Below are 72089 nucleotides of genomic sequence, written 5' to 3'. Positions count from 1 at the left end.
TTTCTGGATTCGGTCCCCGCGCTCAAGGCCCGCGATAGAAGCTATGCAATAGCTTAAAAATATCCTTGATGTTCAGAAGCCAGTCTCATGAAAGAAATTAATTAGTTTTTTTTTTAATTATACTCAATCTCATTACACTTTAATCTTCAGTTTCAAGTTAATTTATATTCACGGAACTGAATAAATTATAAAAACGTTATTCAAGGAAAACTTTGTTAAACAAGGATATAATTAGATTGTAGTCCTTTAACCACTTTGTGTTATATTTTTAGAAAGAAAAAAGAAAGAGTCTTTATAAAACACGAACCAATATAAATTAAAAATAATATATACACGGTAGAATATAAAACCTTTTCATATTCTACCGTTATTATTTTAAGCATAAATTTTTACACGTCGTCATAATGTTTTTAAAGTAGTAGACGTAAGAGTCGGTTTTGCTTAGAAATTTGTGTCCTCATTTTACGCTTTTTAGATTAGCTCTAGCCTGTGGCTCTACCTATCAATTATTCAATAAATAACATGAAAATCCATTCATACCTACTCATTTCAGTAGGTTGGCATGAAAATTTAGTATCAATGCAACAATGAAATAAATACACATTATAATGTGATAAAAACATATTAAGTAAGTATGTACATTGTATGTTTCTTCTATCTTCTTTGATTTCTCATTAATAAAGCAATCTTCCTAATTAAATAACATCATATAAGATAACATTTTCGTCATCTTTGTGATATTTACTTATTAGCAAATATCATAAAGATTATGTGTCGTTTTTGTTCTTGTATACTAGTAATACTGAAATTCAACAATAAAAAATTGTAGATTTTAATTCAAACCAAACAATACACTTGACATCCTACAATAAATTGTTAGTACCGTTGAACTGTCGTAAACCGAATACAGCATCCAAGAGACTCAGGGGTAAACTCATCCAGTGAAATAAACATAAACAAAACACAATCTAAATGTTCACGAATTCATAACATGCTTGTTTAACTGACTTTAACGAAAGGTAAGGTTAAGGAAATGCTTGTAAAGTTACCATTGGTTTAATACAAGTTGGAGATGCGTGTCACTTATATATTTTTTTTTTTTTTTTATAAATAAATATTATAGGACATTATTACACAAATCGACCTAGTCCCGCAGTAAGCTCAATTAAGGCTTGTGTTGTGGGTACTAGGCGACGATAAATATAATATTTAATAAATACATAATATATAGATAATAACACCCAGACCCAAGAACAAATAATTGAGTTCATCACACAAATATTTGCCCTGACCGGGGATCGAACCCGGGACCGTCGGCTCAGTAGGCAGTTACTTTACCACTGCACCAACCGCGTCGTAAAATAATAATTTTTGCTAGCTATATATAGGGTTACAGGTGAAATTTTGTCGCAACGTCACATGCTGCTTGCTGAATTACAGAGAATGGTATATAACATGTCATCAACACCAGGTGGCCAACTTTTTCTTTGCTTGCTTTGCCAAAAAAATGGCTTAGCTCAGCAGCAGCAGCTACACGCAGAGCACATTTTTGCTAAAATATGGTTATAATTTTTAAAATAATTTCTTGTGTATTTTTGGACAAAGGTTATTTTTTATCTGGAAATGTAATCATACAAGCCTATTATAATAAATTTTTAAATTGAACAACCTAAAAATTATAATAAAGTTTAGATTATAATAAAACACGTTTGTCGAACGTTAGTTAGCATATTATGTCAAATATTATATACAGGTAAATTAGCTTGGAGAAATTTTTGCGTTTGTAGTAGTGTATGGTCAGCAAATAAAATAAAACAACATTTTATTTTTAGTTTTTATTTTATACAGGGTTACTTGTAAAACACCAGCAACCTCGCAGGACAAGAAAGCTAACATCATAAGTAACAACATTAATTGTTCTACGACTTTTGGCATAACGCAATAAATTATTTTTAAATGATTTTTTAAACTTTTATTGTACTCTCCTTACATTTGTAAGTCTATGTTCTATTAATTATCGGATGGACGACGCGACGCCCCCTTCCCCCTCTCGTTCGCTTTTTGTTTACGTAATTTTTGGGAGGCGTAGAGTTTATAATATTCAGACGGAAAATTAAATGAATATTTATTTTTGTATGAAAATAAAATCTAACAAATTAGCAAAAGTCGTAGAACAAATGTTGTTACTTATGATGTTAGCTATCTTGTCCTGCGAGGTTGCCGGTGTTTTACAAGTAACCCTGTATATATAAGGGATTTTAAATTAAACTATATGTGTTTCTCCTCTGAAAAAGATGAGACTTTATTTTAATATTTGCACATTTAACATACATATAACTTTTACATTAACAATGTTACTAAAATGAAAAATTTACTAACCTGAAAAAGAAACGACATTTAAAGTTTAATTCTTTAGTTTGAGAAGTCAAAGGCTTGCCTCGACCATGTTTTAACACTGGAGCCATATTGAATTAACAATATAAAGTTACAACACTTACACACAAATTAAACACTAGTTATGGCCCTGCCTTCATACAAAACTGCTGAATACGCCGTTCGCACGGGAATAGAATGTGGATGCGATTTCCCTTAGTTAGCATCCAAGCTTACGTCTTTATAATTATTAAACTGTATAAATTCATTCTTTAACTCCGGTCTGCATCGTGCAGACATGGGTGTAAAAGTCTCATTTTAGCTATTAAATGTAGTTTTTAAGTACATCTGAGTTTTCATTTGGGGCCTCCGGCTGCGGGACATGTAATTCACTTCAACAAATATTATAACAATAATAACAAATAATAACAACAATCAACAAATACAAAATTTATCAATTAAACTACGTACATAATAATTATAATTTTTGAATGAAATGTGCTTTATGTTCTAACGGTACCAAACGACTGCACGTGGCACCTGCGGACAGCGTAAACTGGTTTATTCTGGTTTTGTGCGTGTTTCCACTTTCCACTATCAAGTGACGATTTATTTATTTGTTTTGTTTCGTAATTATTATGGTCAAATATTAATTATGAAACAAATTATTATGGACACGATATTTTATTGTTTCACGGTAGTCGCCTTGTCGTTTGCTCAAGGACGTAAAATTGAATGATATATTTTTTTTTATAAAGTCAAAACCATTTTCTTTCAAATAAAAACTTGTTTTTATTGAAAACAAAAGTGTTGCTAGGAATAAGTATAAAATTAAATAGTAATGTTAGGATATCGAAACATTTTTGTATAGGCCAGAACGATATAGTGGAAACGCGCTCTAAGATCTGAGTAATATACACACCACTACATATGCAAAAATTTCTCCAAGCTAATTTACCTGTACACCTTTTTGTTGTAAATGCCTGTTTCATCGCGTATTTCCTTCACCGATTGCAATCGCGAAGATTTGCTCGCTCGATTTGCACGCTCGTCTAGACTCAAATCCTTGACTTTTTATTAAGTTACAGGTACAGTAAACTGTGTTAGAAACCTTATTTCTTATATAATTTTAAGGTGTAATATAGAAATTCGTTCAGAAACTAGAAAATAGATAAATTCAATTGGAGCGATTTTCGTATAGTCCTTTGAAAATATGCATGCTAAGATTGATATTACCATTTACCACTCCAAGGAGATCGTAGATCAATTCAAGTCTATTTGTTACGATTCAATACTTAAATCTTATTTCAAACTTCGATATAAAAAATAAGAGACATTATATAGTTTCATATAGATAGATATAGATATTATGACCTAAGCATATAAAGAAAAAAAATCAACTAACCTGATATGATAGATCATCGTAAGCGAGACCTAAATCTTCTAAAACATTGTGCATCTTAATGACATGCAACTCCGGAGTATAGTTCTTGTCCACAACATCAGTAAAGCTTCTGTAGAAATCTGCTATTTCCTTTGCCTTAAAGCCCCGGAGAGACCTGTTAAAATATTCATGTAAAGTATTAAAGTTATAAGTAGTAAGTAGCCCATAGAATATTGCAAATATTTTCTCAATATTTTTATATATAACTAGCGGTCCGCCCCGGCTTCGCCCGTGGTACATATTTACGTTTTCTCTACATAAAAACCATCCTCGTACTTCAAGGAATATAATAAAAAAAGAATTATCGAAATTGGTTCAGTCGTTCTCGAGTTATGCGCTTACCAACACATTTTGCGATTCATTTTTATATATAAAGATTTACCAACGCTTGTTGACACTTTCAAAACTAATCGTACCATAAAAATACATAGTAGGGAAATGTAAAAAATACACGCAAATACAGCGTGTTAAAATTTATTAAAAAGTGTGTGATTAATATATTTTATAAGAAACTCATGTCAGTTACGCGATTATAACTCGAACGGCTGAACGTTTTGTCTCCTAAACTTCACAAAAACTTTTACTCGGGTGGAGCTGGGGCGAAAAGCTAGTATACAACATAATATGAAATACAATTATTATTACAACTTACAGAATATTGGTGATATTGACAGTACTGGGACCATAGACCTCAGGATCACATAGAGCCACAGCAGAGAATGGTATGTTCTCTGTAGCATAGTGAAGTGATTCTACCTGAAATGTACTATATTATATTACTTATCAGTATTTTACCTAATAACATATACAATAAAAACTATAGATTCGATTGTAGAGTGTGAAATCTGGTGCATTGCTATAAATTGAACAGATAAAAATAAATTACATTTTACTAGCTATTTTATTGTTTAAATTCTATATCGAACGACTATTATTATTTTTAATCATTATTTATTCCAATTAAACTCGTATTTCAATTGATTTTCCACTAAATCAGTTATTAAAGGAAATATTATGTACAATATAGTCGTATAGAAATCTTTTGCCTTGAAACGATAATAATCCTATTAGTTGTAAGCATTTCGTGAAATTCTGATCCTCAAACATCTTTCCATTTTGAACCGATGATAAAATGGTTGATAATTATTAATAACTAGCTGCTCCGCGCGGTTTCACCCCCGTGGCTCAACTCCTGTTAGTCTTAACGTGATGATATATAGATATATAGATGATATAATATAACCTTCCTCCATAAATGGGCTATCTAACACCGAAAGAATTTTTCAAATCGGACCAGTAGTTCCCGAGATTAGCGCGTTCAAACAAAGAAACAAACTCTTCAGCTTTATAATATTAGTATAGATTCAACAGTGTGTCTAGGATTGTACATGTCAATCGGAAAATAGGTGGAAAGAAAGTAGAAGCAAAATAAACGCGTAAGTTCGTTTTACACTAATGATACTATTTTTTTTTCCTGAACATATTTTTAAGTGAAAAATATTTTACAATTAGACAGAGTTATTGTAAAATACTCTAAAGTACTAACAAGTTTAAAACATTAAATGACACGATATTGAGAAAATTGACCCATATTTGAGCCAATAGTGAGTGAAGCCAAAACGAAAATTATAAAAAAAAACTTACCACTGTAAATGTTGGATCTTCAACAAACCTTCCCCAAATCATGTGACTCAGAAAACCACACAAAACCACGCTGCCTATTATAACTAGAGTCCATATAAAATACGAAAATCTATTCCCTCGTATGGAGAAATAGTAAAAACCGTGGAGAGTACAATGCTGGCTAAATTGTACAAATTTGTCTAACACGATTTTATAAATCAGATTCTTCATTGCTTGCTTCATTTTCCTTTAATTACCTACTATAATAGTATAGTAGATACTGATACACGGAAACAAAAAATAACGATAAAAATTGCCTTTTTTTTGCAATTTTCATAAAAGTTTACACAAAGACAGTAATAGATTAGGTAAATTGCGAAATTATACACGACCTAAAAATTAAATAAAGCTTTATTTAATACATTTTATGTAAATGCTGATGTTAAATAAACAAATATTGTAGAGATCATTTCTAAATAATATTTATAAACATTATCGGAGCGTAACGTACCCGATGTAATTATTATAAATTCTGTTGTTGTTAATGTTAATGAATTTAAACTGAATCTCAACGAGGTATAATTTTTATGTATTGAATTTAACACTTGGCCACATTTCTACATCAAGTCAGAACTATAATTAAAAGAAAGCTTTATAAACTTACTTAAAGTTAATTCATCTTTAATGACAATATTGGTGTTAATGATAATTAATAAAATAAAGTTAATAGAAAAAAGTTAGCTTCTTTGTTTTTACTATTCATTTTACTACATACAATATTATGTTTATTTTATGAAGTTATTAATAAAAGGCGAAATAATTAGTAAATTTGATATTAACAAGGATTTCTGACACTGAAAAACTTTGCTATAGCTAATAAAAACACAGTTTTCTTGAGTGTTCCCCCTTTAAATACAAACAAACAAAAAACAGCAAATGACTTTATAGATATTATGCTTTGTATTTATTTTATGTGTGCGAAAGTTCTTTTTTTAACGTTAAACATTATTCTTATTAACAGCTGCTATTTATGATCCTCAGAACACGAACGAAATAGCACGTAATAGCCTGTAACTTATATAAATTACTTAGCGTTCCATTAAAAAAATCTTGATATTAAATACACAGGTTCTCTCTTTTTCCCTCCATAAATGAGTTACGAAATACATTTTGCCCGTTAAATATGTAATTACATCCCAGTGTAGTTAATTCGCCAACCCTCTCATAAATTATTACTTTACGACTCTTTCAGCAAAATCGCTTTGTTGAACAAACTTTGGGAATATTTCGGACGAGCTATTAGCATATTTTTCAACATTGAAAACATTAATTAGATACTTTAACCGTAATAGTATTAGTATATTTGAGAAGTTATTTGTGAAAATTCGTTTAATTTTTTAGGTTAGCCTTTAAAAAGATTGCATCGTAATACGCCTTTGGATCTTGGGATTTTGTATGTTTTATTATGCCATTTCATTTGGAATATCTCTCGCTCCATTACATAAAAGTTCACCACATTATACGTGATATGAGATTGTGAGCATATTGCACGTTCACTTTGTCTATATTTACGGGACATATCGTAATGTTATTATACAATAATTTAATAGCGTTTAGCAAATAATTCTTATAATAATAATTTTAAGATTGCATATCCAAAAAAATTAAAAGTGTTCTTGGTTTACATTGTTTTCCATTCAACTATTCGACACCTTCGCTTTGAAAATCAAGACAGGAGTTTCAGCAAAAGGCAAAGTCAAACGCTAAGCTAGTCTTTATTATAATATCAAGCTCCTTTTCATTTATTTTTTAAATACATTAAAGCCATTAAATTCATTAGAACCCAACCTTAATGAAAAATTAATGAATATTGCCACTAACTTTCGTCAACTGAAATTGAAAAAAGTTTTAACATTAAAATTACATTTTCACTGAAAGGCGGTTACATAAACAAGCAAAGCGGAAAATGAACGCCCAAATCCTTAAATATTTATTTAAATTATTTTACACTGGATGGCTTTTTAAGAAGATGATAAATTACGTAAATCTAAATTGGCGTGAGTGAGCACTGAAACTGTTTTAGTGACGACTAGCTTCCGCCCGCGACTCCGTCCGCGCGGATGTCGGTCTTCGCGTGGATGGTTTATTTCTCTATTTTGAGTAACTCTGACAATAACATCTTATAAATATCTATTGGACCCAAATACGGCTAGGCCTATAATAATACCCAACGTGTGTTCGCGGTTCTACAGAACAACGTCTATGGATAAAACTGAAAAATTAAGATTATTTTTTTTCTACGTATTTTTCCAGGATAAAAAGTAGCGTATTTTACGCCCAGGATAATAAGGTATAATTATACCAAGTTTCATCGAAATCGAACCGTTAGTTTTCACGTGATGTCTTCACATACAGACAGACAGACAAAAATTTTTTAAATCACATATTTGGGTTTGGTATCGATCCAGTAACACCCCCTGCTATTTATTTTTACAATATTTTCAATGTACAGAATTGACGCTTCTACAGATTTATTATATGTATAGATTTATGACCTAAATGTAGGATCAAAGTTTTGACCCGTGTTAGACGGGAGTAACTTTCTACTTTCAAAAATAAGGTTATGTATATGTAGGCTGTTTTTTTTTAATTACAGTAATTTAACAATGTTTAAAGTTTATTTTCAGAATATGTTTGCCATTTGTTTTATGTGACATTTTTAACATTGTTACCTTATATTCAAGGAAAATTAAAACAATCCTACATCTTATGATGTAAATCCTACCTTGAAGAAATCATTTTGTAAACTATATAATGAAAGCCACAAAGATGTAGTATTTAATATCTATAGTTAGCGGAATAGGCAATAGGGCCTTCATGGAGGTGAAAGATGGAAAAGGGATTGCTGGCCAGTTAGCGAGGACGGTGTATATAAATGTCAGGCACCGCGTTCGATTGCGCTCTCTTGTTTTTCGACACACGGATCGGATAGACGTCACCATTTTTCGCTTATTGTAATCTTTATATATAAAAATGAATCGCAAAATGTGTTGGTAAGCGCATAACTCGAGAACGGCTGAACCGATTTCGATAATTCTTTTTTTATTATATTCCTTGAAGTACAAGGATGGTTCTTATGTAGAGAAAACGTAAACATGTACCACGGGCGAAGCCGGGGCGGACCGCTAGTTGTTAATATTTTAATCTTATTTTAATATTAAAATTGTGATTGTTCTCTGAAAGTGTTTTCTTTAATAAATAGCCGTCTAAAAGGCTAATTCTATCTATACGAGCCAATATCGGATATTCATGCTCAATATACTGCGATATACATTAACCGCTTTCCGCCTCATAAAATCCATAAAACCTCTCCCGAGGTTTCTTTAAAAGTTTTTTTTTCATCAATAATTCCCACCGTTAACTCCCTCAGTCTCGAATTTCACAAAGAATCTTTTAAAAGCCATGATTCAACATTTGGTGGTTTTTCTAAATATATTCTATTTAACTTTTATAGAATCAGTTATTTTTCATATTGAATATACAAAGGAACTTAGCTAGAATATCTAGTGGATAAAAAGATTCAATTTGTGAAATGGAAAGTAAAAATAAATCAAACAAAAACACGATAGAGCTACACAACAATATAACAACTATTCATGGTGTTAGCAATCTCAAAAAACAAAGGAATCGCAACATAATATGGTATATTTTAATGTTAGCCAATATTTTAATAACTGTCGCTTACCTGATTATTATTAAAAACAAATATAATAACGATCACATTGTAACTAGGGTAAGTACTTATTATTATTAAAATGTTCGACTCATAGACCGTATAAGAAACTATTCATAATCATTCTTTCAATTTTTTTTTTTTTTTTAATTTCATATTGGGGATATTGTTCAACGGTTTGAAATTCGCTTGATGTGTTCAACACTGGACAACTGGAAATAATCCGATACTGCATTTTACAGATGTCAAAACATTATTTGTATTGAAAAATTTAGTTTTACGAGTCGTACTCGTATCTTTAAAATTGAAAACAATAGTGTATTATAATCTCTATATGGCAATTGAAATCGAATGTTTGCATTCCTCTAAAATAAAGTACAAATAACTCATTTAAATTTGTTATTTATTGAAGGCAATAAGTAACAAATAAATTAATGATTAATACGAATATAATTGTTCACAGATAAACGCTAATTGCAAAATTAATCAAGTGCCATTCCCGTCAGTAACAATTTGCAATATTAATTTGGTTTCAAACAAACGATCCAAAACGATTGCTGATATATTGTAAGTATTTATTTAATGTTATTTATATTAATTTTTCAGTATTAGAGAAATAGTTTCAAACACACTAGTTTGACTAAAATATGACTAAATGTAAATACAATAAATCTACATTTAAATGTTTTCTAATGTTTCGATCAAGAATACTTATTTTCACTTTTTTAAGAACATAGTATAAAGGTTAATGTCCACCTCAATAATATTGCAAACATTATATAATCTATGCATAATTAAAAATATAAATTGGGTATCGAGTCAAGGTTAAATTGGTTGTTGTTAGAAGGTAGCGTGTTCAAAGAAAAACCGCGAATTTCCTTGTGTTGTTTATTATTACACTGTTTATTTTACAAATTCAATTTAAAATTCCATCTTTAATATATTTTAGATTGATTTTACTTCCTTTTGTTGTTCTTTCTGAAATTTTTAAATTCCGATTCCCAGCAGTCTCTGTATTTTGCTTTAAAAGTCATGAGATTCATTGTTCATCGTATTTATTTCATATAAGAGAGGAAAACTACCATTGCAGTCGTTTTCGCCTGTTTTATTTAAAAGTATTTCACGTTCTATGAAACATATTGTGTCGTTGTTTTCATATAAAATATAAATTTTCTTCGTACAATGTGCAACGGAACGGTAAAAGATGAAAGCCGTTAAAATTAGAAGACAAAATTTCGATAATTGTGACCCTTGTAAATTGTCTTTTGTTGATAGAGTGCAAATAGATAGAGTTCAATGGACTTGTAGCTACATAGCTTTCTATGTGTCTCTATCTGTATTTATACGTTTTGTTTTAAATTGCGATGTAGTTATTTCTATTGTATATTAAAAGAAGTAGAGTTGCTGTGACTTAAATATTTATTCAATGATTTTTGGAATTTACTGGTACTGTTGCAAGTAGGTCACTTGCAATTTGTTTGAAGTGTGTACTAAATTCTAAAAATTGTCAATGTTTGAAGTGTGTACTAAATTCTAAAAAGTTAAAGTATCGTATTAAAGTGACGTTTCCCCACAAAATTGTGTACAGTCAGAAGATATTACATCAGTGGAGTGTCCTTTTAGACACTTAAATGGATAGAGTAACATAAATTTGATCATTGAGATGGATTCGTAAGTGCATTCTAAAGATTCACAAAGACGAAGCTTATCCAGTCTCGTGATCGAATTTCATATTCTTTCAAAATTCTAAATTGCAGTAAAAACCATGTTTTATTAGTCTTTGCTATTGTAACAAACGCAACAGGAATGAACTCAGAATAAATGTGTTTCTGTTTATGTTAAATGATACATAAAATGTATATTAAAGGGGTAATTTCGGTACATTTTAATTTCAAATTCCTAGCTTGTGGTAAATGTTTACATAGAAAAACCGCTTTAACAAATAAACAATTTTCCCGTTATGAAACAAACTTATGCAAATTTTTACTTACTTCGAATAACATTATTTTGCTTAGATAAAACTGAATACGTGAACTTTTTAAATTATAAAAATTATAGCAATATAAATCACTAGGAGTACAAAAAGCAATTTTTATAACATCGCGAAATATTATCAGTTTTTACGAATAAATAACTTTTGTAAATATGTTATGGAAATTTCCAGAAAGTCAAACAACGTTACGCAATCACAGGTGGAACTTTTTTTACAAAATCTACCAGATCTCAAAGAATATCGCAAACTACGAGATAACCAAAGGGATTTCTCCAAAGAATTGGCTATTTTAAAGCGACATTACTTTACTGTGGAGAGCATTATGGAAGAGGTAATATCTTAAAAAAATATTATATTTAGATTAGCCGCCATTATAGTTATAATGTAGTGGTAAAATTGAACAAAATCTACTGACGGAAAGTTGTGAATACAAGATGCAGTACTGACGTAGGCTATTCTTTTCCCGGGTGAAGCCGGGGCAGATATTAAAGGAAATTTTATTAGATTGCTCAGAATCGCAAATACAATACACAATATTCCATCTCCTAAATCAATATTAATAAACATAAACTGGAAACGATAAAACAATTATTTGAGTTGAACCAAATTGATGTCAAGTCAGATATCCTATATTTGTGGACGACGGCAAATACGTTCGTTTTATTTATTTTTTGCTTCGACAACTTTTCTGAATTGAATTAAATAATTATTAAAATTTTCAATTATTGAATGACTAATTTTAAACAAGCGTAATACACTCGTATACACATGAGTAGTCGAAATTCCAAAAAACGTGGTGGGACTTATTTTCTTTTTAGATAGATATGTTTAGAGCTAATATAAATGTCTAGAAATTTCCAGAAATTTCGGTATTTATTATGGGAAAATATAACAAATATCATTCAAACCAATTTAAAAGTTATAAAAATGTTTTGACGAGTTACCATAACAACTAAACCGAGATGTATTAAAGTGCTTCTAGAAGAAGTCTAATTGAATAAATAAATGTTACAGTTAATATTTATACAGATACTTTCAATATTTGTTTAAAGTATATTTTATATTGTCAACAAACTTTTAAAACCAAAAACAACTCAAACAAATAAAAAAACAAGTCGCAGAAATCAATTTTCAAAATGATCAAACAAAATAAATTTAATGTCAATTAAATTAGTTTGTTTGAAGAAGCTCTAATCTAGAAAGTGCAAATAAAGACAAAGCGATAATGAACTTAATAAATATCAGTTTGAATGCTAGCTAACTTATAGAGGCAGCTAATATTATTACAGTTGAGAGAACTCATTGCAAAATGAATTGTGGACTTAATTTTTATTTATAAACACTAACTATCAATCAACATAGTACAAACGTTATTAAAATTGTCGTTTTCTTAAGCTATCAAATGAAAATAAACCCATATTATAAATAAATTATGATTAGTATGAAATAATAAGGTATGTTTAGAATTTAACTGCAGAGGTCTCCTAATTCTGCTAATTCCATTATAAAATAGGTACATCAAACGTGTGAAGATTTGCTCCTACACTGTTCCTTCAACAGAAAGGCTAAGGATTGCAGCGAGCTGTTCAGACTGATCAAAACTTACGAGGGACATTGCTGTGCTTTCAACTATGCAGCTTTGAACGATGACACCGTCGAGTAAGTTTTTATAGTGTCAAGTTAAAATAGACACAAGAGGAATTGATAATGATGCTAGAAATAAAACTAGAAAGGAATTTTAGTTAAAAAGCTTAAATATTTGCAGCAATGAGAGCTGAAAGTCTCTGTGAAAACTTAATATCTTATATATAAAAATGAATCGCAAAATGTGTTGGTAAGCGCATAACTCGAGAACGGCTGAACCGAATTCGATAATTCTTTTTTTATTATATTCCTTGAAGTACGAGGATGGTTCTTATGTAGAGAAAACGTAAGCATGTACCACGGGCGAAGCCGGGGCGGACCGCTAGTTTCCAATAAATATAAAAATGTTAAACGTAAAAATATACACTTCGTTTACGTGGGGGCTTTATGAACTTAAAACTATACAGTTGTAGTAATCTCGTTGGTCATGGTGTTCCATAAATTGTTTTATTAAAATAAACCAATAAACGATAACATATTATGTAGTGTAGATCAAGTGTTTTTTTATGATAGAAAATTGTTTTTCTTCAATTTTTTTTGCTGCACTAAACAGCTGACACTAAAATATTTTACACTTTTTTCTTGATGTAACATACAAACTTAGGCAGAGTCCAGTATTATTCTATACTTGTCTCTTGTTGGAATTACTTACTTAAATCGACGGACCGACTCAAGGTCACAAGGTTCCACCTGCCGCCTTTATTGTACTACAAAGAAAATATTTATTTTGATGTAAATAAATTGACCGTACATATAATGTTTTGTCGTAGAAATACTTTCACAGCGTGTTTAAAATTCTCTTTTATCAAACACTCGTAAATTCCGTTTGAAAAATGATAACGTGTTTGTAAATTCCTATCTGACGTTTTAAAAATATTAATAATTTTCTATGATTTAATTATTATTAATTCATAATAATATAATTGAAACAATAGAATATAATATTATGTTACAAATGGTATGAATTACCAAAGACAATATAATCCTATATTGTATTACCTACCATCCAGTTATAACAGTTTATTCAGTAAACTACCAAATTAATATTATAAATTCAATTTAAGTGCTGCAGATGATGATGATGACATCGAAAGGTATGATGATGAATCGGAGAATGAGCAGAGCAGCAACATCATTGTCACTTCAGAGTCGGGGAGGTACAAAATGTCAAGTATTAACTAAATAACTTAAATTAGATATTCTTTATGTTAATTGAAACACTGTTTTTAGTTTCATACCTAATGATATTTTATGCTTATAGACATGTTTAAGTTTTAAGAATTTTATACTTTTAGAAATACATTATAATTATTTCAGAGGTTCAGGCCTCGGTGTGGTGCTGAATGTAGAGCCCAATGACTATGGAAACTGGTCATTAGTACCATTTTATGGCGCAAAGGTAATATTCCTTTAAAAATATTAACTTTTAATTAAACTGTCCTTACATTTTAAAACCTGAGAAATGCTATATGTATATATATATACATATCTTCAATGTAAGCAAAAAATGCATTTTTACATAGTTTCATAAACATTATATTATAAAATTTACACCAATGCTCCGATGCATAAAATATCTGTAGACTGTAGAGAAAGTTTGATAAATATTTCTATTTCATCAACTAATAAGAATAACCAATAGATTTCAAAATCTAAACTTTACAGTTGAACAGAACATTATTTGAACTGAATATTTAACTTGTGCAAGACAAAGAACTTTGTCTTCAATTAGTTAAATTTCAAGAATTCAGAATTGCGGCATATAATTATTTATTGTCTGTTTTTCCATTGCTTTGCAATGAAATAAAGATTAGCTTAAAATATAGAGCAAACTTTATAAATAGAATAAAGTTTGCTCGTATTAAGACATATAATTAACTTGTAATTAAAGATTAAGAAAAAGGGTTGATCTTTCCAAAATCAAAAGAAAATTTAAAATATATAACGAGGGTAATTATCTCTTTCATAATAATTAAACATTCTGTATTTTTCACTAATAAGTTTTAGGCATACGTTACCACCTTTTTAACAATATTATCGACAGATCCTAGTATGCGACCCGAACGACTACCCAGAAGTGACAGTGCTATACAAATACGTCGGTATCGGCGTATCTCTGGACATAAAAGTCCAACCAATGATCTTCCAAAGCGACGACGAAATCCGACGCATTGACGTCGAGAAGCGCGGCTGCATCTTCCATGACGAGGGTCTGCTGGAACATACTGACAGATATTCTACGGAGACTTGTATTACCGAGTGCAGGATGAAAATGTTTCTTACTAATTGTGGTTGTATTCCGTATAAGTATCCTAAAGGTTAGTTGAATCTTTGTATAGGAGTACGACTATTTACAATGTAGAGATTCTTTTATTCAGTTAACTTTTTCTAGTCTTTGGCAATTTAAATCGAAACTTTATAGTTGAATACTTAATGGAACAATACTCGCACAGAATTTTAACAAGTTCCACGAGACAAAGACTTATAAGATACTTTTACGAGTGTCCGTTAGATATACTAACGAGATGTTTTATTTAAAGAAAAAAAAAATACGAATAATTTTAATTTATCTAATGATTGAGCTGAATAAATTATTTATTTGGTTAACAGTTTCGCTAGTCGTTTGCATTCCAATCATATAAATTTAGAGTAGATAGTAGGTAGTAAATATAGAAACCGTTTATTTATAAGTTTCTAATCATTTACGAGTAACGCTTTTTTGGAAAACAAGTATTCAGTTCTTTCACAATTGCGCAAAATTATTTTATATGAGAGCCTCTTATGAAACTTTTTGTAATTACTTGTCTTTTCTTTTATTGTGTTTGGTTTTACACTAGAATATATAATGACCTATCGAAGTATTTTGTACGTACTTGTATATAAACAAGGACCTTAAATGAAGGATGCGATACAAGCAAAGTCAGGGCAAACTATACAGCTATTACATCTATAATTCGGTCTCATTTGCACCTGTGCCAAGTTTAAAAAGAAAGTATGTGGTGCAGAAAGCTTACAGCCTAGCATAAGCACGCTATTGACAATAAACTACTTACTACCTCTAGCTTTTGAAGAAATTAAATGTATCTTATTTTAAAAAACTCCGATTTAATATATTAAGGGCATGAACATGAAGAAATTTAGTAACTCTAACATGTGTTATAAATTGACTAGACTTCTTTTCGAAGCTTTTGAATCGTGAAAATACAAAGTAAGAAATGATTTGCCACAATCCGAAAAGGTTTCACAAAAGAGCCGCAAGAATTAATAGCTGTTAACACATTTTATTGCCAATATGGTTTCATAAGAAATTACGAAATAACATGGAGTTGTAATTCTTAGTAATAGTTGTACACACTACGCAGTTACAATAATATTTTGTCGTTGCAATAATAAAGAAGCCTATTCATTATTTTTAACTATAGCAAATAATAGTCTATTTCTTTACTCAATTTCAGCCAGATTGAATTATTCATTTAAACTTATAAACAACTAAAATATTTTTTATGACAAGAATATACGCAGTAGATAATGATTTATCTAATCCATACTAATATTATAAATGCGAAAGTAGCTCTGTCTGTCTGTCTGTTACTCAATCACGCCTGAACTACTGAACCAATTTGCATGAAATTTGGTATAGACATATTTTGATACCCGGAAAGGACATAGGATAGGTTTTATCCCGGAAATCCTACGGGAACGGGTTTTTCTTTAAAAACGCGGGCGAAGCCGCGGGCGGAAAGCTAGTATCTAATATCTAATATATATGTATATTATAAAGGCGAAAGTTTGTAAGGATGTATGGATGTATGGATGTTTGTTACTCTTTCACGTAAAAACTACTGAACCGATTACAATGAAATTTAGCACACATATAGAGGGTAACTTGGATTAACACATAGAATAGTTTTTATCCCGGAAATCCCACGGGAACGGGAACTATGCGGGTTTTCCTTTGCAAACGCGGGCGAAGCCGCGGGCGGAAATCTAGTAAAAAATAAACAAACCTTCAATGGAGTTATCTAAAACAAATTTCATCCCATTAAAATTAATGTTATTCCGTGAATAATTTAATGTCGTATTCATTTAATATGAAATATTTATTTCAGAACGAGAAACTCGCATCTGCGAATTCAAAGATCTGGAATGCTTGAACAAATTTAGAGGTAATTCTCGCATCCAATTTTGTCACAAGAAATGTAAGGAGCTGAAATTAAACATAATATTAGCTTTTTAACACTTAAAAGTACTTTAGGAATGCGTGCTAAATCTAGAATTATATTATTAAGCTATTGCATAGTTTATATCGCGGTCCTTAATGAGCGCGGGGACCGAATCGAGAAATAACGAAAAACCTCACGCTCCCCACTCCGACGGGCACGGAGGTGTGGCTTGAAGGCATACCTACTATGCAATAGCTTTACCGCGGCAGTCCTCGAGTGCCACACGTCTTTTTTTTTACCTATATATTAATAGCCGACTTTTTACTTAGCTAACATGAAAATATTATAAACTGGATTCTCAACTTCAATCAGCTTATATTTTATTGATAAATCTATTATTGGTTTTAATATAATATCTACCTGTTGAGAACAATCCGCTTTCGTAAAAAAATTTCTTCGTTCAGAAATAAAAATCTGTGCGTGGCTTAATAATGCAAATAAATACGTCCGTTTATTTGCATGTATTTCTTATAATATTGATATCAAACATATTTTCTCCTTGATGGGTTTTTAAAGTCTATTTGATAATAATTTCTTAAAAAGGTACAAAGACAAACATAGTCGACAAGGGTGTGTTTGATGTCAGGTCAATGCACTTATTTTTACCTTTAAATCTTTTTAATAGTCTGAAAACGACAAGCTTTGATACGCGAGAAGTTTTAATTTATTTTATATTTAAATAATATAAACTAAAAATATTACTGTAGATAGAAAATCTTAGTAACGCTGTATTTCATTTTATGTAGGTACCTATTTCTTTAATTAACATCGTTACTGATGTTGCATTACTAGTTATAACTTAAACTTGGAAATATCTTTGAAAGCATTTCTAGCATCCAATTAGACTGAATAGTCAATAATTTAATTTATTAAAAAAAATCTAAGTAGTGAAGTAAAAATTAAAAGTATTCGGTACCTATAAATATTGATATAGAATATAAGAAACAGTATAAGAAACTTATTTCTTTAAAATGAACCCAAAGTATTTATATTTGGAATTAAGTCCTAGTGTAGAATAATAATAGCTACATTATTTGAAATATACAACAGATTGGTTGATTGAAAGCACTGAATAGAAAATGTTTTACTTATTTATTTATTTATGGAACACACAACAATTAATACACATTACATTATGTATAGGATGACATTATCTTATTAATTGTATCTTATGTATTTATCAATTATAGGTGTACACAACATTCACATTAATAACACTTATACAATTAAACATAATCGAAAGAAAAACATAATCATAATCATTTACTTGTACCTGAAGCTATTGTAATAATAGAAACTATTTCGCATCACGCTCGTACAGATAAAATGTTGTAAATACGGGCAGATACATAGTTAAACTAAAACCTTTGCAATGAACTTAAATCTAATTTATTATTAACTTACGTACTTACGTACTTTATAATTTTTTTTAAATATCTGATTTCTGAAGAAAAATTCACCTAAACTATTAACATTTTCAAAGCACGAATAACGCAATATACTTGTTAAGTGCAAGTATAATACAAATCTTTATGTACAACACAACAAGAACAGTACTTTCTTCATAATATTTCTTTCCAACAGGACTCGACATATTTACAGGAATTTCCAATAACACTAGATCTTTCACAGAATACGAGAATAACGCTCCGTTAGATAAAGCAAATTTATGTTCAAAGGACTATTATGAACTTTATTAAACATATTTTTTTATTACACAATGAGTTCTCTTCTTGTAACATTTAAAAGATAATGCAACACGCTTGTATAGATTTTTTATAATATAAACCAACCATTTATAACCGTTTATTTTATTTTGCCTGACTCTTACATCAAATCATCATACAATTTATATAAAAACATTATTGCCTAGTATAGATTAACAAATAATCAAAATTTGAATAATTAACAACTAGGATGTCATAAAGTGGCGCTAAATCTTAGTTGGATTCCATAAACATAAAGCATTTAACAAACTTCATCTAACACTATTTATAGTGAAATATTCCTCTTTATTTAACACTCCAAATAAAACTATACACTCTTGACTATTTCAAAAGCAAATACTACAACTTATGCCTATTAAATCTCTTACAGCAAGAGGCATGGTACTCGACGACTGTACTCAAGTCTGCTACATGGAGTGCCGCGACAAGCGGTACGCTATCACCAGCGATGTCATGCCACTGGTGCCTGACTTCTATCCTTACGATATTATGTGAGTTTTATTGAAAATGTACGTGTTGCAGTTTTAATAGTTCTATTTCCATGTTATTTATCGAACAAACTAACGAGTTTGTAGTTGAATGGTTTGCAAGCTTGGCCTCAGCGTGAAAAATAATAATAAACACAACAAAGTATAATTTAAGACTAACCGCTCCCGCATTTCTGAAAAGCTATTTTAGCAATAAGCTAAGCTAGGCTTAACTCCCCGAAATAGAAAATAGATAACGTAATCGCTGTTTTTTCATCAATAATTTTAAATGTAACACTTCATGTTAATAAAATTTAAACAATACTGAAAATGGAATTGAATATTGAATACAATAAATGAATGAAATAATCAGCTCTTCGTAAAATGATTAGAAAATATTATTTCCACGTGCCGCCGCTGCGTGGTCCGTTCCTAGTATTGTTTGTTAATTTAACGAGTTATATGTAAAATTAATTAATTTAATGCCAAAGTACAAATTACTTATGATATGGGTATTTACCACGTGCATGTTATCTGCTGATTTAATTATGAAAACTTTTGATCCAGACCCTTTTGTTTTTCATGTATACAATTGTTTATGAAGAGTCCATTATTTAAATCCGCGTCCAATCCGGAATGCTAATCAACGAGAAAAAATTGCCCAAACACAACAAAATAGCATAATTTTCTCATCGTAGCCTTTTGTACATAAAATAGAGAAGTTTAAATTCATATAATGTCGCAAATAAAACTCTTTTACGTCTGTAGGAATGTAAATTAGGACGCATATACGTAAGCCCATTTGTTTAACCTTATCGTTTATAATCAGAGTTATCTGGGTTCCGTAGCCATGCTTTAGGCCCGGAAAGGCTATCACGTTCAAGCGCTGACCCTAATTCAACTCCATTTATTTAATAGCCCATATTATTACTTACTGTGAAATGTATTACTTTTCTAAGCGCTGCAAACATGAATTTTGAGAAACCTAGAGTATGTAACGTGTATTTCACCGTACTTACCAAATACTAACCGCAAGAGTGTTTTAGGAATCTACTTCAACTTCTCTATAGGTTTTCGACATGTTGTGATTTTTAAATATCGCTAAAAATATGTTTTGCTGTATTGCTAAAAAAACTTACTATTTTCCACTGTGTATTTTATTTCATTTCATACTTAATTATTTTTGCCATAATATTTTAAATTGTTGTCTCATCTATTTAGGTCCTTCGAGTCACTATGACATCATTGTAAGTATTATCTCAGAAGAATGCAAACACATCAATCTTGAAAGAGACGTGACAATGAAAATGGCTATTTTTAAACCTTTAGAAGTAGTTTGCAGCGAGTTGTAATAAATATTTGTTTGAAGCGATGTTGTTGATTAAACGCAGATTGCTTTTGTTTCTGAGTTGTAGTCATTGAAATTCTTTATCACCAATTTGCAAAGGAATTTGTTAGGCTTTTCTTATATGATTTTGTTTTACCTTAATATTAGGTTAAGGATTTCACTTATTTAAGTAGTAATTTAGTTTGTCTAATCATTTTTGTAATTATATATTGTGAACGAATAGATTTTGTAACAAGAAAAAAAACAATCAATCAAAAAACCGATATTCATTCAAATACCTATTTATGCAGTTAATTTAGCATAAACAGTCTCTTAACTATGAAAATTATTTATTATATTGAGGTGAATGTAAATCTTACGGGTAAACTATTGAACAAAACACACATGCTATCTCAAGATGCTTCTAAATTATAATAGAACTTTATGTTCAACTAATTTTCACTACAAACGAAATTTATAATATATTGCCGCAACTACTTATAATTAAAACTTTGGTAGAATTGTTTTGGATCCTAACTTATTCTGAAGCAAATACATCTACACGAACTTTGACTTTACGAAGTCATCAAACTTGACTCGGTTTTGTTTAACTATGACATCAGACTATTGCATTATTCAATTAATAACACATACAGATAATATTATAGAAACGAAAGATTCCATTGAGACGTTTAACTGATTTTAAATGCGATATTTAATTACGTCGTTTCGAACACTTTAAAGAAAGTGTGCTTACATTATAATATTGAATTGAGCCTCTGATGCATACGTCGCTTGCCCCCACTTTTGTGACATAATCTATATATTCTATACCAATATTATAAAGCTGAAGAGTTTGTTTGTTTGTTTTTACGCGCTAATCTCGCGAACTAATGGTCCGATTTGAAAAATTGTTTCGGTGTTAGATAGCCCATGTATCGAGGAAGGCAATAGCCTATATATCATCTCGCTAAGAATAACAAGAGCGGAGCACTGCGGGTAAAACCGCGGAGCACAGCTAGTATAATATATAATACAATTTACATTTGTTAGATCACATCATTTTATTTAAAATTCACAATAGATATAATTGTCTAATATATTTTATTCCTATATATTTTATTATTACAGTAAAGATCACAACTTGAGTGAAATAACAACTCTACAAGTATACTTCGACAAGTCAACGTGTAACTGCTACAAACAGATGCTTCTCATGGACCTTAGTTATTTTATCGGTGAGTTGAAATAAGATTTGAAAGGAAAGCAGTTTAAACTGATTAAAAGCACGATTTATTCAACAACAATAATACAAGCAGGCTGAAAAAGATTTTGTCTTACAGTTAAAAAAAATAAGTACAACTTTCTCCCTCTTCTTAGTTTATTTTTTTATACAAGAACAACTCGAGAGCGCATGAGGAATAAGTTTGACTAATAAAAATTTCTTCATCTGGCACGGAATCTTATGAATTGAAAATCATTTCGTGAAACAGTGCAATATATATGCATCTATGCTAAAAACCGCAAAAAAAAAAAACAAGACACAATACTCAATTTTTTTACCATTCCATGTATATAGAACGTAAGTATATGTACGTACATATATAAAACCTTCAAAAGTATATATAAAACCTTCAGGTATCAGAATATAAAGACAGGCACAATAATTACCTGCGCATTTATAACGGTAATTGGATACCACTCCTCTGAGTTATAATATACTTTAATACTCTCGAAATACAGTTAATTTCAAGCTAAACCTATTTGATGTTAATTAGTATGTAGGCGTACTGCGAAGTTATATAAGGTTATTTTTAAATAAATTATTGTATTTAAAGGAGATTTTAATCCATTTATTCTCCTCGCCCTAAAGTTACGTACATAATATTCTCATTCTTTTAAATATTATAGCCTTATTTTTAAATTAAAACTACGAACTCAGTTTTGGATTTTTTTTATATAGTTCGAAGAAACTGACTCATTTACTGATTTACTAGTTGATACAATTTCTTGTAAACATTTATGTATATTAACAAGGAAAACTTCAAAATCTTTTATGAAGTTCATTTCAACTCCTTGACGGGTTTTTGCAAGCTATTTCCTTGTTCAAATGTTTATTTTACGCGAGTACAAAATCATGTATCTTATTAATTATTGTTTACTTAGCCCGCCCTTTAACCTCACCCGAATCTCAATAATTGAACGTTCCCGGTACATTATCAACATTATCATATGAGAATTAATATCTTCTAACACTATTAAAAACACGCCTTAACAGCTTACGGGTCGTTTATTGTTGACTGAAGTACTTTCAGCTTTGTTTAATGTTTCTTGGCAGTCCTGTAATGGCTCTCTTTGACTGTGTTATTGCGTTTCAAGATGTACTAGCAAGATTTCATTGAAATTTTTATTAAAAAATTAGCGGTTCCACTCATGTTCATTTTTTTTTCAATGTAAAAGGGCTAAAAAGTATTCTGTATCCGTCTTCTGGTTGTAAGCTAATAATTATTGAACATTTATTCTATAATTAAAAAATACTTAACATACAATCTTTCACACAAAATTCAAACGATGTTGCTTACATTACAAAGCTATTCTGCCCCTATTGACAATTTCAGATTGCATAATAATATGTACTTGAATTTACCTAGATTGTTTGTAGAAGTGTTCCAATAGTCTTTCAATGGAACATTCCCGACGTAATTGAATAACGTATCATGATACAATTGCGAGGTACGTGTAAAATTACTAAAAGTGTATACGTGATTCTGATAGCCAATACTGAATTACTCGACTTCTGAGTTACTACTAAATTAATTAAATTAGAACCAATGTCATTGGAAAACAACTTATTGCACTAAAATTGTATCTCTCATTCAAAATGTTTTGACGTATCTATATTCCTCTCTTCTTTTTTATGAAAATAAAATTAGTTTATTACTTTAAAAATATCGTTTCAAAAAGTTCTGCGTTACTTCTAATAAAAAGAATAACCAGGAAAAACTTTAAAACTGAAATAAAATGCATTTACTTTGAAAAGCGCAGTATAAGTTTGACATTGTCTGTTGTTTCAGACCAGCGGGGTTCATCAATCTTATAAACATTGATTGATTTTTTAAAGATACTCCGGGTTCGTATCCCATTTTTTATCTACTTAAAAACAATGCTTATAAACGCTACTATACTAAAAACAATTTAACTCAATTACCAACCTTTATAATAATCTTTTCTGAGGATGTAACTTCCTTGTGAAAATCCAATTGTAATATATTCACGTCTAAATCTCTTTATTGGCCCAAAAGCTTAAAGTACATGTGACTTATTTGTGAAATAAATTCAAACAGACACCTACGAGCTCTGCTTTTATGTAGTCGCCTTACGAATTTATTAAATTCTTTAAGTTGATGCAGCGCTGCCTCGTGTAAGCACTTGGCCTGAATGTTAGGGCTTTGTAATAAATTGGACATTGAAAAAAATATATTTTTTAACATAGGAAAATTATTTTTTTCACTCGTCGCTTTATCCTGTTGTTGTTTTACTTTACCTTATTCTTTTTACTCTTGGTTAATATTTATTTCATGAAACTCGTTCATTAAACACCAAATTTAGAAGCAATATTGTTGTCGAAAATATAATCTATACTAATATTATAAAGCTGAAGAGTTTGTTTGTTTGTTTGTTTGAACGCGCTAATCTCGGGAACTACTGGTCCGATTTGAAAAATTTATTATTATTTATTTCGGTGTTAGATAGCCCATTTATCGAGGAAGGTTATAGGCTATATATCATCACGCTACGACCAACAGGGGTGGAGCCACGGGGGTGAAACCGCGCGGAGCAGCTAGTACATAATAACAAGTTAACAAATCCAGAAGTTGATTTTGTGTGAAAGAGTAATAAACCTCCATCCATCCTCTCAAACTTTCACGTTTATAATATTATTAGGATTAGTAGGACATGGGTTGACAGAATATTACCTACATAATAACTCGGAATTTCGGCAGTTCCTCTTTTATTTTAACAAAAAACAAGTGAATAACGGGGTGTGTCAAGTCACAGTTGATATATGGATTACGTGACACGTTATTATGTGAAAATATACTTACAATCCTTAGTATAATAGATGTTTTGTTTAACTAGAAAAGAAAGGTTTTGATTTCCGTCAACATAATCTATATAAAATATTTACATTCTGGCAGATATTTGTCTCGTAATAAGTACTTTATACAAAATAGCGTCTGATATAACAATGTCATAATATGATAGAGTTTGCTGAAATGAAATTGCTATTTAATTAAGATTTGGTATCTTATAAAATCACACATTTTTAATCATTCTTACCGTTCTTCTTACGTTTTAAATAAAAGTCCAACCACCTACAACCATAATACTTGTAATATTTACAAACTTAGCAGCGAGCGATCTAGTGTAAAAACAACATATTTTCCTTTCATAAAATATTTTGCTATATAAAGAATATACAGACAAACAAGCTTTAACCTCCAGCCATCCATTTAAACATATTATTTGTTTTGTAATATGAGCTTTCCTTTTACAGCGACTTACGGCGGCATTTTTTCGCTGAGCTTCGGTGCGTCGCTCCTCACATGTTTTGAGATATTTTATTTGTTTACCAGCTTTCTGATGAAGTATGTGTGGAAATCAATTAAAGACAAATAGCTTAAGTTTTTTTTTTGTGATGTGTTTGATTTAAAATCTATAAATGTTTTAATATAAGATTAATGTATAGGTCGTACTATGTTACTTAAATTAAAATAAAAAGACGTGTGGCATTCGGGGATTGCCGCGTTAAGCTATTGCAATTTGCATAGCATGCCTTCAAGCCACACCTCCGTGCCCGTCGGAGTGGGGAGCGTGAGGTTTTTCGTTACGCAATTTCTGGATTCGGTCCCCGCGCTCAAGGCCCGCGATAGAAGCTATGCAATAGCTTAAAATATTTTCTTCCTATATAAGTATGTCTGTACCTAAACGTAATATTGTTGTGTGTGAAATAAAAATATTGCAAAGTGATATATTTGTTTTATTTTTCATAAGAATTAAGTGAACAAGCCACGTAGTGCAATGAACAACATTACAATTTTTTTAACTTTTGTTGTACACAATTTTATAATATGAAAAATTATGTAAAAAATTTACTCCATGCTGTGATATAAATGTAAAGATATAGAAGACCTGTAATATAACGCTACAATAATAACAATAACATAGGTAATTTATGCGTTCTCTAACCACTTAAACTTAAACCTGAGTACCTCAAAACACAATTGCTATTCATCTAAGGGTTCACCATCAATCATTTTCACCACCCTTCACCTGGCCTGAATAAATGATTTACTGATTAAGTTCCCTTGGAACTTATATGAAGTTACAAACAACCTTAATATATATTAGGTATGTATAATATTACTAGTTTACACACACAAAAATAAAAAATAATACACAACATTCGTCGGAAAAAGAAAAGTAAATTATGCCAGAACATACCTGCTTAATATCTCGACTTGGTTTTTGGTTCATTACAATTAATGCTTTGATTGATATTAAAATAAATACTGTTGAGTGTAATTTAAATAAATTCTATCTTCATACTTTGTGGATTTTATTTGTAAAATGTTTTAGTAGTAGCAAAATTATCTAATATGTAATTTTGATTACGAATCAAAGCTCACCTGAAAATGAATGCAATGAAATGAAATCAAACAAAGTTATTCATATCCAATAAATTTATTTTACATCGTACAACGAAAGAACAATACAAAATAATTAATTTACATATGCTTATTTTACTATTTTTACAATAAATAAGAAAATTACAAAATTATTTACACATTCGATATTTAAAATATTTACAATCCCTACGTTTTTCCCCATTTATCTAATGTTTTATACAATGAAAGCTTACCATTATTGTGGTGCTATGAAATACAAAAGAATTCAGTGGCTCTAATAATTATTATTTACCACAAATGATTTAACTCAAGTTCAAATTTCACCTGACAAAAAATTATAGTTATTTATCACCTAGTCGTATTAATACTACATACTTCTATTATAATAGTATACAATATTGAGTATCTTCTCCGTTCTTTGGTTCCTTTAAGGGTTCTTAAAACCAATATAATTAGACCACATTTATTCAATATTTTCTTTGACGTTACATCAGAGAGATTCGATATTATCAACAATCAGTACAACATACTTATACGTTTTTACGCTCAAAGAGAACACACATTTTCAAGTAACTAATCCATTTGAATTATTTCTGTATTTTGCTTATAGCATTTCAATTTCCAAGTTAATAAGCGATGTACACAAAACTCGTCATTTCTAATCACGAATTATATGCGTTCTATTTGCGAATTATTTCATCACTGTAGAGAGCCATTAATGATCACTGCCATTCAAAGATGCACTTCAATACCGCACTCAATCAACATTCTATTAGAATCAATTTACAAATTTTATGTTCATTAGTTAACTATTAATAATTAAGATCTATTTCTGAAGTATTCTGAATGCAGTAATTAAATCGATATGATACAAAGGGGCATTCACGGAAACACAATTTGCTAGAGGACCCTCTACTAAGTTTGTAGTACATACATGTCAATTGAACGCATTCTATAGAGGAAGTTTCTCAAACCGAATATCTAGTAAGATATCTCATTACATCCCTTAGAGCGAAGCTTGCTTTGTTGTAGGCTGAGGGAATATTCCACGTTTCGCAATTACACATGCATGCATTTGAGCAATGAGTCTTCATTCATGTCTATGCATTTTAAAAGTACAGCTGTACTTGATATCATATAGTAATTATCACCCCTCTATTAAGTTGTGCGTTTACACTATCCTATCGTATCTTACGGTTCATAATTACTGTTTTAGATGTCGCTTGGACCGCGGTGATCACTCACGTATCACGATACTTAATGTCGATAATATCATACGTTAACAAGTGTCGTCTTCTCTACGAGTAATATTCTCATAATATTGTCCGTTTACCCGCACATGTCACTGGGCACGGTGCCCGCGCGTCACTTGATGTCGATGTGCCCGTGCCGCTGCAGCATGTCGAGCGAGAGCGCGTGCGTGACGTCACATAGACACACACAATATCGTCACTTTACCCGCACATGTCACTGGGCACGGTGCCCGCGCGTCACTTGATGTCGATGTGCCCGTGCCGCTGCAGCATGTCGAGCGAGAGCGCATGCGTGACGTCACATAAACACACACAATATTGTCCCTTTACCCGCACATGTCACTGGGCACGGTGCCCGCGCGTCACTTGATGTCGATGTGCCCGTGCCGCTGCAGCATGTCGAGCGAGAGCGCGTGCGCGGGCGCGGTGCGGCGCGAGGAGCGCGTCACGTGCGACAGCTGCGTGAGCGCGCGCGTGTCCGTGCGCCGCGCGACGCCCGCCGCGTGCACGTGCCCGTTGTAGCGGAGAGAGTTCATCTGTAATGGGATATAGATTTGCAACATGTCAAACAAAATAGGTGAGGAGCTGTGCTATTTTCCTCAAAGTAAACTGGTGCTTATGTTTTGGGGATTTTTGTGACTTCCACCCACCACTCTAATTACCACCCTAATTATACAACCCCAATAATTATTAATTAAAGTAACCCTGACAGCCTCAACTTCTGGTTAAAATTGTATCAATATAACCTACATTAGTGAATTAAATCTGACATTCGATTCAATACGAACATAACAATGATTTTTAATGTTAGCATGTAACATGATACTCAGATTATAAATATAATCAATAAACAAACAAAACAGAAAACAATTTTGTTAAATACGACATCAAAAGCGCTCGTAGCTGCTATTGTGTTTCCATATGCAAGATTATTACATAAATTTACCTGCAAATAGCATCTCTTATGTGGTTCGTGATAGAGCTCATAATCGCTTGACGACCCGTCCGGCTTTTGTGTGCACCGCCACTGCAAAACCAACTCATTTGTTTGCTTCATTTTGTACTGTAATTAATCTTATACAATGGAAATTAAATATATTATAGTCAATTGCTGCTATGTGGTTTTTTAATAAAGTTGCCTCAATCTGCTTTTAAATTGGTTTAAAAGTAGAATAATATCACCATTTTATATGAAGGTATAATAAAAGTAATTAGCTATAAGTAACTCCTCCAAAGTTTTAAACACAGTAAATTGGATAAATACAATAAAGGAAACTGTAGAACAAAACTCTTACGTATGCAAGAGTGGTATCCTTATCCTTCGCAGGATTCTGGCTCGCGTTTATTCAAAAATTCCATCCCTCGGGAACAACAGGGTTTATATAGCCCGAAATTACTTTTGCCGGCCGCTTAACCATTTTCTGTGCGAGTTAGAAAATACCAATACAGACTTACTTCAAATACCTGCTGACAGGTGAAGCCGTAATATTTCTTACATTTCAAACTCTTTTTTTCTTTTGATTTGTAACCATTCATATTATATACAGGTAAAGTTCGTAAGTTTGTGAGCTTTCAGAACTTTCCTAGAAAACATCGGTAGAAAGCTATATTTATATATTTTCTAGTTTCACATTTCTAAGCAAAAGTTTACTAAGTAACAGTTATTTAAGTATTTCATTTCACACGTATAATAAACCTTAAATGGAACGCTAAGTGGAAAGTTATTTTAAAGTGCTTTCACTCTAGGTGTAGACCGTAGACTAATAATATTAATTAACATCATAGTCATGTACTACACACCCTTCTTATGAACACTGAATTAATGGAACATACTATAGGTGTATACGTTTTTATTTATAGATAGTATTTTACACAATAATTTTAAATACTATAAATAATAAGTTGACATGAAAGATCGTGTTACAAAGAAGGTATATTATATCTAAAAAATAATCGACATGAAACATATTGTAACAAAAACAGGTATTTGGCATAATATGGAAGTATAACATGAATAATTTTCAGGTATTATTTAAACTTCGGAAACAAACTAGTGTGACAGTCACATGTGCTACGCTTTGGCTACGCTTTGGCTACGCTTCGCTACGAATTTATGCAAAGTATGGAACGTTCATTTTAATATTACGAGCTGCACTTAACATTCGTTACTTTACATATCCAAATATAATTTTACTGGTAAAACTAGAAAAATCTACTCAAAAAATTGAAAGAGTAAGAGTTTGATTGTTCATTTGGTTTTTAATATTCAGAATAAATATAATTCCTGTACAGAATTTAAAATAATTTCTATATTTGAATTATGTCTGATTGAGTTGTGAAAAGGTAATATCTTATTTTGTTCCATCCCGAGATCACCAGGGCAAATCCGGGGGTAGAATGATACAAAAATGATACAACAAACTCTTCAATTTTTTATTTATAGATCTTTCAATCAAATAAACCAGTCGTGTAATATACACCTCAAATAACCGATAAATCCCTTACCCATTCCTTTCAATGGAAGCACTACGGGCAATATTGGCACAACCGGACAATCTATTTTAGGCATGTTTCCTTTATGCTTGCTATTTGTTACTTCAATTCCGAGTTCCATTTTCACTCAAAGGGGAATTTTCCACATATTATCTAGCCTCACATAATTTTCTAAAATTATTGGATACACCCAGACAGATAAACAGAAAACTGTTACAGATAAATATGAAATAAAATTAAAATAAAATAAAATTAATAATAGAATTAAAATTTAAAATATATCTTACCGTAAACTTGGCTTGCTGGCACACGCCGCGGCCGCAGACCAGCTTCCTCACCGAGCGCTGGAAGTTCCTCGTCATCAGGCAGTACACTATTGGGTTGATGGCTGAGTTCGCATGACCTGTGCAATAACATGGTTTAAATAAATAACTGCTCTATATTTATATTAGGTATTACAACTAAGAGGATTCAGGATAGAGTCAAATGGAGGCTCTTATTGTCGGAGGCCAAGACTCACTTTGGGTCCCTGCGCCACTCTAGTAAGTAAGTAGTATTACAACTAAGACTGCTTATGTGAAACCACACTCTCCTTTATATAAAAGTGGATTCATAAGCGCTTTGAAAAATAAAATTATGCATCGATCTTGTTCAAATCATGATACATAATTTAAAATATATAAAAATGAATCGCAAAATGTGTTGGTAAGCGCATAACTCGAGAACGGCTGAACCGATTTCGATAATTCTTTTTTTATTATATTCCTTGAAGTACGAGGATGGTTCTTACGTAGAGAAAACGTAAATATGTACCACGGGCGAAGCCGGGGCGGACCGCTAGTACTATTATAAAGGCGAAAGTTTGTATGGATGTTTGTTACTCTTTCACGTAAAAACTACTGAACCGATTACAATGAAATTTAGCACACATATAGAGGGTAACTTGGATTAACATATAAGATAGGTTTTATCCCAGAAATCCCACGGGAACGGGAACTATACGGGTTTTCCTTTGAAAACGCGGGCGAAGCCGCGGGCGGAAATCTAGTTTAAAATATAAATTACGCACTATAGAAAAAGAAAGGACTTCTTGTACTGCATAATAATTATTTAGTAATCTGTGTCAATAGTAAATATAAAGTCTAGCGTACATCTTGCATGAGACATACATCTATTTAAATTGAACCAGGTAGAACATACAGATTGATAGACTGAGCGTTTGAGCAATAATTCAAGTATTGATTACACCGTTCCTTGTCATAGAGCACCCGACAAATTGGATACATCAAAGCTCAGTGTGAGATATTATATTTATGTTTGTAATATGTATTGTCTAATATGTGCCCTCACACACAGGTACGGTACATACATTATACATTAATATAAATAAATATATTAAAAATCACACTTTAATAAAACAAACTTATGAAATTTTTGAATTGGCACCGATTCTTGGTAAGTGTGCAAAGTTATATGTGTGTATTAAAACTGTCGGTTAAGAGTGGGTCAAAATCGAATATAAAGGAGTCGTTTACATACCTAATACAGGTTAAGCTAACAAATACAAAATTAAATATAAAAAGAAAACAATTTAGCGAGTTGTCCAAACCCAAATTAAGGGACAATTACCATAGAACAAAAGATTCACGTTAACCAATTAAACGTCAAAACATCGCCTAATTATCGTGTTACAACAAAATGAATAATGGTTCATTTCCTACGTTCCATTTAAAATGCATTGAGTAAGATTATTCGCACAATAGGAAACAATGTCGAGCAGCCATTTTGACAGCCGGCCGCCCACTCCGTGATGAGGGTAACGATAATCGTTTTTGCATACAAAAGATTACCGTTATCTGCTTATTTAGCATCTTCTGGAATTTTCGGTCAGAAATTTGAATTTGGAAGGAGGAACAAATCAATACTTAGAGTTTGTTTGTTTGTTCGTTTGGTTAAACGTGCTAATTTCTATGAGCCCGATTTGAAAAAATATGTCAGGTATTTCTAGGAAGACTATAGACTATACGTCATATTATATCATCACGCTGACTAATAATTCCGAAGCTATACAGGTAAAAGAAAAGAGACATTCCTCCTTTTGGTTCTTAGTTATGAAAATACGAAAATAAGAAGAAACCCAATAAATCAAAACAAATACAGTAAGATAAGAAATTTCTCATAAGGAAATAATACAATTGTAATTTATTTTTAAATTATATTGTTCGAGGTCAAATCAAATTGAAATATTACTTATTTCAAAGAGGAACTTTCTTCGTAACAATTGAAAAACGCTTCGCTTGAGAAGCGATTTTCAATTGTCATAGCAACCATATTTCTTTATTTCTAGATGTTTAACGAAAAAAATAATAATACCTAGCACCTGCAATGCGATAACTTTAAAAGAAAATTAATCTATATCTGTTCTGCAGTTCAGAGTTCACACGTCAAAATATCCCAATCTACATAAGAGTTTCTTTTGTGGTGACAATATTATGAATATATTAAAAACTAATACCTAATTTATAAAACATAAAATTTGAAATTTATAAAATACTACAGGTCCACCCCAGCTTCGCCCGTGGTACATATTTCGCAATAAATTTCATGCAAATTGGTTCAGTACTTTAGGCGTGATTAAGTAACAGACAGACAGACAGAGTTACTTTCGCATTTATAATATTAGTATGGATTACGAAAAAAATATTTCGAATAACTTCTCGGTAAAACCACGTAAAGCCATGAGATTTTCGAGATCATAAAAATGGTGTCGAGGGACAAAATAAATAAAATATAACAAACTACAGTAGAACTCCAATTATCCGAACTCCGACTATCCGAATCGCCGATTATCCGAATCACAAAAAATTGTCCAAAAAAAGTCTAAGTGCGCTATTATTCTTCCCCCCGGCCCCGCGAAGCCAGTGTTTGCGCGTCAAGTCTTGACTTGACTTATCTTAACTTGCCGTTGTGCCTACACTGACTTGAGATGTTTAAAAAACAATGATTTTTATTTCTAAACTTGTACATAAGTACATTTTATTTATATTTAAAACGTGAAAATTTCATGTTTCTTTCATTTAATTCATTAAAAAGATAGTGCAATATCAAAACGTAGCTTTTATTGTCTCCAATGGCAATGTTTTTTTAAAAATCCGATTATCCGAATATTTGATTATCCGAATGGGTCCCGGTCCCCATTAATTCGGATAATTGGAGTTCTACTGTACATCATTTCCGTCCTGTTGGAGCTTGAAGTACGGTACACTAAAAAAATATTATATAATATGTTGATATATATTTGCAAGGAAATAAATACAATAAATAGTTTCGCGAGAAAAAGCTAAGACTTCCTGAAAACATGTTTCTTAAATTTTATTCCTCCTACAAGGTTTATTATAAAAATGTTTAAGTTACGTTTTAATATTATATTCAGAAACAGTCCAGTGTATTAAAATTATTAAATACAAAATGTTTTATTCATTTCCAATTCTATTAACGAATATTAAATTCCATTCATTTATTTAAGTTTTTGCATGAAACAAATAGTGAATTTAACGGTTCAATAGTAATTGAAGCTTTAATTAAAATAATTCATTATGCTGTTATACGGTTGATAAATGATAATATATTTATTTTGATTTTATTATTATAACAGGATATACATTTTCTAAATATTTAAAAAATACATAAAGATAAACAAGTTAGATTTGTAAACTACGCCATAAACGCGTCATTGAGGTGGCTTTAAAAAAAAGTTAGAAATAAAGCTTACCAACAAATAGCGCATAGGGCAGAAACGCGCTCAAATCCTTAGTATTGACTAGGTTTACATCCAGCAGTAGTTGCATGATGTTGTACGGCAGCCAGCAGAGCGCGAATAGAACTGCTAGAAGCAGCAGTATCCACGCCACGCGTTTCCTCTCCTTCATTAACCGGAGACCCTGGAAAACTTATTTTGTAAAGCGTTTTTCATTAGGACGAGCTCCCACTTTGTCGTGACGACGGATAATCGTGTAGTTTTAAGTGTCTTAGATAATATGTATTTAAATGGAGGTGTTCACATATATCACGATACGATTTACTATCGTCTACGACATTTTTGTAGTGACGACAGATTGTCATGTCTGTGCCACATCCACACAGAGCGAGCAGCCTCGCGCATCAATTGCTTCGCGAGGCTAGTTTGAATATTAAAATATAAAATAGAATAGGATATATACAAAGAATTTTCAACCTTATGACTGTTTATTTTAAATTCTTTCATAATATCATATATCTCCATGAAACTTGATCATAAGACGACTTAAGACCGAGAAATAACATGCAAACAGTTCAGTTTTCGAGCTACACGTTTTAACATAATATTGTGTATAGACTGGGGTAGAAGCCTTTGAAAATAATGAAAAGATAAAAAAAATCGCAGTCGGATGAAACCCATTAGAAAAGGAGGGGAATATGATAAAAATGTAAGGAAAAATAAATTACGGTTGACCGTAATTTATTTTTCCTTACATTTTTATCAGATTCGGATTTACTCATTATTCAGAATCGGATTGATCCGAGTTCGGGAAGCGGGAGGGAGGGAGCTTTAAAGAGAAAAAAATGGTTTCTCTTGATTTCCGACAAAACTACAAGTCCTATAGAAAAAAGTTCAATGGCAAAGTTGTAGGTAATTAAAAGTTCTACAACTTTTGTATTCACAATTTTTTCACATAACCTAAAAGTTTAGGTGAAAAATTCAAAAAACCAAGTTTTTGGTCTTTTATTTCTATCTACTTCAAAATTTATTTTTTTTCTACGAAATTTGGTGGAAACTTACTTTATTATGTCCCAAATACACTGTAATTTATTTGATTGAAAATATTTATTTTTTCGCCTTATTTTGAATTATTACCAAAAAAACAACCTAATTTTCAATCGAAAAGTCACCCGTCAAAATATCAGCTTTTTTCAAAAACTTGGGGTGCCTTTTATTTATTGAAATCTCTACTTTCATATGGTGTAAAACAAATAAACACCACCATAGTAAATGTTCTCAGGAAATGCATACAAACAGTCTGAAAATTAGCTTTTACTAAATCAGGCACACTTCTTGAACTCTATATCTTCTCTTGTATCGGCTTTTCGGTAATATTTCAAAAGAAAAATAATTATCTGTTCTAAGTTTAATATTTTACAGCATATTCAAAAGCAAAATGATGTCGATAAAAACATTTCAGGTAGTTCGAGAAGTGTGCCTGATTTAGTAAAAGCTTATTTTCAGACTGTTTGTATGCATTTCCTGAGAACATTTACTATGGTGGTGTTTATTTTTTTTACACCATATGAAAGTAGAGATTTTAATGAATAAAAGGCACCCCAAGTTTTTGAAAAAAGCTGATATTTTGACGGGTGACTTTTCGATTGAAAATTAGGTTGTTTTTTTGGTATTAATTCAAAATAAGGCGAAAAAATAAATATTTTCAATCAAATAAATTACAGTGTATTTGGGACATAATAAAGTAAGTTTCCACCAAATTTCGTAGAAAAAAAATAAATTTTGAAGTAGATAGAAATAAAAGACCAAAAACTTGGTTTTTTGAATTTTTCTCCTAAATTTTTAGGTTATGTGAAAAAATTGTGAATACAAAAGTTGTAGAACTTTTAATTACCTACAACTTTGCCATTGAACTTTTTTCTATAGGACTTATAGTTTTGTCGGAAATCAAGAGAAACCATTTTTTTCTCTTTAAAGCTCCCCCCTCCCGCTTCCCGAACTCGGATTGACCGTAATTTATTTTTCCTTACATTTTTATCATATTCCCCTCCTTTTCTAATGGGTTTCATCCGACTGCGATTTTTTATTGTTTCAAAAATTATCTACTCTAGTCTAGTATTCGTGTGGGCAGGAAAACCTCAATTATGTAAATGTGACTGTATATTTGTCTGTAACAGATCTTGAGGAAATATTGCATTGAAATACGTAATCTAACGATGATCTTTTTTATAATGTGGATGAGATGGATAGAATGTTGAATATTATACTATAGAATACCTATATACTTTTTGCGACAGTATCTTGTGTATTAACACGTAAATAACGTTATGTGATTAAGACGATATCTCAAAGTTTCAAATCCTGCTTTATCATTTTCAGTTTTAATTAAATCTCAACTAGTTGAACAAAATAACAATTATTATGAACATTATTTTAATAGTAAGAAATTTATATGAATGTTCTGTAAACATAATAAATTAGTAGTGACTTTTCCTTTACGGGAGGCGGCAATTTTACGAGTAAATAATCATAATGTTATAATTATAATATAATACAACATAACATCGAATAAATAATGATTTCCTCAACGTTTAATTGAAAATACGCATGACGTATTATATTAATAATTAGTTATGTATGAAGATCATAACAAGGCGTGTAGAGGTACGTGTGAGAATACTAATTGAGTCTAATCTTGATAAATCTCAACATATTTCATCGATGTTATGTCACACATTAATTTTTAAGTAGGTATGTAAATCCATCCGATTTTTACTTCCAAATGAGTAACATCACCATATTTTCAATTTTTTGTATGATTTTTATGACACATCTTTACTAATTTCGTGTTTACTTTTGTCATTGTTTAACCTCTAATTTTAAGAGATGGTGTATAAGTGAAAGTAACTGCCAAATAAACGAATGAAAAAGGCCTCAGGCTCACTTTTACTTGTAATAAAACAACCTCATACATCAAATCAAAACTTATTGTCTCTTTGTAACGCGTGAACGGATTTTTACTAACAATAAAATGTAGATAAACTATTTGTGGACCTTTCTTGTTTATTTTATCACGTTTCGGCATCCAGGTTGTGCCGAATTCTTTGTGAAAATTGCCGAGAATACTTGAGAGAATTGGGGAAAGGCTATATTGGAAAATACGGAATGGGTTTACTGGTATGGTAATTCGTGTGTTGATATTTGTTTATACAAAAAACTCATTTATCGAATACCCATAGGTAGCTCAGTTATGAGAAAATTAATATCTAGATTTTTGAAATACACTTTGGTGAACAAATATTTTCCATAATCCTTTGGATCTGAAATAGGTTCGATTACAAAGTTTATGATTTATTTGCTGTAAAAAATGTAAAGGAGATAAAAAATTCGTTTTAAGACCATTAAAAAGAAATACAAAAGACTTGAAAGAGATAGATTGATAATGTAAACTTCTGTAATTACATCTACCGTGACTCTATCTATTGTGACTTGAGCTACACCACAGGCTACACGACCAATGTTTCAAACAATCAAGCCTGTAGATACGTTATTTATTTGAACAATTATGCAAACTAATAATATAAAGTTTGTATGTAACGCTTTCATGGCTAAATAACAGTGCAGATTTAGATAAAATAATATTTTATGCAAAATACAGACCAGTAAATTTGATTTAAATATTTGCCTATTTAAAATATTGTAAAGCGTTTCAAGGGAATGTCTTCATCTGTTTCATGAAGCAAAATTGATCAGAAATACTGAAGAATGAAATATTCAATCAAGTTCACTAATTAAGAACTATCAGGTATGTGTTCAAATCAATCAGACATTTAATATCTAGAAACCAGCGAATAATATAATTTGTAATTAACAATAAAAATATTGTTGATATTTTTATAATAAAACGTGTCTCTGTCCATCGGTTTTGTTTTCACGGCTAATCTGCGTTAGCGATTTCGATGAAATCTATTTATATTATGATAGAATTATCCTTGGAAATGATTAATAGTTAGTGTTGAAGTATATTGAATTTCTACGCCGCAGGCGCTGTATTCTGCTAATACTCGTTAATTCAATATATTATTGTGTAAAAATAACAAGAATAATTATTAATTAAAATGTCCGTCTATCGCTTTTTATACGTATAATCGATATTCAACTAATACATATTATAAAGCTGACGAATTTGTTTTTTTGAACGCGCTAATCTCAGGAACCGACAGGTCCGATTTGAAAAATTATTTCGGTTTTAGATAGCCCATTTATCGAGGAAAGCTATAGGCTATATATCATCCCGCTAAGACCAACAGGAGCGGAACAATGCAGGTGAAACCGCGGGGCACAGCTAGTATAATTTTACAGCCTGTGTACCAATTTACTTAGAAAATAGCCTCTAAAATTATTCTAATATGTATTAAAATAAATGTTCAGTAATAATTATATTAAAACGTAAATAAATGACTCACTTGTTGCATACTGACGTTTCCCTCGTCGATATCAAACGGCGGCCTCACGGAGCACAGAGTGCGTCCCATACACGCATACGATAATATTGTTATTGAACCTGTATACAACAATATTATATTTATATGTTCTAAGTTATGGTATATTGAGGTAAATGAAAAACAAATAACGTGAAATTCATACTGCATTAAACAAGTACAATTTTAGTTATAATCTCACAAATTAAGAACATCCTGCTTTTTTGATGTTGGTTAAATATCCAAATGGGAATGCTAGAAATACCGAGAATCGTTTCTGAAAGGTTCCAGAGCATAAATATCTTACTACCCACATAGCAAAGAAAATTGTCTTCGTGTTTTCGTGATCAAATTTTTAATCAAGTGACTGCTTCAAAGTTTCTATGAAAAATTGATGAAATAATTAATCAATGAGAGCCTGGGATTGATTGATAGATTTAAATTTATATTGATACAAAAACTACCATATTATATTATCCGGACCACGCCGGGGTTATCAAGTCGTTGATATTTATTAATAATGCAGACTTTATCAACACGATACTTGATTTCATCTCCATCCCGTATGAAATACAAATATAATTTTCACTATAAACACCATTTATGTTATTTTAAACGAAAATGTTATTTCACTGTGTTTGAGTGAAAACTGTAAAAGCAATTTAACTTCTACTATTAAAACGGACTAGCACCTGCCCGAAATCGTTAAAATTTACATATAATAATATGAGAACACTCAAAGTGTATAAATAGTGCAAATTATGTGTTTTCATATTTATTCATAGTTACTACCCGATATCCAGAATCTTAAACAACCAAGTCAATCTTGGCGTAATAAGTACATCATTCAAAACAAATATATTCTTCAATATTCTGTTTAACGTTAAATATTACAAATATATACCTAATAAACCTTAAATCAATATTAAAATGTAATTTATATTGATTTATGACACATTAAGTACAATTAAAAAAACTTATTCGAATAATGAATTTAAGTTTGCATGCTTGTCAAAAAGTAACACTTAAAAGTACTCGTACAGAGTAGGATCAAAATGTAATCGGATCCCTTGAAGAGCGTCACCGTTGAATGAATTGAAAATCTTTGATGTTCAAATCATCAAAATCGCTTACAGTTTTCGGAAAAAAATTACGTACTTATTTGAAAAAAAGCAAATCCCTTATAAATTTGAACTGCAAGAAAAGATTACGGGTCTTTGAAACTCTTCAATCTTCAAATAGGTAACAAAAGAAATAGAACAGTTCATATATAATGTTACAGTGGTTAGGGTGAGCTTTTGAGCTTTATGTGTTTGCGGGCTCCTCGTTACAAAGGGAATTAGAATTTGGTTATCCTCTCTTATAAACCGACATGAACATTGAACATGGTAATTAATTTATACAATACTATGAAATATAACGTTTTCTTTAGAGCGTGTTTTTGGTATTACAAACGAAAGTACGAAAGCCGATTAGTATAAACAGCTTGTTATAAACAGATTTTTATTGACAAGTCGAACAAATAAGCAAAGATGTAACTTGTTTGAGGCTTCCATTATTAATAATTTGTGCGGAAATTATATTTATTTATTTAAGAGAATCTAGTTTAATAAAGAATCATCAACGTTACAAAAACTAACACAAAATAGTCACTTAATTTAAACATATATAAACTGCTCTATTTTTAATACAAGAGCACATAATTATTTACACCATGTAGTTGTTATTCAAAGATATTTCCAATATTATCCATTGGAGCATAAATCACATATTGCCTAAGTTTCTTGTCAACAATTTACATCTTCATACATTTTCTAACACTGACGTAGGTACTATTTTAACAAAGGACAAAAGGGATTAGAAACATAGACTGCTTTACCTCTTACGTTACTCTACGTTATAAAATATTATATCAATAATTTATTAGTTCTTCTGTGTATGAAACTAATTTGTGTAATTATGAACTTTAATATTACCTACCTATAAGTAGGTAATATTAAAGTTCATAATTACACAAATTAGTTTTTATTTCTAAATAGGGTCTATACACTATTTAGAAACGATAACAACGTGCAAAGTAACTAGGTAAAACTTAATTTCTGCTTCGGCGAATTTTCTTTTCATAAACCACGCTACTCAGGAATGCTTTTAAGTAAATCCTTAAGGTTATTTGAACTTAGGTATTAAAATAAAATAACATTTAATACTACAAAAGGAATAAATCTCACCTGGAATAGCGTAGACTAAAGTAAAACTAAATGTACCGAACTGCTTCCGGGACTCGGGGCTCGGCCACTCCTCTGTACAGAAATATACATCCTTCGTTTCTATCTGAAATAATATACTGTTTGAGACATATGCACGTTCTATTTTGAAGAGAATTAATTGTATTAATTACCATAACAACAAAATTAACAAAATCTAAACATGTTGCAAATCGTCAAATTATTACAACTTAGCATGCCAAACTTTTAATTTCACATTATTTTTTTGCGAATAGCAGAACAATTCTTCATGAAAATTTAAAAACAATTCCTTTCTCTGTTGAAAATATATCAGTCAAGCAGCAGTTAACATCCATAATCAACTTAAAAAAGCTAATCCTACCAACACTACCAAAAACCTCACCGAAAGGTTCAAATAAGTCTGCGATATAACGGGCACGGCCTCCCTCCGCACGGAGGCCACCAACAGCAGCGGTATGAAGATGAACAGCGCCAGCACCCACAGCAGGCTGAGCAGCAGCAGCGCCTGCTTCCTGCCGGGCGGTCGCAGGCGCGGCTCCGGCGCGATCGACAGCCAGCGGTCCACCGACATGGCTGTGAGTGTGAACACGCTCGCTGCTACCGCCACACCTTAACGAATATATAAAATTTTATTCTACAGTATTATGAGCCTCTTTAAATTTGAGATGAATCACGCAACTTTGGTCTTTAAAGAAATATTTATTCGCTCTATTTTATTGCTACTCTTCTCCTATTGTACGTAATGTATTTATCGAAAAAAGCCGCACTATAAATACGTCTCATAAAAATATTTTTTTAATTTTGACTAGTAGTTTATGAGATAAGTGCGTTCAACTAAACAAACTCTTCAGTGTTAACATACACATATTATATTATATTTTCTGTTCAAATATAAACATTTCACTTGCATGATTCAAAGAAAAATCTTTTTAAAAGTCGTGCTAGTTACACAGTTTAAAATTTATTATAGGATAGCTGAACGGATTCTAATGAAATGATATGCTTTATTTGGTTTTCCTACGCGTTTTTTCCATCGAGTTCACAAATAAGACAGTGGTACTAATTGAATAAACACAACCTACTGGTTTATTTAAATGAAAATCCTACGCATAGACCTTGTGTTTTCATGATGAAATTATAATAAAACTTAAAGCTCTATTGTAGGAACTGTATTATTATACATTTTTTAATTATTATAAAGTTAACAAACAATAAATGGACAGAAAACTAGATTAGTTTTAGATCCACGGACCAGTCTCCACGTGACCACGCTCGCTGCAAAGTATCAAACACAAGAAACTACTCAAACTCAAACTCATTTTTTTTATGATTTATATAAAAATTGTTTTCCAAATAGTTTGTAATAAGAACACTAATAAAAAATATATCCTTTTTATATTGCAACAACTAACATTTTAGTTAAATAGTACATACAAAATATAAATACTACACAATTTTACACTTAGTAGGTAGTTGGTGCTCGTTAAACAACGAAATACTATGACATAATTATGTTGGAGTTTATAATGGAGGAAACTTGTAGTCTTGGTTAAATAACAAACTACTGAAAATGGTACGAAGAAAATGAAGTAGTGTAGTACACAACTTAGCTAATTATTATATCTAACTATCAAATAGAATGTGTAATGTCCTTAATTTACTGTTTCATTAAAAAAATATTATTATTCTCTTGATGTTATCATATTATACCCATCCATTAATTGAGTTGTAGTTTTTCCCGAGTACAACGTTACAACGATATTATAGCCAAAATTAATATAATTATAAGAGCGGGTTTCTCAATTTTCTAAAAGAGTCAATAATAATATTTTACATATATTAATTTAACTGAAAGTATAACAGAAAATAGATGAGTCCACAGAGAGCAAGCAGCCTCGCGAAGAATTTTCCACGCGAGGCCGCACGATTCATATTATCCTTGCCGAGGAAATCACGTGAGCCCCCGCTTTCCGCGCGGAAAATGCTTCGCTGTGTAGACCGGCTTATTATAGGCTGCTCATTCTGTGTAGACCGGCTTATTAATTAGTTTTGAAACTAGCCCTTAAATTATATGTAGCTAAGTTTTACTACTATACTAGCTTTCCGCCCGCGGCTTCGCCCGCTTTGTGCTTTCAACTATCTCTCAAGTTGGATCGAACTGCACATGGTGTGCGAATTTTATTATAATCGGTTAAGTGGTTTAGGAGTCCATTGAGGACAAACATTGTGACACGAGATTTATATATATTAAGATTTATTTAGATCAATTACATTAAATTAGTCTCACCCTGTATATAGTTAACGATCTTGCACACGGTTTCCCCATAGTACCATACCAGTGTGATAGCCTTGCTCAGCTGTATCGGCATGCAGATGCCCGTCACCAGCAGGTCCGCGGCTGACAAGTTCACCAGGAAGATGTTTGTGACGCTGCAACAAACAGTATTGCATATTTTTTATTATATTCCTGGAAATTATTTATGTAAAAATATTTTTTGTTTTTCAATATCTGCTTTTGACAATTGGTCGCATGGAATATAGGCTACTTAAAGGGATCGGATGCTAATATTGTAATATTTAAGTAATTGAATATTGTTTACATAAAATCGTGGTTGATCATTGAATTGAATACATGCTCTAGATATAAAAACTTTATATCAGGAGCTGTTTTTAAAATATGTTTTCTTTATCGTATATTGAATTCTGATCGAATCATCCCTAGAGCGAATTCCGAACATAAGATGAATTTAAACTAAAATGTTTCGATAGAACATGACGATACATTCCAAGCCAAATTTATTAAAGCTCCGAGCAAGATAGAAACTGCAAAAGCAGCTTCTTCGTTCGGCTTAACTAAAATAAATATATTCTATCAACACCAAAGGTACCTCTCATCTCTAACAATGTTATTTCAATCCGGACTTCTATTTCCCATTTCGGAAGAGGTATTCAATCAAATGAATAGTTGATTTCTAGACGTTACGATCTGATGCGTAGCATAACTCACATAATACTCCTTCAACTTAACATATCCTCACCTCTGTCTGGCATGTATATTGGATAGTTTACGACTAAGCTTTACTACAGACCTCATTTCATAGTTCCATATTCAGTTATATTGCTACTTATGCGTTGATTCTTGCCGTTGTGAAATTTTCATTAAAATATAATATGTTTATTTCTGAGCCTATTTCACCTACTTCTACTTCATTGGTAGTAGAAACACCGCCAACTTATTCCAAATTATTGCTTAATTTGCATTATATTTTTGCATTACTATAGAAACACTACTATAAATAACAAGGTGTATCTACAAAATTGAGCATTAATATACTTGGAGTCCTATAATCCGCTTTATCTGATTATTCGAGTGTATAATTGCTGAGAGTTATCAGCACGGCTTAATCTGTATTCAGTTATAGACGATAATCGCAAATAAATCGGCCTTTATATTGGTTCAATTGAATATTACTTGCATTTGCGGTGAAAAACTTATAATACAGATAGTACAGATGGGAAGAAACTACAAAGGTTAGTTGTACCAAACAATACATAATAATCCTAGTTCCTTTGTTATAAACTTGAAAGTTTGTGAGAATGGATGGGATGTTTCTTCTTTCTTAAACAAAAGGTTGGATCTATAAAGTTTACAAAGATAGATTAGATGAAGGATTAGCACGTAGTGTACGTTGTAGCATGTTATGTGAGTGAATCCGCATACTTCAGCTAGTCTTTCATAATTATATCGAACTAGATTTCCGCCCGCGGCTTCGCCCGCGTTTTCAAAGGAAAACCCGCATAGTTCCCGTTCCCGTGGGATTTCCGGGATAAAAGCTATCCTATGTGTTAATCCAAGTTACCCTCTATATGTGTGCTAAATTTCATTGTAATCGGTTCAGTAGTTTTTACGTGAAAGAGTAACAAACATCCATACATCCATACATCCATACATCCTTACAAACTTTCGCCTTTATAATAGTATTAAGACTAGATTTCCGCCCGCGGCTTCGCCCGCGTTTTCAAAGGAAAACCCGCATAGTTCCCGTTCCCGTGGGATTTCCGGGTTAAAAGCTATCCTATGTGTTAATCCAAGTTACCCTCTATATGTGTGCTAAATTTCATTGTAATCAGTTCAGTAGTTTTTACGTGAAAGAGAAACAAACATCCATACATCCATACATCCATACATCCTTACAAACTTTCGCCTTTATAATAGTATTAAGATTAAGATGTGTTATTAGTTTTTCAGTCAAGAACCGTTCAAAACTTCAAAGCTTCAAGTACCCAAATTAAATTTTAATTCAGGAGGAATATAATTATAAAACGATTAATTTAAGTAGATAACTAAGCATATTATTTAAATCTACACTTTCTTAAAAAATATGGTACTTTATACAGTCGAGCAAACCACTTGAGTATTATACTAAAATTGGCTAACCGCCAGATCCAGCTCGAAACTTAACTATCTTAAAAACTGAAGATTATACCAGCATTTAAGAAATCTGAAAGTTTGTTTTAACTTTTAATTATGTATGAAATTAGTTGCAAACTGAATGCGCCACTTTTCCTCTTCATATTATTTTTTTATGTTTTTAATGGAATGTTTTAAATTTGTTAATATATGTGTTAAGAATCAGGGTTTAATAAAAAGCAATAAAGTTTTTAATAAAATTAATGGTTGAGAAATTAACTATACATTTGTAATTCGCGAGTATTTTATAAACATTTGTGAGAGTGCTTTTAGGATATCATATTTCGAAAATTCAATCTCTGCGAAAATTCAATTCTAGGATCGTAAGACTACAAGACGTAACCTAACCACGTTGGATATAACTGAGCGGACAATATACGCTCAACATAATATGGGACTTCCACTACTTTCGTATTATAAGAACACTAGCTGCTCCGCGCGGTTTCACCCCCGTGGCTCCTCTCCTGTTGGTCGTAGCGTGATGATATATAGCCTATAGCGTTCCTCGATAAATGAGCTATCTAACACCGAAAGGATTTTTCAAATCGGACCATTAGTTCCCGCGATTAGCGCGTTCAAACAAACAAACAAACTCTTCAGCTTTATAATATTAGTATAGATTTACAAACCCCAGTTTTCCTTAACAAATTTGTCTTACAAGCCTTAAGGCGTACTGAATGTTACACTCTAGTAGTGACATGTCCAAAGTTCCTCTACGGGAATCACGGATTTAGCTTTCCAAAGTCCCTCTAGGGTCAGCTTTGACTGTCGCAGGGGAACACAAGCCATTACAATAGCCTTCCATAAAGTCAATACGACATAAGTGACATAATACCGTGACAGTATCAAGCCTCAGCGGATTCATTGCGATATCATCCATCATAATTAATGTCACTATTACTTGCGTTTTATTTTCGTATTAATTTCTTGATTAATCGTTTGACTTATTCCGTCCTATTGAATGGAGGTAGGATTTATGAATTCAGTAGTTCTGTATAGATCTAAGGTATAGATTATAATAAATCACACTGTTTGTTGAATGTTTTTTACAGCTGTTATGTTGTTATGTGTATGTTATGAGGTAGCTAAAAATAAATCCTATAATTTTTTCTCGTTTAAAGCTGATGAATTGAATTTAACACGCTACTTTCTTGAAGAACTCTAAATCGAATCGTATTTAACTACCGGATACAGGAGCGCTTCTAAAATAATTCCAATGGTATGACAGTTAGCTTTAGGCATTTTTTAAGAACCTTTGCAGGCAACACATTCACTAATAAAAGCCCCAGTGTTTGTCGTTGTCTGTTCGTAAAAAAGGCTTTAGTCTTTACTAACAACATCTCACGTCCTTTAGTATATTGAACACCGTCATGGACTCGCCTGCATACTGCATAGTGCACGCTGGGAATTACAACACGGCAACTTACTCTGCTAATGCATTATAAATTTAAACCTGTGTCCTGGGGAACATGGACTTGTTTTCTGCATGATTGTTTTTTACAAATCATAAACAAAAGTTAATGTTAATAAATTATCAAACTGAATTTATTTTCTTTATTATTACTCGTATTCAGCACCACATAAATTCAAAATGTTTGAGTATACATTTTTGAAGTTATGTGTATATGTGTGTGTATATTTGTCGATCTCTTCTTTGTCGTGAAAACAACATTAAGATTCACCAAGAGATTAAAAGATAACAACTTTTATTATAAATGCGAAACTCAAAAAATTGCAAATGTATTAACAAAATTGTTACTTGTTTTCATGAATACGATGTAGCATGTTTTCAAAAATTGCTCAGGTTAATATGCGATGAAATAATATAATATGTCACTCAGGATAAAAGCAGTTTTCTGCCTCAGAAAGAATTTTCAAGAACTTTGTCAATTTATTATTAACTAGCGGTCCGCCCCGGCTTCGCCCGTGGTACATGTTTACGTTTTCTCTACATAATAACCATCCTCGTACTTCAAGGAATATAATAAAAAAAGAATTATCGAAATCGGTTCAGCCGTTCTCGAGTTATGCGCTTACCAACACATTTTGCGATTCATTTTTATATATAAGACTAGCGACCCGCCCCGGCTTCGCACGGGTGCAATGCTGATACTAAATACACTACAGAAAAATTGTGAACGTTGTATAGGTATAAAAATATAGCGGCCCGCTCCGGCATCGCACGGGTATAAAATACATAGCCGGGCGGCCACAAACGCTACTTCCCGCAATTTTTAAATCTGTAATATCTTCGAAAATATTCACCTAAATCATACGGTGTAAAGGGCCATATAGATCTATATTAAATGAACAATGTATCCATGGTATTTAATTGGTTAAGGATTAATGCTGTATTGGTTAAAATCGCTTCGAAAATTAGCCATTATTTGTCGTAAAAAGTAAATGACAAAAAAAAGTTATTGTGGGTTATCCATAAGAGATAGACATATACCATCGCGGACTTTTCTGTAGACCTTTTCAATGTGTATAATACTTAGTACATTATTTTGATAAAACTCGTAGGGTTCAGCCTGCGTTTGCAATGTAAGCGGAATAAATGTAATTTTTTACGACATCACATTAGAAACCTCAAAAAAAACAGTACTTCTCCACTACTTAATGGATCTTATTATACATATAAACCTTCCTCTTGAATCACTCTATCTATTAAAAAAAACCGCATCAAAATCCGTTGCGTAGTTTCAAAGATTTAAGCGTACAAAGGGACATAGGGACATAGGGACAGGGAAAGCGACTTTGTTTTATACTATGTAGTGAAGAAGATAACACTGAACAAACAAATTATAAATATTTATAACCCATATGTAGTTATAACAAAATAATAAACATCAGCCAATTAACAATAATTTATTTTTATTAAACTGATTTAGATATTCCAATAAACACCTCACGTTAAAAAACGATTGGTATTATCGAGTGACTACGTGACTAAAATTTATTTTTGCTAATTTTAGTATTGATCGCGATTTAATAAAATGCTCCTTCCGAAAAAAACATCTAAAGCCCTCAATTATTCACATCCTACGCAAAACGAAAACTTGACTAACGACTGGCCTCAGGCGCTAAACTTCCATGAAGATTGGAGTCAAGCCCGAAAAATATCAATCATACTGCTGAAACATATCTAGCCAATTATTTTACGTAACGTCTCGTTCTGAATAAACCTATATATTTTGTTCAGTGATAGACAAGACAATGTAACCGATAACTTACAGACTTTTTCAGGAATAGATTTATTTGTAACCGACTTCAAAAAAGGAGGAAGTAATCAATTCGGTCGGTTTTTTACTTTTTATAAAACAACTGTTCAGTGCTTTTGCAATTTTTTCTATAATACCTACATATTTTATAGAAAAAATTGCAAAAGCACTGAACAGTTGAAATGAAACACAAATATAGATGGGTAGCTAATACCATCGTTTTTTTGTGGTCCATCGATTAATTATTATCGAATAAATCAAAGGTTGATAATTATACCATTTTAACAGCATTGTGTTAAACTAATTAAAACAAATAAAAGGTGCGTCTTGTTGCATTTCAACAGGAGTGGTTAGTTCATACAGCCACCATTAATTAGATTATGCTGCGACCCTAGAACATTCAATTAGTTGATGATTCAAATGTGATTCTTAGAATATATAAAATTAATTCTAGACTTCACTGCATGGTTACTTAATTATCAACTGACTCACCTTAATTATATTATGGTATTAAAAGGAACATTTTTACATCCATTTCGATTTTCAAAACTCAAACAAAAACATTTTTTTTTTTTTCAATTAAACAGTTCCTGGAATTACCCTGAACAAACTCACTCAGACTATTTCACAATATTAGTACCCAAAGGAAATAATCTCTCACTATTAGTCACTCTCAACTCTTGCTAAAATATTGTTCTATGAAACAAAGTCATTTGTTAAAAATCAAAGAACTGCAGTCGTTGCAACTTGCAAACGGACAGAAATGCAATTTCAAACTTATAATTAAGACCTTGCAATATGAAATTTTGTTGTTGGCACGGGTTGTTGGTAACAAATGACATCTTTTCGGTAAGTATACCAAAGCTATCAAGTAAAAAGAAAAGTTTCTTGTATTGACATTAATTTGAAGTAAATTTTAAATTTTTATTAAACATCATATTGTCGTTTAATTAGCTGACCTAGCTGACCTAACCGTCGGTATACCTTACTCTTATCATTTAACTGTACTGTTGACCGATTCACAGGCCTACCCATTATGCACTCGACATTTCATGAGAATCGGTAGACTCATTTTAGAGGAATTTAATTACAAACAGTAACACGAGAACTTTATTTGTTTAATCATATTATAAATAGGTACATCTTCCTTCTTTCAATACATAATATGTACTTACTATAAAGACGTTTCTTCCTTCACAATAAAAAATTTATAGAGCTAAATGTCCAGCCGAACTCGCTGAAACTCGCATTGCAAGGAACGAACATTTGCAATAATTGAAAAGTCTTTCAAAGGGAGTATTGATAGATAAATGCTAAAGAATTAAATCCATTCTATTCTGAACAAATTAAATTTCAATTACTTTTCATTTCTAGAAACATGTTCAAGAAGATATAAAACTTAATCTATCTGATACGACGAATATTGCAGCTTATTGAATTCTGTGGCTTTGCCATATTCCAGTAGGAGTTAATTACGTACGGATGTATCTCGCTCGTTGTATGTGACATTGTAACAAAATTTTCACCTTAATATCTAGCAAGCATAATATCACTTACATTTGCCACAAGCTTGATAAAATGTTTAAAAAGTACGCAACCCAGTTCGAATGTAACTACGACTAACAAAAAATATGCCAGTTCTAAATCTACATTTGCTCGGATAGTTTCAAAAAGCGAACCTCCATATAAAAACCTAGCTCAAAAAGCAGAAATATGCACCTCATTGTTTCGAGTATGATTTCTTACCCCCAAGTGACCCGCCAGTACAATTGCCTGCTCTTATAAAATACAACCTTTTTCCGTATATTTCGTATGCTATAAAAACATTTTTCAAGAAAATTTTATCATCCAATTCTTTCATATTATGTAGCCTAGTAAGAAATATCTTCATGGAAATCTGAGGAACGTTAACTTGATGAAAACTTGTATCATATTCTCTTCATGGAATTTCGTTTACATAAACAAGCTTGCACATAATATAAATTCACAATGTTTTACGTAACGGATAAATAATAATTCTACAGCAGAGTTCCTAATGCATAATGAAATTAATTCATCAATGAAATAAATCATTTTCTGGTAATTAATTTGTTCCTAACTCGTGTCCATAAACGCACCAAGTGTTATATAAGCACTTAGTTAATAATTAATTATTATATGGTATTTGATTTTATCACGTAATTTTCATTTTCTTGGCTAACTCGTCGCGCAAACAGGTAGAAACAAACAAATCTCTATTCTAATACTACTAAATATTGATAGATTAAATTTTTTCTTTGGAATATTTTTCAGTCCCTGTCTTTGAACATTTTCTCTGCATTACAGACAATGCTTTCAAAAACAAATAATTTTATCTAAATTCGATTTCTACCTGAGTACCATTTTCTAATTTCCAACTGGGGTTGTCAGGAACGAATTGGCTTTTAGAAATCTCACTTGGACAGGCTGGGGATAGAAAAGATTAATTTGGAGTAACACCAAACCATTTCCTATAATTAATTGCTTAGTTATCTGATCTTAGTTAACCATATCTAAATTACATTTTGTGTTTGAAATTTGACGACGATTACAATTTATTTTCAAGTTTACAACGTAAATTTAAAATTAAGTAGTGTACGCTGAGAGTGGACAAAATATCATTCTAAAAACGTAATTAACTTTGACACGTATGAAGATTATCAAAGACGAAAATATGAAAAAAAATGAATACAAAATCAACACACAAGAGGTCCTCAAGAGATGAGTGAACAGGCACAATAATGAAAAATACAGTTCCAGTACCTATAACAAAAAACCAAAAGTCTGTTTATTAACTGAGTCAACAAACATTGGCTCTCATCACTAATTACTACCATCTTTCTAGATGAAGTCGTCGTCAAATATCTCAAAGGGTTTCCAAGAAATAAAGTAAATTCGAGACATTTCCAGAACTTAATTACTATAATGAAAGCATCAAATAAATCTCACTCTGGGATTGAATTGTCGCGGCTGTAGTTGTCTTAGCTTTTGAGGTAATCTACAGAGTTTCAAAATGAGTCAAATTAAACCGAAATTCAGAAGTTAAACATAACAAACTGAAACTTGGTCCATAATAGAATTGGCGGTGAATTAATTCGCTACTTTTAACTTTTGTTGCGTTAATATAGACGCAAAGATATTCCAGATGAGATAATATTTTGTTTCCGTTTCCGTATCCGTTTCTAAATCTTAGATATTCGTTATTCTTGTATAATCTACGATTATTTTCCTATTTAAATGAGAACAGTCGACAGAATTAAAACTTGATAGTCTATATTTATAAAATACTCGTGTTTAAGTACTCGTAACTAATAACCAACAAACTTTTTCAAAACAGCGTCCTTATGCAATATTTTGTGTACACAGCTGTCATGGTCAAACTTCGTTTCGCCACTAATTCAATAATGCGCATGATAAAATATTGATAATAATATTACTTTAAAATATTATTTGAATTGTTCGCGGCAATGGCCAATGCCCAGATACTACCTACAAACATTGTGTATAATAACTTTGTAAGCAGATGACAGAATAATACACAAACGTAAATATAAATGAGCATTATTTTTCTATGTGTTTCAGTAAGAACAAATAATTAGCGGCTGTTTGAGGAGAGATCAATCAGCGCTGAACGTGATACATCCGCCATGCTAGTGTTTGTATTGGCATTTGCTCAAGTACTGTGGTGATACTTTCTTTTGTTTTGTGACAATTTGTGAGTTGCTGAATCAATTGTTTAAATATTTTACTCTTAATTAGAGGCTTGAGTCCTTATAGTTGCAGTATGGTGAATAAGGATGAAAGATACGTATTGTAATTTCACAATTGATTTTGAAAGCCCAACCGAGTTTGTACAATAAGCTACCGTTTTAATTATAATGAAAATATATTAATAAATAAATAAACAAGATAAAAAGATGTGATTGAATTTCACCGAAACGAACTTTTTAAATAAACTACGATTTTTTGTGTTTGATCGAGTTAAAAATAGTTCTACATATTTTGCTATAGTATTGCCTTCAGCGATTAGAGTAGTGGCGTTGATTAAAACGAGCTGAAATTTCAAAAGACTTGTTTTTTCGTGATATTTTTAGAGTAACATTTGTCGAATAAACATCCGGAGTAGTACATGTATAAATAATTTTAATTGATTTATTACCTATTCAAATAGGTAACATACGAGTATTTTAAAGTGCACATGATTTATAAGTATGTACCTACCAATTCAATACACATTGGTTACACAAAAAAAAATTACAATAAAACTTAATTAGAGATAGATAAAAGTTATCAAATAAATAATAATAATTTTACAATGTTCCTGTCTTGTCATACTAAATCAAAAAGGTATCCATAATATTATAATTATTAATCTCCACTGTATTAATTATATGTACAGAATATAAGTATGAATTCGATAATCGTAAAATGTTATGTAGAGCTCTAGTCCCAAATAACTTTTATATAAATATACGTAAGATTTTTTATCCATATTCCTAACTAAATTGAACATCGCAAAAACATAACACAAAATCTCTTTTAAAGCATCGTTAAGTCGGTCGTACGTAAATTATTCCGCGCAGTCTGGAGATAAGCCAATCATATTATCACAAGAAATAAGCCCAAAAGAGACTTGCCAACTCCTTATATAAGCTCTCACAACTATTTCCTTTTGCACACTGCAGTTTTGATTACACTTGAGAAGTAGAGAAGTTAATAGTATTTTGAAGGATTAAAACTGCATTGGAGATGATTTACTGACTTTATTGGTATTCCACCGCATTATGCATGAAACTTTGAAAATTGATCTTTGCTAACGATCAAACTTAAGTTGTGTTGAGAAAAATTATGGGTCTTAATGGTTAATTTATATAGTCAACACCGATAAGGGATATTTATGATTTTACTGAAAACAATACATTCTATAATTTTGTGTAATATTCTATAATATTATAAAAATCTATTATATTAAACTACTAAATACTACTAACTCGAAACGCAGTAATCAGCTTTGTTGAAGTGATTTAATATTCATTACAGATATGCGGATAATTGCAATGTATCATGCGTCGCTTAAATAATTGAAACCAATTACCAAATCCGCATTACAATTAATCATACATGAAAAATCGTATTTAGAATTAATATTTATGTCAAAAGTAACAATAGCATTAATTAAAAATAAAGCAAATAGAAACAAATCAATATCGCGACAGTCATAAAGCATAATATTTACGTCACGATAAAAGCAAATGCAGACCACAAAACAGACTTTTTCTAACAGTATAATTACGAGCGACGAAGCCTATAATTCTTAAAGATTTAATTTCGTCTGTCAACATAACTTTTTATAATTCACAGCACGTAGCTGAACAAACTCCGAAGCCAGACTCGATAAATTAAGGTCAGTATATTTTTAACCTTTGGCCTATTGCTAGCAGAGGTATTCGAGAGGTTTATATTATGTCCCCTGTCTTTAGTTTACGCGTAGGTATCTACAATTTGTGCTACGAATTATAAAAATAAAGGTTGGAATATTTTTAACCTTTTGCCTGCTGCTGGCACAGGTGTTCACCATGATTAAAATAATTAATGTCCCCCTGTATTTCGTTTCAAAATAGGTACAATTTATGCTACGAAATTATAAAAATTGTATGAGGTAGTAAAACCCGTATACAGTATTTTATAACAGCTTGCAACGTGGTGTATGAACACCATACATGAATGGCGTGATATTATTATAAGCTTTCATGCTTATCAGCTGCATTAAAATAATGAGCAATTGATGTGTGAAAACCTATTCACATATTAAACTGTATCAGCAGATGCTTCGTTGATTCCCGACTCACTTTACATGACTTGTTGGGTTTCAGAAGATTCCAAGAAACTTACACTACACAAAACTTTCCTAGCTCCAAACATGTAACAACAAAATCAACCAGCTACCTTTACCTAACCTAACCTATACCACTCCACTTCTAATATTTCAATAAAATCGTCTCCCTCGCTACAAGTTGGCAACAAGAAAATTACATTTACTTCAATTCTAACAGACACTTTGACGGAAATATAACACCATTGCAACATTTACATAATTTTTCAGCTTCATGCTTGCTAGCAAGTACAAAATTTTATAAAGTAGATTTGTGTCACTGAAAGAATCGAAAATGTGAACCGAACAAGATTCTTATAGAAGGTAATATGTACATAAATTATTTTATTTTTACTCATTTCACATCCAGCTGCGAACGAAATTTATTACAAAATTCAAAGCATATTGAAAAACTTGCGTAAAGTAATAATACAGATCTATCACTCAGAGACAGCTTGTATTTCTCGCTAAATCTTTTCACCCGCGCTAATATTTATTGGATTGCACGTATTTTTGCTTAACAAAAATTGCTTTAGCGAAATACAGCGACAACTCATAGAAACAAACGATCGGCCGCTGTTTCGTAACTTCACTGTCAGCAGTATTGGTTTCAATTCATCTGTATTCTATTTTCTCAGTTGTTACAGCTGTAGTCTAAAAATGGATAGATCGCACAGTAAAAGTTATAAATATTCAGTAATAAATCTTGAAACTGACACAATGTGAACGCTACAAATCAAATTTTAATTCATATTCTAGTACATTAGATATTACGAATATAATATGAGAATATACAATACAAAAGTTCAGCTCGGCTTGGCGAGTAGACCTTTTGTATTGTATTTATTACCATAGTCTACTTTGTTGTAAATACTACAATTTAACAACTTACAAATACGTAAATAATATTTTGACCACTCAATATTTTTTCATTACTTTTCTATCACATTGTATACTAACAATGAATTGGAAAGCTCGAATTTACTTCACCCATCCCATTTTACTACTACCTAATTTGATTAAAACTCAACACATTTCCCAATTTTCCCAATGTTTCAACTCCTATAAATAAAATCTGTGTTATTTTCTGTTAACTATATTCATCCCTATAAAAATGTATGATATAATATATAGAAAACGAAAGAATAGACTTTCAAAGAAAAAACATTACAAATTGTTTAAAGTTTTTGCCATTAGTGCAAATTCTATAATTTTATTATAATTCAGCTTAGGAGACAGCCACTATAATCTAGCTTTTTAGATTCTATCTTTGAACGTTTTCGTTCGATTCGTGTTATTGAATCGGTTGCATTCAGTCTATTTTCAGCGTTTATATTTTTTCAGTTCCGTCGAAGAAATATGCAAGTTTATATCGCATTCGAATTTATTCGGATATATTCCTCTTTCCTTTTCCTTTTATTTCTTATTGAAAATATTTTTAAATAAATAAATAAATCGATTATTTGCTGCAAGTAAACATGGTATGCATAGGTGTTAGAATATATTATTTATTTATTTATTTTAAAATATTATTTTATTTCTAACTGGATCTACAAAAATAAAGTATAAAGATTCGTTATTTTTGGTTATAATAAGCACATTCTCAGAAATAAGATAAAGAACATAATTATTTATAAATAAAAGGTTTCCTTTTCACGAACAATGAATATGAGAAGAAATCCTATAACATTACAATGTTCAACATTTAACATCATTGATTTATACAGGGAGTCCCAAAAAGTAGTGATGAACGGAAGCTGGGAGGTAGAGGACCTAGAGGGCTATCCGAATCACCCCCATGTATGTTATGCGATTTTTCGTATTTTCGGAGTTATGACGTTTTTTTAAATTTTTCACCTATCGCCGAGTACGATGATATTTTCACTCATGGTGACGTCAATTGTTGCGCTAGATGCTTGATTTTTTTTGTTTGCTAAGCTGAAAGATAGGCCAATTCAGTATGGTAACATTTACTATCGTTAGATCTTCGAATGGAATAAAAAAAAGAATTAAATGCCAAGAAAGATAAAATTACCCAGTATGTTCACCACTTCAAGGGCCCGTAAAAAATAAAATCACATAAAAAAACGTGCCCGGGTGACGTATCTATACTTTAAAAAAATCATTGCAAGCGTTCCTACAGCTACATGATATTTCATAGCGTTACATCTGGCCATCGTGAAAGGCCATAAGCAGCCTTTCACGATACTTCTGAATGAATTCATATACCTACTTGAGTTTGGACATTATAAATAAGCATATAGTTTAGTAAAATATGACCATCACGTAATATAACTCTCTGCTACGCACAACTGTAAGCCAAATGTCACTTATTGAAAATCGCTCGCGACTGCGCTCGCGACAGGCACAGATTTTCACACAGAGATTTTCACACAGAGATTTTCACACAGAGATTTTCACACAGAGATTTTCACACAGAGATTTTCACACAGAGATTTTCACACAGGGATTTTCACACAGAGATTTTCACAGAGACATTTTCACACAGAGATTTTCACACACAGATTTTCACACACATTTTCACACACATTTTCACACAGATTTTCACACAGAGATTTTCACACAGAGATTTTCACACAGAGATTTTCACAAAGAGATTTTCACACAGAGATTTTCACACAGAGATTTTCACACAGAGATTTTCACACAGAGATTTTCACACAGATATTTTCACACAGAGATTTTCACACAGAGATTTTTACACAGAGCTTTTCACACAACGATTTCACACAGAGATTTTCACAGAGATTTTCACACAGAGATTTTCACACAGAGATTTTCACACAGAAATTTTCACAGAGATTTTCACACAGATATTTTTACACAGAGATTTTCACACAGAGATGATCACAGAGAGATTTTCACACAGAGATTTTCACACAGAGATTTTCACACAGAGATTTTCTCAGAGATTTTCACAGAGATTTTCACAGATATTTTCACAGAGATTTTCACACAGAGATTTTCACAGAGATTTTCACACCGAGATTTGCACTTATAGATTTTCACACAGAGATTTTCACACAGAGGTTTTCACACACAGATTTTCACACAGATTTTCACAGAGAGATTTTCACACCGAGATTTAAACAGAGATTGTCACAGAGAGATTTTCACACAGAGATTTTCACACAGAGATTTTCACACAGAGATAGAGATTTTCACACAGAGATTTACATACAGATTTTCACACAGAGATTTTCACACTGATATTTTCACACAGAGATTTTCACAGAGATTTTCACACAGAGATTTTCACACCGAAATTTAAACACAGATTTTCACACAGAGATTTTCACACAGATATTTACATACAGATTTTCACACAGAGATTTTCACACAGATATTTTTACACAGATATTTTCACACCGAGATTTGCACTAATAGATTTTCACACAGAGATTTTCACACAGAGGTTTTCACACACAGATTTTCACACAGAGTTTCACACAGATTTTCACAGAGAGATTTTCACACCGAGATTTAAACAGAGATTTTCACGCAGAGATTTTCACGCAGAGATTTTCACACAGAGATTTTCACACAGAGATTTTCATACGAAGATTGTCACACGGAGATTTTCACACGGAGATTTTACACGGAGATTTTCACATAGAGATTTTCACACAGAGATTTTCACACGGAGATTTTCAGGCAGGTTTGCTAAGCTGAAAGATAGTCCAATTCAGTATGGTAATATTTACTATCGTTAGATCTTCGAATGGAATAAAAAAAGAATTAAATGCCAAGAAAGATAAACTTACCCAGTGGTGAACATCACCACTTCAAGGGCCCGTAAAAAAATAAAATCACATAAAAAAAGTTTTCCGTTTGGCTTTTAAAAACTTGCTCTATCTATAAGGTAGCTACCCCGCTGTTGCTCAGTGCAAGTGCGACATCATCGTAAAAAGTTGTATTTTAAATGTCTAATGCCCTTTTATCATTTTGAATGGTTTCTTTTGCTACTATGAATTTCCGGGTTATTTCGTCCAAATTGTGGCAGTCTCTCGTCTTTGTAGTATCCCCACGGAAAAAAATCAATAGGGTTTATGTCCGGGGACTGTGGAGGTCAGGCTAAAAGGCAAAGATACATACGAAAGATGGATTGGTCGTTGCAGCCTGCGCATGCGCTGGTGACGCCTGCCTTAAAGCCTGGCCTCCATGGTCCCTCGACCTAAACCCCATTGATTCGTTTCAATGGGGATACTAAAAGACCTCGGCTACTTGAGAGAATACCACAATTTGAACGAAATAACCCGAAAATTCATAGTAGCAGAAGAAACCATTAAAAATGATAAAAGGGCATTCAGACATTTAAAAGACAACTTTTTACGGTGATGTCGCACTTGCACTGAGCAACAGCGGGGTCATTTTAAAAATTTCTGGTAATAATTAAACACCTTGTTATTGGTTTTAATTTGTTTTTATTGATCATCATGTTAATTCAATTTTTGCACTTACCACATTTAAATTTAAATTTTTCGATTGAAGCCTTCTGAATAATAAAATGAAATTTTCAGGGTAGCTACCTGATAGATAGAGCAAGTTTTTAAAAGCCAAACGGAAAACTTTTTTATGTGATTTTATTTTTTTACGGGACCTTGAAGTGGTGAACATACTGGGTAATTTTATCTTTCTTGGCATTTAATTCTTTTTTTTATTCCATTCGAAGATCTAACGATAGTAAATGTTACCATACTGAATTGGCCTATCTTTCAGCTTAGCAAACAAAAAAAAATCAAGCATCTAGCGCAATAATTGACGTCACCATGAGTGAAAATAACATCGTACTCGACGATAGGTGAAAAATTGAAAAAAACGTCATAACTCCGAAAATACGAAAAATCGCATAACATACATGGTGGTGATTCGGATAGCCCTCTAACCTCCCAGCTTCCGTTCATCACTACTTTTTGGGACACCCTGTATATTTTTCCATGCTTTATTTACAATATGCATGGACGTATAAAAAAAGACGGACACCGTATTACGAACAAACAACGTGAAGCCACCATAGTAAGCTAGCGATCGTGTAAAGACAATAAACACGCACACACTCTCACCATAGTAAGCTAGTCGGCCGCCATTACGTCGTGAACTACCGACTGATTAACTGCGTCACTGTTTCACAAAAAATATTTAAAATGCCGTCTTGCGTGGTAAATGGTGTCGCAACAGTACAATTTTAAATAACAAAACACAAGGGATTACATTCCACTGGGAAGCAAGTTATTCCTTTTATGTTTTAATGGCAAAATTATTACGGCAAAATTTATAGAAAAAAATACAGCCGCCATTGTCATCAACACAGCTGTTGCCATGGCAACATGGCACACAAACATGGATGTTTCGCCGCCATTACTAGGCTTCACTCAATGTTTAGGCGATATACCGTCCGTCTTTTTTTATACGTCCATGACAATATGTATTTATTTATGGAAATTCTGTTGTCTCAATTGAATTTAATCGTTCAATCAATACACGTAACAGGCTTCAACACATTTACTACGAGTTTTTCTATTGTATTTTTGGCGCCATTTCAAACAATTCTGGCAACCGTCCATCTCCATTCACATCTGTTTGATGAATATTTGTGAAATAAAAATATTTCATATCCAGCACTATTTGACTGAATACAATGCGCCCGCGCGCGCTGTGTGTTTCACATTGGAAATATATTTTAAGTGGTTATCATTTTGTAGCGGAAAAACAAGCAGATGAATCACTTCATGGTAAGTGACCAACACCGCCCATGAACATTTACCTACGAATGCTTAAACCTCTGCGAATGGATTTCCTCCCTTAAAGGATAAAAAAGAGCGATGATGGGAACAAAGAAAAGGACTAGAAAATGTGAAAATATGTAGTTTGATATTAAGCGCTATATTGATATGAATGTGATGATGGTTGGGTTAGGTTAGGTTAGGTTAGGTTTGAGGTCGCGGATTCGATGGTAACGTATGTGTATCAATTTAACAGAAGCTGTGAAATGAATAATCGATACGTATTTAACATTTGTAGTTTTATTATTTAACCCAAACGTTTTAAAATGGTAATACTTAGTTGTTCTACTCCCAATTAATCGGAAACCTATAAATTGAATCAAAACTTTCAGCTCCATAGCATAAATTTTCAGAACAATGAACTCAATGAAATTCAAGCGAATTCGTTTGCTGATGTAAAATAATTTGCGATCGAAAATGTATCAACTTCCTAATGGTAATTTAACACAAAAGGTTATTTTACGAACAAGCCAAAATTAACTAATTTTGTTTTTCGACAAATTTCTTTCAATTGCGTAATTTTATTCACAGATTATTTTTCCAAGTAAACAAAGTATTATATATAAATATAATCAATTTACTTAACCTCCTTAGTTACACGTGTAGTCAAAGTAAATTATCATGGAAATGATTTGATTCACTGCGATGAAAAAAAAATTGACTCTCTTGCCTACCACAAAAATAATATCATAAACACTTCGTTGCGACAAACAAACAAACACAATTTCTTCTATGTAATATTACTAAGAATCTTCATTAAACGCTCCTTTCCTGTCAATGAAAAAAGATAATTAAATTAAACAAATAGGTCGATTGATGGAATAATAAAGACAATAATATAGTTTTCGGCGGATAGTTTATAGCTGACCTATAAACTATTTTATGGTCGTAATAAAGTACCTATAAGACGTTAATGTTTATTCTGCTTCTGGTACTATACAGAATTTGGCAGTTCATATTTTTACTATTTATAGTGTTAAATAATTTTTAACAGATGTTATATTAAATATACAGAAATACAAATAATTGGAGAAAATAAATAGACAGATAGGTACATGGCTACCAAATGAATGTAGGTATCTAATCACGGGAAGAATTTATGTAACAGTAAATCTTATTTCAATACATCAATACAAACTAATGAGTTGTTTGATTGCTCTTTATTTAGCTTTATTGTGACTATAATATATTGACTTGTTAGTGAATAGACCAATTTAGTTTGGTGATATTGTCATTGAAAATTGTAATAATCTTCATATATTTTTAGAGGAAATAATTTCATCGCTTCGCTTCTTTTCACGCCCGCGTCTTTATAAAACAACCTTTCAGAAATTTCCGGGGCAGTGTGATATTAATATTAAAACTGTTCTTCCTCAAGCAAAAGGTATACAAGTGTAAAAATTAATTTAAAAATGTCCACTGACCTTTCTTTATGGTTAAAACATTTTAATTTTCAACCATTTACCCCATTTAATTAATTTCTAAATTTGTAATTACGTTGAGACAAATTAACAAAGGAAGATCCGTGTTCAATTACGCAAAATCCGTTTTCTTTACAAGCACTTTAGATTGTTTTCAATCGGAATCGAATCCAGGACTTTTCAATTACTACAGTCCAAAGAAAGTAAAGCTAATGTTCCTTTAAGAAAATCATTTGAATTGAATTCACATAGGTAAAGGTATGATGTATTGTACAAAGTTTTAATCGCCTACAACTCGGCACAATCGATCCGTTTACTTCGCTAAGAAGGTTAGTCATTAATCAGAAACTGGGTTATGAATACTATTAATATTAGCCTAGCAATTATCCAGTTAACGCTATCATGGTTTTATAACAAACACCTTATAATTAATAATGAACAATTTAAGCATACTTTCAATTAATTAATAATTCCTATTAGAAATCTACCTATTTAATGAAATTAAAAAATATTGTACTCATAGCATTTCAATATAGTTCAATTAGTACACGTTATATAAAACATAAAAACATTATTGATAACAATCAAGTATTTCGCACTTTATATTATAACATTAAATTTTAAGAATTAAATATTTCATTGTCCATGAATGGTTTGATCATTCAACCACAGCAAACAAAATAATAATTGTTGATTGACAACACCTTAATTATTGACTCCGATGAACAATATCTTTGACTACATCCAATTAATACGTAAAATTAAATTAAACGAATCTGTATTGCATAGATAGACAGAGATATTAAAGATTTCCATTTTCTGATCTTTTTAATAAGCATTTAATAATATTATAAGTTATACAAAGTATTCTATACCAATAACAAATAGCATACAATATAATATATTATGTACTGGCGAGGGGTGAGGATTAAAACATTCTTTTTCTTTCGAAAACGGCCCGTAACTTTTAAATTTGATTGCGTATTCTTTGGTTATGATACACAAACTCATAAATCGGTTGAAGAATTGATTGTTACATTAAATACCAGGATTCTTTGCCATTTGAATACGAAACTTTACGTATAATTTAATTCTTTAACAACCCTATTCTTAATTCAAAACTTTTCTTTCGATTTCATAAACTTTTGTCCGACAATTCATGTAACGTTTTAACTTGTTATGAAAGTTCCTCTCACTCATATAAATTATTATCACAATCTTTGTATTTTACAAAGATTGTGATAATATTTACTTTATTTCCGGTTTAACCTTTCTATTATTATAAATCTGCACTAAATTTTCCGCCCGCGCTTTCACCCGCGTTTATAAAGAAAACCCCGCACAGTTCTCGTCCCCGTGAGATTTCCGGGATAAAAAATAGCCTATGTCTTCAACTACCTACATATACCAAATTTCATTGTAATCGGTTCAGTAGTATTTGCGTGGAAGAATAACAAACATCCATCTATCCATCCATTTATCCTCACAAACTTTCGCATTTATAATCATTGAGATAATATTACTACGTATGGAGGAGACACCACGAACAAAATCTGTGCGCCATTTTTTTGCTCTAACTAAGTTTTAAAAATTATTATTTAGTTAGGATGATAACGATGAAAGTTATTCCTTTGCACTTTTCCGTATTATTTGTATTATTTGTGCAATATCGTAATACACACGAAGGCATGTTTGATGCGTTTCACTTTAAAACCATTAAAAAATACCGCTCAACATACGTCACATGACGTTTGTTCAGTGGAACATAAGTGATGTAGGCGGTGTCGTCTCCTATTAATATTATCTCAATGTTTATAATACTATTATTAGGATGCTTATGTTTAAGTTTGTTGCTTGGTTGTGATTTGGATGAAGTTTTATACTAAAATGGCTTTATAAAGATATATTTTACCTACATAGCAGTCAACAGAAGTAATAAGTCACATCCCACCTATCGAAAATATTATATTATTTACACTTTTTTAATTCCTGTTATATTTGCCCCAAATACTTATTAAAACTATCTCACACTCAATTACATATGATATCCAAAGGCCCCTACTATCTAACTCTCTATCCAGTTCTCGTACTAACAACATTGTATTGATAAGGGTAACAATTATGAGGAGTGATTGCGATATTAAGATGTTTAGTCAGCTGTACGAATATAAATGGGTCTGGAGCGGATAACAAATATAACATAGTGTGGGTTAATTGGCCGTAGTCTCTACAAAAGATTGTTAGGAATTTATGAATACAGGCGATGTGTTTTGCTGAGTATTGAAAGCATGATATAGTTTTATTTAATTTATTTAGTTACATTTTGGTTTGTTAAATCATTGATTCAACATAAAATAGAAAATTCACTGTTTGAAATCAATTATTTATAAAAATTTGTTATTTCTTAAAAATTATAAAAAAAAATTCGTCATAATGTCCAGGTTCCAGCACTTCGTAGTAATATTTTAATATTATTGTGTTGTTTTTATGAAAGTAACAAACAAAAACAATATGTATTTCGTTGTAATATAATAATATTATTACAGCTTTACAACCTCAAGCATTTCAAAGCTAAAAAGCGCAATTTGTTGTCGGAACAAAAGCTGTGTTTTTAATTCAAATAATTTAAAGTGGAGAGCGCCAGTATTCAATAAACTTACTGCACATTAAAAACAAGAATTGGGTCAAGAGTTCCATTGAAATACGAACAGCAAGTTAATGTAGCACCAAAAGAAAAACACAAGGAAACAGAAGTATTGGTGTTAGCTTTGTCCGTCAGGGGCGCACGTGACTTGACTTTTGGCTTGTGTGAAAGTAATAAGGGTGATTAATGATTATTATAGATGACTGGTAAGTGACTGCTATATTATATTAGTGTTAACAATTAGTCAATTAGCTTAGCTTTTTCGTGGAGTGATTAGTTTTATCGGTGTAGAGCCATCATATATTATTTCAATAAGAACACAAGTCTAGTGTTGTGGGTGTTGGATACAAAGTTATATACAATATAATAAGGTAAATAATATCATACGGCATACGCCCCAATAATTATTTTTGGCATTTTGACTAATACCGCCGCAAGACGAGATACAGAAACATTGTTATTAATTATACTCGAAATAATAATGAATTATCTTCATATTATAATGGCCAATAACATCTTTATAAATTATAGCATAAATATAGGGGGACACGTACCTATACATAAGTAATATTATTATGTTGTAAAGTCCGGTCGCGGAGCAGAAAGAATTTCGTACAATGACCTCTTTGCCTACTGACAGTGGTCACAAACATTTTTGAATGGAGTGCAGTTTACATGAAATATTTGGAGGAGAAAATGTTTTTACTAACTTATTAAATAAATGTCCTTTATTCATTTACAATACTTATTAGTTAGTTACCTAATTAATATAATTAAAACCTAATAAATTATATACTAAAACCTTCCTCTTGAATCACTCTATCTATTACAAAACACCGCATCAAAATCCGTTGCGTAGTTTCAAAGATTTAAGCGTACAAAGGGACATAGGGACAGAGAAAGCAACTTTGTTTTATACTATGTAGTGATGATAGTGAAATAGTGATGATGACAAGCAAGCCAACGACGTTTTGTCGTATGAGTATGGTCAATAAAAAAACACAATATGCAATTAAGAACAAATCTTACACTCTCAGGTTAAAGGTTTACAATCCCTAAGGACGGCGGTCATTGCACCTGTGCGAGCAAGACACATTTTATTTACAAGGGAGTGAAAGTGACAGGTAGTAAGAGGTTAATGTACGAAATTCTTCCTGCTCCGCGACCGGACAGTACAGCAGACCTGCAAAGCAGAATGCATTAGCTAAGTACAATACTGCACTGTACATATCCTCTCCATTGCACATTATTACCTTAATATAGATTTGCAGATTAATATATTGCAATTTCGAGATAACGTATCAATTCACTATCACTATTACTCATTAGATGAAACCCAATAATTTCGTTCGAACAAATTCTGAAATATTGTTTCGTTTCGTTCATAAATACACTAAGTGTTATTGAAAAAGTGAATCACAACATTTCTAATAATATCTCGCTAGTCATGTTCTTGTTTTCACGATTCATTTGTAATACTGACATGTTAGGGCCTTGAACATTTCACTATTTGTTCTGAAAAGCGTAAATGCTTTGCGCGCCTCTGCCATGAGCTTTTATAAATTCGCTATCGAATTTCAATGATTACGGTTGATAATAGATAATGGTTGATATTGTCTTGTTTTGATTTGATTGATTATATTGGCTTTAACATAACATAAAGATTATTTTAAAATTCACGTTTTTGACATCAATTATATTTATCTGCAGTAGATTTTGAGATGTTTTTGTCTTGGATATAATTTTAAAAGCAGGAATAGTGCAGCTTATTTTGGGTACGACGTACCTAAACACACAGACTGAGTTTTTATAAAACATACAATTCAGAGCTTTTGTCGCAATCCTTTTATTACATAAATCATCTCATTCACGAAAATAAGCACTTACATTCTACATATCACATTATAGGAACAACCTTGCTATTCACAAACTGAATTTATATTTCCGCAAGAGACTTAAATATATGTATACTTTCTTTGAAAGTTTAAAAATGAGAAACAAAAGTTTAAAAAAAAAGCTCATGTTAGTGTGAGAATATTTTCTTACCTTCCTACTAATATTTTTTTCTTTTGGATAATGTGTTTTTGACATAATCAATGCCTTATTTATTAAGAAGTTATTGAAATATTGTTATTATTTTCATCTTTTCTGTAAAATATCATCAATATTATAAGTCGTTTGTGTTACTCATACTTGCAAACAGATGAAAAGTCAGTGCAATATAGCAAAAATTATTAATATTGCATTACTTTACGAAAGTGCTGGACTCGCTAAACTTTATATATGATAATTTTGAAAACAAATAATAAAATTAAACTTGAAATTTAATAGCTCTTCAACAATGACTTCAAAAATTTAGTGCCAATGGTGCCATGGAGCAGTGGTGGCTATGGAGCAGTGGTGGCTCAGTGGTGAGACCTCGGACTTCGAATCGATAAGTCCGGGGTTCGAGACCGGGCGAGCGCGCAGGAAATAAATTGATTTTTCAATTTATCTGCGCATGTTGTAACATCACCACTGCTCGAACGGTGAAGGAAAACATCGTGAGGAAACCGACATGTCGAAGAATCAAAAGTTCGACGATATGTGTCATCCGCCAACCCGCACTTGGCCAGCGTGGTGGATTATGGCCTGTACCCTCATAGGAGGCCCGTGTCCCAGCAGTGGGAACATATATGGGTTGATGATGATGATGATGATGATGGTTAATTATACATACAATAATGTTTTAAACTAAGTTTAAATATTAAATTAATTAAACGAAATCAAATTATTTCAACTAATCTGCTTTAATTCTAATCAACATCAAATTCAACAATAGGCACGAACTAAAGTTTACCTTTAAAGATATTAGCATTGTATTTAAACAAGGACTATGTATTATTGTTACCAACGACCGCACTCACCTCTCCACAGGCTATATTAATTTATTCTTCATTTACTTAATAATTCACTAAAATTATTTTACTTGCTTTGTTGTAATTCTACCTTAGGGTAAGTTTGAGTAGTAAATTAAAGAGTTTGTAATATTAAGCAAGAAAATTATTTAATCAAGTTGTTCTTTATTAAATAAATCCAAATACCGTAGTATTAACTTCATAAAACAGATTATTTTAAATTAGCAAGCATTCAATATTTACGATGTTAAAATTAAGTTATTATTAAAAAGAAGACTTTAAAATTTGCTCATTTGTTTCGAAATATAATTAATTTGTAATAGTGAGATAAAATATTAAATTATTATAATATATCTGTTTTTTACGAACTACAATCCGATGAAATATTTCAACTATTTAGAGGATGAATTTAATTTTACTCAGAATATGTAAAAAAACACGCTTTTGTCATTTGACAATTCCAGTAACATAATTTTTCATTACCATTTAGACGTAAAATGCTCTTATCCTACTTCCTCTTAATTCTTTTAAAATACACAGACTTGGACAAGGCCATCCATTTTCTGGTATTATTGGATTCACCAAACCTACTCTGCGATCGGCTATTTTGCATAACACTTAAGAGCTGATCCATATTCCAACCATATAATATTTGAGACGTGGTTCAAAGTGATAAGTGATCCTTGAAACTTCTAATTCTCGTCAGCTATTTCTGGAATATATGTTTAATTAATGATAGTGTGTAAATCTATCATCATGTAAAACAATAATTGAGTTTTTTGTTCAGAAAATTACAACTATTCCTTCTAAAATGAAGCTTTGCATACATGTATATAATATCCTGTACACCTATAAATACATCCTCACCTGCTAGTACTGTAGTTCAAAAGTGAGGTTTAAGTATAAATTCTAGTGAGAAGATACTATTTTTTTTATAAAATGATAGCTAAATTTTCTATTTCTTATTCACGCGCATATTAAGAGCATTTAACACGTGATATTTAATCTTTACTTATGTTGACGCTAAAAGAAAATACGTGAGTTTTCATGTTTTCAGAGTGCTCTTTGTGGCGGCTCATTGTTTGCAGAGATGTAAAAACATGACCTATTTTGAGATAAGATAGTGCAGAATTCACTCAGTGTCATTAAAGCGTGATAGGAACTACATACAACGTATACACCTTGTATACACACATATAAATACACATTAAAATAACAAGCTACACGTGCCAGCTTCTATGTTATAGGGATATCAAATTAATGAAACAAATAACAAGTGCCTGAAACACAGTAATTATTGTCTTTCAGAAAAAAATCCTTTCAATCAAAGGTTTCCAATCACCATTAATTAAAAGGTAAACCCTTCCGTTAATTTGAGGAGAAAGTTCAAATTAATTCCATACGTAATTAAATACAAATAATTATATATATTTCCTTTTAACTTTCTAATTGTACATGTTTCAATAGAAAATACTGCATTATTAGCTAAATTTTACATAGAGCAATAGAGATATAGAGCAATCATTAGGTACATTATATTATTCATTAAATAAGTACTAGTTAAGTACTAAAATAGTGTGGCTTGCAATTGAAACCTTGTGAACATCACTTTATGAACATTGAACATTTAACTATACAACGATTGCCTGTAACTGTTCTTGTTAGTTGAGGCTCCGGGTTTGCGGTGGGGTCATTAATAGAATTGCTTTTAAACTTGCATTTGGGGTCGAACGATTTCAACAACTAAAACAACATTAATATAATGCTAACAAATCATTATCAATTAGATGGATGAATATTTTATCCTACTAATTTATAAATGCGAAAGTTTGTGAGTATAAAATATGGATGTTGGTTACTCTTTCATGAAAAAACTGCTTGATAAAATTGGTTATATGGGAATAGACATAGAAATACTTAATATTTCCCGCAGGTTGGTCCGCGGATGAAATTACGTAGCACAGTTAACTAACTGTTTGAAATTAGTTATTTCCAAATCAGCAAAAAAAATAGCAATCATCAGATCGAGCGATTTTATTAGAACATTTCATTTAATACAGTTAATAATCTTTACATGTTCTTTAAATATTACAAAACCAAAATGTATTAACGCAAAGGCATTTTATATACAGGCTGCTTATCTTCACAGGCTTCGTTGACACAAAAGGATTGTGATAAGGTTTGTATTCTATTATTCACGTTATATTTTAATGTCAGCCATTGTCACAACTGGTCCCTTTTTATGTTTTAGAAAATAAATAAAAATTCTGCAAGCAATGTATTTTAGAAAAAATATTTTTACCAAATTGGTATTGAACCTCTATTTCAAAGTTAAGAACACACAAACAGATTGGTCACAATTCTTAAAACGTTTATGAATAGGATAGTAAAATAGTTGCACTACTTTTTGATAAAGTCACTGAGAGCTTATTTTAAAAATTTCAACGTACGTATATATTTTCAAACATAATTTGTCAATTTAACCGAAGGACTTAATAAGTCATATCCGTTTTTTCGAAATGAGTCTTTTGAATTTCCTTTAATTACAAATAGACACACGTCGATCAAACGCCTCGGTACGTACGTACAGAAATAAGAAATAAAAACTTTAGCAATAGAATTGCTGCATTCGAGCCAAAGTTAGGAGAATTATAACCATGTATCCAGTTTGCTGTTCCACTCCATTGCATGTGACAGCTAAAGCTTGACGCTTTTTGACGACGATACTGTTTTGTAAACATGTGTTTGAAATTGTTATTCTCTCTCTCCAATTCATTTTATGATTGTATGTATAAAATAAACTTTCCAATATTGTGATGATTGCTAATATTTATAACATATTAAACTGCTAATGAGTTTCAATCTTTTACACTCTTAGCGAGCTTTCACGAAGGCTCCTTAAGATATCGTGAACTAATAATGAAGTAATAATAACAAGACAAGAAGTTCGGTAATTGCTTAAGATTCATAGAGTCTGAGCTCTGAAATGCGTCGAAAACTAATAGGAAAAATGTAGAGAAACAGACAAAATTTGCTTTTAACCATAAAACTCTATTTACAATTTGAAATTCCATATCTGTGTAGCTCTTAGTTAAAATTTATTTAAGTGAGCATAAAACATTATGTTTACGAATGTTGAATTTTATGTTGTGGATTTATTGGAAACCTTACGATGTTATTAAATCTGTATGAGATAGAAATCACTCCTGATACATTACATACACTAAATCATTTTAAAAACAGTTCAAACAAAATTTAATACTTACTTTTTAGTATAATTGCACTTAACAGCTACCACGATAAGGAGTATATTAGACACCAAAGACACCAAAATAATGGGCACATATAGCGCTATGAGCACACTCTCCGGTTGGAACAGTATATCCAGCTCTGACCCAAAGGGAAGGGTCCCACTCAGGTTCACACTTGAATTGAACAAATCCAATATTTCTGTTGCATTCATTATTGCTCACACACACTGACTTGTCATTTTTTAATTCACTAAAACAGCTTCAACTAGAACGATTATTTCATGAAAACTTCGCTATTAAATATTCATATTGACATTTCACAAAACTTTCTTATTATTTACTTACTATTTGAATGCACATATTCATATTCATAAAAAACATCTAGATATATTTTAACACTTTTTACGCAGTAAATCAAACTTCAATGACTAATAAAAAGGCCGATACTTTCCGCGCTCGAATTTGCACCGCGTCGTACGTCCATGACACTGAAATTCAGAAAACAACTGAATGAAGCTTTCCCGCTAAGAGCGAAAGAGACGGCGCAAACTGCCAACTTTCGGCGGGAAATATGTCGTGCATTCTCATTGGAACATTCTTTTGTTTTTTGTAATTATATGTTTGACATTTTGAAATTTGGGTAGAATACATAAATGCTTCTTTGTTTGATAGGGGGTTTGTATACGTAAAGCTTTTGGGCAATTGGAATATTATAAAATGGTTAGGTATACTTATATTATTCATATTATATTCCGAATACATTTTCAAAACCAAAATGGATGTCGAATTAACTAAAGTAACCGAGACACAAGGCATAAATAACTCTTATATTTTCTACGAATTTAATTATCTATTCACTAGCTTTGCTTAAGACCGGTCTGGACATTATTTTATTTTATCTTAAATTTTGTATTATTATTATTATACTCTACATTTAATACACAGATTGCCTAAAGTAACTCTTTAAAAGGCCCGTCTAGGATGTCGTCGCCTTCCGCCGTCTGCATGTTGTATATATTATGCTGTGTAGCGAAAACTTTCCATTTCCTTGATTCAGAGAAATGTTGACACATTTCTTTGAATCAACAGTGAATAGTTGCGAATATAATTCACTTCAATGAATGTTACTTACTTGTAGTTTTGAATGAATACAACTCAAATTTTAGTTAATAACGAAATTTTAGTTAATAAATAGAAATGACGTATTTATTTCGGCATTTTATGTATCTGTTTTCAAATTGGGTTATTGAGATCTTTTTGAAAGATTGTATAGTATTAATAAAATTATATAAGTACTAATAAAACTAGCTTTTTTATTAAGAACGTGGTATACATTTTATTAGTTGTAAAAAAGAAAACACAATACATACATGTAGGCCGCAGTCAATGACGCAGAGAACGCAACCGAGCAGAGCTTAGTACATTACTCCTTTTACAAGAACAACAAAAGATATATTGTTCAGGACCAGTAATGGACGAAGTTTTGTGACCTTTAGGCGGCTTGTGTTCCCGTAAAAAAGGCGTTAAATAACGTAAATTAACTGTGAGACAATAAAGTTAACAATGAAATAAGTAATCATAGCTTTACGGTCACTGCGGATGTATGTCGTTTTGTTATATTCCTTACATTAATACACACTAAATTCGCATACCTATTACTACTACGGGGATCGTTTAATGCTCGAAATTGAACCTTATTCTAACTAATCTTGATCCAGAGAACTAGTACACAAAATATTTATTCGTTCGTATTTGTTGTACGTTATATTATGTAATTCATTACTACATAAAGAGTATACTAATAGATAAGTGTAAACATTTCTCCGAATCGAGACATTCAATCATGCAATACCTATTATGGATGTGGTGAGATCGTATAACATATAAAGACTGTCAAAGAATGTACAATGAGACTGAAAATTCCACGTACGTAGTTAAAGTTATTTTTTATTCTAGTCTGCTTCTTCTTAGTCTTGTATTGTGTAAGTATCAGACTATTCATTAGAAATCAATGAA

General features: G+C 31.4%; 3 protein-coding genes across 3 annotated transcripts in view; 1 reads left to right on the top strand and 2 right to left on the bottom strand.

The window, feature by feature from the left end:
• The window catches only part of LOC149904303 (uncharacterized), a 12700-nt gene extending 7197 nt beyond the window's left edge, over positions 1–5503 (bottom strand). The window contains exons 1-4 of the mRNA XM_090107023.1: positions 5462–5503; positions 4470–4573; positions 3779–3932; positions 1439–1552 (exon numbers count right to left, since the gene is read on the bottom strand). Coding sequence (XP_089963149.1) covers positions 1439–1552; positions 3779–3932; positions 4470–4573; positions 5462–5503 — 414 coding nt within the window. The remainder of the gene's footprint in view (positions 1–1438; positions 1553–3778; positions 3933–4469; positions 4574–5461) is intronic.
• Positions 5504–12812: 7309 nt separating this feature from the next.
• Positions 12813–25234, top strand: LOC149904302 (pickpocket protein 11-like). The gene is made up of 8 exons (XM_090107204.1): positions 12813–12825; positions 13875–13976; positions 14130–14209; positions 14855–15128; positions 16920–16976; positions 19131–19251; positions 21686–21792; positions 25113–25234. Exons 1-8 carry the CDS (start codon positions 12813–12815, stop codon positions 25232–25234), a joined length of 876 nt encoding a protein of 291 aa, XP_089963330.1.
• Positions 25235–27523: 2289 nt separating this feature from the next.
• On the bottom strand, positions 27524–70374 carry LOC149904301 (neuropeptide FF receptor 2-like). Its single transcript, XM_090107267.1, has 9 exons — positions 70089–70374; positions 42762–42904; positions 40857–41083; positions 40457–40559; positions 38214–38311; positions 33763–33931; positions 30278–30393; positions 28444–28524; positions 27524–28033 (listed from the first exon to the last, which is right to left on the bottom strand). Exons 1-9 carry the CDS (start codon positions 70283–70285, stop codon positions 27860–27862), a joined length of 1308 nt encoding a protein of 435 aa, XP_089963393.1. The 5' UTR covers positions 70286–70374; the 3' UTR covers positions 27524–27859.
• Between the last annotated feature and the right edge of the window lie 1715 nt (positions 70375–72089).

This window comes from Colias eurytheme, chromosome 11, assembly GCF_061535395.1.
Source record: "Colias eurytheme isolate Ceu_HAF_F1 chromosome 11, ilColEury1 Martin Lab GWU primary, whole genome shotgun sequence".
Taxonomy (NCBI): domain Eukaryota; kingdom Metazoa; phylum Arthropoda; class Insecta; order Lepidoptera; family Pieridae; genus Colias; species Colias eurytheme.
The sequence above is the reverse complement of the archived record's forward strand: the minus strand, read 5'-3'. Positions and strand labels throughout refer to the sequence as shown.

Bases quoted from the DNA above. Each gene is read 5' to 3' on its own strand.
- LOC149904302 (XM_090107204.1), top strand. The intron at 19,252-21,685 runs GTGAGTTTTATT...TTATTATTACAG, and splicing joins TTCTATCCTTACGATATTAT to TAAAGATCACAACTTGAGTG. The intron at 21,793-25,112 runs GTGAGTTGAAAT...TTCCTTTTACAG, and splicing joins GGACCTTAGTTATTTTATCG to CGACTTACGGCGGCATTTTT.
- LOC149904301 (XM_090107267.1), bottom strand. From the start codon at position 70,285: ATGAATGCAACAGAAATATTGGATTTGTTCAATTCAAGTGTGAACCTG. The intron at 30,394-33,762 runs GTAAGCTTTATT...GTTATTGCACAG, and splicing joins GCCCTATGCGCTATTTGTTG to GTCATGCGAACTCAGCCATC. The intron at 28,034-28,443 runs GTAAATTTATGT...ATCCCATTACAG, and splicing joins ATAAGAGATGCTATTTGCAG to ATGAACTCTCTCCGCTACAA.